The 71,496-nt window shown below is 44.8% G+C and overlaps 2 protein-coding genes and 1 non-coding gene across 9 annotated transcripts in view; all 3 read left to right on the plus strand.

The window, feature by feature from the left end:
• The first annotated feature begins 736 nt into the window (after positions 1 to 736).
• On the plus strand, positions 737 to 39,107 carry TPD52L2 (TPD52 like 2). Of its 7 annotated transcripts, none has more exons than XM_042461846.1 (9): positions 737 to 898; positions 6,440 to 6,606; positions 8,079 to 8,227; positions 9,451 to 9,510; positions 25,140 to 25,241; positions 30,059 to 30,085; positions 32,389 to 32,430; positions 35,374 to 35,422; positions 37,122 to 39,107. In XM_042461846.1, the coding sequence occupies exons 1-9, from the start codon at positions 880 to 882 to the stop codon at positions 37,215 to 37,217; spliced, it is 711 nt and encodes a 236-aa protein (XP_042317780.1). In that variant the 5' UTR covers positions 737 to 879; the 3' UTR covers positions 37,218 to 39,107. The 7 variants fall into 7 exon arrangements, with proteins under 7 accessions (XP_042317780.1, XP_042317781.1, XP_042317782.1 ...); XM_042461847.1 differs by lacking the exon at positions 9,451 to 9,510 and adding an exon at positions 13,023 to 13,082 and having other exon boundaries at positions 738 to 898; positions 6,467 to 6,606; XM_042461845.1 differs by lacking the exon at positions 9,451 to 9,510 and adding an exon at positions 13,023 to 13,082 and having other exon boundaries at positions 740 to 898.
• Positions 39,108 to 61,923: 22,816 nt separating this feature from the next.
• TRNAE-CUC lies at positions 61,924 to 61,996 on the plus strand. The gene has a single exon. It is a non-coding gene; the product is annotated as a tRNA-Glu (tRNA).
• A 379-nt stretch (positions 61,997 to 62,375) lies between these two features.
• The window catches only part of DNAJC5 (DnaJ heat shock protein family (Hsp40) member C5), an 89,670-nt gene continuing 80,549 nt past the window's right edge, over positions 62,376 to 71,496 (plus strand). Inside the window, exon 1 of the mRNA XM_042463001.1 lies at positions 62,376 to 62,425. The gene's annotated coding sequence lies outside the window, so the exon portion shown is untranslated. The remainder of the gene's footprint in view (positions 62,426 to 71,496) is intronic.

Here is a 71,496-nt window from a genome sequence, read left to right on the forward strand (position 1 = left end):
CACCCAATGGCAATCTGAACGCAATCGTGGGGTTTAACATTAGTGTGTGATAGACTGCCAGACGTAATTTCAGGCAATGGGAAGTCAGTCTGAACACAACTGGCATTCCTGTAAATGAGCTGAAGTAGCAAAGGCAGATGAATGTGTTCTTCTCCTTCGAACCTCCGTGTGATGGACTGTCTCCAAGGCAGAGGAGTGGGCAGCCTTTGGGCAGAAGAGAGGGTCTTCCCCTCCTGCCCAGCCCTGTCCCCAGAAAGGCACACAAGAGCCAGGCAGGGGCCCAGATGGGACGGAGGGCTAGCTCCCAAACCCTCCTCACTGGAGCCCCTGCTCCCAGAACTCCTTAGCCTTGAGCCAGGAGGCTTAAAGCGGTGCCAAACCGGGTTATTGCTCCAGTGTGGACGCAGCCCTGTGCTGCTGGGGAAGCAGGAGTGCAGCGCAGGACTGAGTCCAGGGCTCAGACGGAGCACAAAGGCCTAACGCTCTCTCAAGCCCTCTTCCGAACCAGTCTCGCCGCTCCCGCCGCCGGGAGAGGATCGCCTCTGGGCCGTCATTGCTCTGAAAGGGCTCCAAAACACACCACCACAACAACAACAACAACAACAAGAACCCAATGGGAGCCGGAAGTGTGGAAGAGCAGCTCCTCCGCTGGCGCTCGTAACTCTTTGCCAGGAAGCGCAGCGGCGACGATGACGTCTAAATCCCACGCCGGACAGGAAGTGAGTGCGTGCCTTCGGAGAAGGGGAGGAGGGAGGGAGGCGCGTGACGTCACGACGTCGAGAGCGAGGGAGAGGAGTTTCTGCCTCCGTCGGTCCTCCTGGGGTTGTTTTTCTCCCTCGACGAGAGCTTTCCTCTCTCTCTCAGGGCCTGCTGGGCGAGATGGAGAGCGCCAGCCAAGGTAGGAGGAGGAGGGGAAGGCCGGGCTGGGCCCGAGGGGAGGCCGCGGTTGGCGCTGGGGCTCTGGGCCTACAAACAAAACAACTCCCTGCAGGAAGAAAGCCAGCAGCAAGTCAGGGAGGAGGGAGCCTGAGGAGCCAGGCCTCTGCCTGCCGGGAGCGAGCGATACTCAGTTAGTGGCTGCTAGCCATCAGAGAGCCCCGTGGCAGGAGCTCCTCGAAAGACCTCCAAGGAGGGAGACTCCGCTACGCTCCGAGGAAGGAGTCTGTTCCATTGTCGAACAGCCCTTACTCTCAGGAAGTTCCTCCTGATGTTGAGCTGGAATCTCTTTGCATCCATTGCTCCATTGGGTCCCAGTCTCTGGGGCAGCAGGAAACAAGCTTGCTCCCTGCTCAGTATGACACCCCTTCAAGTATTCAAACAGGGCTCTCATATCACCCCTTAACCTTCTCTTCTCCAGGCTAAACGTCCCCAGCTCTCCTTGCCTCTTCTCATGGTTTCCAGACCCTTCACCATTTCAGCTCTCTGTTCTATCACCCCTTAACCTTCTTTGCCCCAAGCTAAACATACCCAACTCTCGAAGTCTCTCTTCATACCTTCCAGACCTTCCGCCATTTTGGTCGCCCTCACAGAATCATAGAAGTGGAAGAGACCCCAAGGGCCCCGATCCAGTCCAACCCCTTTATTCTGCCATGCAGGAACTCTCAATCAAAGCATTCCCATTGACAGACGGCCATCCAGCCTCTGTTTAAAGACCTCCAAAGAAGGAGACTCCACCACACTCTCTGCAGCAGCAGAAAACAAGTTGCTCCATCCTCAATACAATGCCACTCACATATTTAAACAGGGCTGTCATATCACCTCTGAACCATCCTTTTTGTGCTTAGTGTCTAGAGATCAAGGGAAGTAATAGTGCCGCTCTATTCTGCTTTGATCAGGCCTCACCTAGAAGACAGTTCTGGGCATCAAAATTCAAAAAGGATGTTGAGAAGCTGGACTTATGCCTTATGAGGAGAGACTTAGGGAGCTGGGTATGTTTAGCCTGGAGAAGAGAAGGTTAAGAGGTGATAGCCCTGCGTAGGTCTTTGAAGGGATGCCACATTAGGGATGGAGGAAGCTTGTTTCCTACTCCTCCAGAGACTAGGACGCAATGGAGCAATGGATGCAAGCTCCAGGAAAAGAGATTCCACCTCAACATTAGGAGGAACTTCCTGACATTGAGAGCTGTTTGACAGAGGAACACACTCCTTCCTCTTTTGGAGGTCTTTAAACAGAGTGCTTTGACTGTGTATTCCTGCATAGCAGACGGAGGTTGGACTGGATGGCCCTTTGGGTCTCTTCCAGCTCCGTGACTCTTTTCTGTTTGATCGGTATGTGTGTTTTGTTTTTAAAATTTGGTGCTGTTGTTGTTAATGGACCTCGAGTGGACTTCAACTCATGGCAACCCTGTTGATGAGGCATCTCCAAGACCCCCCTGTCCTCCACTGGTCTAATCAGATCCTGCGTCCGACCATCTGGCAGGCATTCATGTGAGGCCTGAGGAGGGTGCAGTCAGGAGTATTGTTGTTGTGTGACTTTAAGGCGTTTTGACTTATGGGGACCCTAAGGCAGGGTGAGCTGATGTCCTAACTGCACAGGAGGACAAGGTACTGCAAAATGGAGGACATTGAAGACAAATGTAGGATGTTGCCAAATAAAAGCTAAAGACATTGTTATAAATGTAAGTTCATGCTTCTTAGCCATGCTCAAAATGGAGGACGTTTTGAATTTCCCCTGTAAGAAGGTTGAAACATCTTCTCCCACCCACCGCTTGGAAAAGTGCCCTGGACATGTGCTGGGAAAGGAGGCTATCTGGTCACCCTGTCTTAAGCTGGACTTATGATGGAGTTTTCTTGGCAAGTATCTTCAGAGTTGGTTTGCTATTGCCATCCTCTGAAGCTGAGAGAGTGTGACTTTCCCAAGGTCACCCAGTGGGTTTCCATTACCTAACTGGGAATCAAACTCTAGTTTCCAGAGTCATGGTCCAACTCTCAGGCCACTAAGCCAGGAGTCGAGTAACAAGTCCTTTAAATGCACCCACCTCAAGCCTGTGTGGGTCACAGACATTTAGGCCTAGGCCTCTGGCGGGGGGCTTCCCTTCAGTGGGTTGGGAGGAGTTTTTATGGCAGGATAGGATGTTTACATGCGGGAGTGTTTCAGTGAGGGAGGCGGCTAGGGTTTGTCCACACTGCAGAAATAAAGCAGTTTGACACAACTTTTAACTGTCATGACAGAGGCTGCACCTGCATGGTATAACAAATGCACTTTGACACTGCTTTAATTGTCAGGCTCAGTTCTGTGGAATCCAGGAATGGTGTCAATCTGCTTTATTTCTGTGGGTTGACAACAGCCTAGGAGCTTGGAGAGTGGTGATGGCAGCCATGCCCTGGGAGTTTGGCGAAAGTAGCAGGAGCTCAAAAGGACTGGCATAAGAAGCTGCATTTGCCCTGGTTGTGGGTAGAAGAGTCCAGGGAAGATCGATGTGTCTCTGTCCATGTTCATAAAATGAAGGTGCAGGAGAGAAACTGAGATTTTGTGTTGAGGGGGGAGGTTGAAGGAGGCAATTTGGGTCTTCCTGGCTGAGACTTGGGGTGGCAGGCAAGGAGTCCATATTGCAGGAAGCTATTGTCATGGGATGCCCAGTGGTGCCGATGCTTCCATGACTGAACATTGTGAGCCCCGGTTTTGGGGTGGGTTTAGTTTTGGAAGAAATTCAGGTGGGCAGGGAGAGCAAACTTCTAAAAAAGATAATGTGGGTTGGGAATCTCAGTGTTAATCTTGAGGGTGGAGTGTACAGGAACTGCTAGAATTGTTTGGAGGGTGGTGGGTTTGGCAACTTGGGACCCAGAGGGTAAAAAGTTGGGTTGAGGAGTGGGGAAATTATATTTGCATTATAATGTTGACTGTGGGTATGGGTGGTAAGCATTAATTGGGATAAAGCTGCATGATGCAGGGAGGCTCTGCCCCAGAAGGGTGGGTTGCATCATGCCTTCAGTCTTCTTCTGCCCCATAACTGGTGAACCTCAAGATGCCTTGCAATGGGACTTGGAGGGGGGAGTTCCTGTGGTGGAGCTGTGGGAGACTGAATCTGTTGTGAGGGAGTGGGTTAGTTATTAGAGCAGCCCAGGATATTAAGAGACTGTGAGATCAAAGAGTGATAGCTTTGGGCTGCTCTAGATTTCCTCCTTTCATTTTTCATAAGAAGGTTGCTTTGATGCTTTCTTGCAAAAACTATGTGATGTTCCTCTGTTTCTTAAGGAGCTGCATTAACTTCTAATATATGCTCTTCCTGTAGCCTCCTGAGTCTTGCCTGCTGCTGAAAGTAGCACACAGCCACCAAGGGTGTGATGGTGTTTTGCTTGTTGACTAACATGGGTGCATGGTTCCATGTGTTGGAATGTGCCACTGTGATCCCATTTGCAAGGCTAGCTATGCAAGATTTTGCAGTGTGTGTGTATATCTATATGAGGGACAGCCTTTTGAGACAAGAAACAGATCAGAAGTCCTGCAAATTCATTCCAATTTAAATATGAAGTAGGCAGTTGGTAATCCCTTGATGCTGTCATTGCAATTTACTGAGTGGCCTAGAGCAACAGGATTGGAAAAATCCTAGAATGGAGTGGGAAGGGGGGGGGCTACATGTCCCTCCAGATGTTTTGGAGTGCAGCTTCCATAATCCCTTACCACTGCCTGTGCTGGCTGGGGCTTGTACAAGATGAAGTTCAAAACCTCTGGAGGGTCAGGTGTTCCCTTACTACAAGCTAGCTGCCCAGTTTCTCTTGGTTTCTGTTGAAGAGTCACCATTTCACTCTTGTACACCAGCACTCTGCTTGGAATACAGCTAGTGCATCCACTGTAAGGTTGGGTAGTTAATTTGTCCATATGTTATGTTTGTATTGTGCTTGCCTTCCAAGAAAGTGGCAAAGCAATTTATAGTGTCTTGACAGAATTGTGGAGTAAGCTAAAGAGCCAGAGTAGTGTAGTTGTTTGAGGTTTAAATTGTGACTCTGCAGGTCAGGAATGGAATCCCTGCTCAGACATGGAAACTATCTGGGTGAATGTGGACAGGGCAGGTCACACATGCTCAACCTCAGAAGGAGGCAGAAGCAAATGCCTTCTGGACAAATCTTGCCAAGAAAACTGTGATAGAGTTGCCATAAGTTAGAAACAACATGGATGCACATAGCAACAAGAAGCTAGGGGAAAAGATAGCAACTTGGTCAACACCTCTCAGTGAACTTTGGAGCCGAATGTCAGTTTGAATTCATCTGCAATTTTCAAGGTCTAGCCACATCATCTGTCTCTGGTGTCCTCTTTTGTCTTCTGGCTTCTTTCCCTGAAACCTACATTCAATAACAAACCAGAAAGCTTCCCTCAGCCTTTTAGGATCAGAGTACCCAGTAGACATTTCCTCCAACTCTCTTAAAACAATAAGCCAGAGATGGCAGCACTCCCATTATATCACTAGCATTTCCAGTAAAGATTAGATTGACCAAAATGAATCACAATGCCTATAACCTCTGGAGGAAACCCTTTTTTCCCCCTGATCTGTGTGGTGAATAAAGAAGCATGGAAGCTGTTCAATATCATCCTTGAAACTGCTTCTCCTGTAGTATTATTATTTTTATTAACTTGCCCAAAAAACCCAGAATTCATGCAGATTTAATTTCCAGAGTATCAGGATTGCAGTGACTTCCTGGCAAAGGTCTCCTCTGGCAAATTTTTCTTTGTTCCTGTTTGAAATGGACCAGAGTTCCAAGGGTGGTCTATTCATTTCTTGTTGTTGTGTGTACTTAAAGTTGTTTCCAATTTATGGTGACCCTATCAGGTGTTTTCTTGGCAAGTTTCTTCAGAGGGGGGTTGCCGTTGCAATCCTCTGAGGCTGAGAGATTGTGACTTGCCCAGAACCACCTAGTAGGTTTCCATGGCTAGGCAGGGATTCAAACCCTGATCTCCATAGTACTAGCCTAATACTCAAACCACTACACCATGCTGGCTGTCACTTGTTTAAATTTAATTGTTTACATATTGTGTAATATAATATCCCATAGCAGTTCATATAAACAGGCAGTTTATAAAGACAAGATAAAATAATGCAAGGGTAGTTCAAAAACGATTAAAAACACACCAAGAGTTAAGATACAGGTGGAGCAAGAGAGATAATTATTATGGCCTGTGTGGGTGTTTTCAAGAGCTTGACAAGCTCACCTTCAAGCCCTTCCCAAATGAATCAGCCAGCTGAGTTTTCTTGTCTCTTGGGACAGTACAATGTGCAAAGCTGTTGTCTTGAGATAGTTTATGAGGGTGGCTGGTGGGCCACTCACTTGTCTGTAGCTTTTGATATGCAAATAGTCTCCTGGGTAGGACTTGTTAGAAAGGCTCTGTTCCTGTTTTCTTTGCCAGCATCAACTATGTAGAGAGAGCTTCTGCAGGCTAGACTAACGGTGCTTTGCCTTTCTAACTGCTTCCCCTCTTCCCCTGCTTTGCTTCTTGTCTATGACAGATATCAACCTTAACTCTCCCAACAAAGGTCTGCTGGCTGATACCATGACAGACGTCCCTGTGGACAACACAAGCACTGCTGCCGCTACTCCTACTCCATCAAGGGCCTCTGCCTACAATGGGCTCACTGAGGTGGAGGAAGAGGAGCTAAAGTCTGAGCTGGCCAAGGTACGGAAGTGTTCCCTTTCTAAAGGTACCTTTTTGAGCTCTACTTGGTTAATTTGATACACAGAGTTCAGATAATTCTGCCTCTTGCAAGTCTAAAGTCAAAACAGTGCTATGATCACTGTCTCAAATGTCTCAAGTCTCTGGTGTAACTTTCTAGTTTCTCTTTTGTAGCTAGAGCTTTTTCTGATTTTGGTGGTGTTAAATTTGAAGGCATTGACAGGGAACAGCAGGGCATACTGGAAAATGAAATCGCTCTTTGGTACATTTTTTTAAATCTTCTCTTTCCACACAAGGTTCAGTGTCAAATATGGCCTCTCCCATCTCCTCCTCCTCCTCAAAGCAACCTGAAGAGGAAAGATGTTGAGAGAAATCATGCAGCTTTCAGGTTGTTGTTGGACTGTAAGTTCCTGTTGCCCTAGCCAGCATAGCCAATGGTGAGGAGCGCTGGGAGTTGCAGTCTGACATCTGGAGGGCTGCGTGATTTCCCTCTGTACATTAATGCTGGTTTGCCCAGTGACCTTGGTGGTTGAGAATAGATGTGAACTGGAGATTTTGCATTGTAGGTTGGTGTTTTTATCACTGTGCTACCATAGTCTTTCACAAATCTGTCACTGTCTAACCCAAGGCTGACTTGTGTTCCTCTAATTTATGTTAAGATAAAGCATGCATAGGACTGCTTTTATCTTGGTATTCCTAAGTAATGAATGCTGCCAATAACAGGTTTTGCTCCTCAGTACAAAACCTCCAGGACAATCCTATACAGTCCACTGTAGCATAGTAGTTCTGCATGCAGAACTATGCTACAACTGGCCATTCACCAATCCTTAGACCTTCTGTAAAGTTTCTGCAACTCCCCCAATTGTGCTCTGCCTGGTGAGACTGGTGTGGGATCAGAGAATCATCTAGCTATGTCCATGAAGTGATTGTGTATTCTGCCGGGGGGCCTCCAGTGGTCTCAGCATATGACATAATCATTTCTTGTCTGGCTACATAGATGTAGCCAGAGAGGGTAAATTTGGGGATAAAATTATGGATTTTATCTGATCCATGGATAAGTCAAGGATCTAAAGAATGAAGCAAAGGAAAACAATGCCAAAGAACTTACAAAATTCCAGCAGGCATCACTAGTTGTGATCACACTAAAGGCTGAATGGATGAGAGAATAGAAGGGAGTCAGTGCATCCAGGACAGATTTTGCTCTTGCCTTTCTTCAGGGAATGGTTCCCTTTTTTATAGGCGTTAAAGTACAGGACTTACATTGACCCATGGATAAGTCAATCCAGGTTTTTGGAGTCAATTTTTTTAACTAAAATTTCTAGACTTATTTTTCCTTTACTACCTTGTGTATGAAGTTATATTACAAAGTTGTTTTTTCTCTTGGAGGCCAGGATGCTACAGGTTTGACCAGTGTTTGACCACTGTTTCCTTGGTCCTGCAGCATAGGGACCTTTAACTCAATTCCTCTTTTGCAGGTGGAAGAGGAAATTGGAACCTTGCGCCAGGTCTTGGCTGCAAAAGAGAGACATTGTGGAGAGCTGAAGAGAAAACTGGGTTTGACCCCCTTGGATGGGCTGAAGCAAAACCTCTCAAAAAGCTGGCATGATGTCCAAGTTTCCAATGCGTATGTTTTTTCCCTCCTTCTGAGTAACCAAACAAGTGTGTTTGTGCTAGGTAGTGGAGAAGTCACAATCTACTTAACAGACAGCTGTCTGAAATGTTATCATTATGTAATTCTGAATGAGTTCACTTCCTTTGTTGTGAAAGTGGCTTGAAGACTTACTGCATGAAGCTTCATAGAAAAAGGAGCCCACTTGGGGTAATAGGACACTTTGCTTTCTTGGATTATGCTGTGTGACATTACAGGTATACCTCAGCTAATGAAGCAGATATGGGCACAACTTCTTTAACAGAAGATTTGGCACCAGAGAGAGAAGTAACTTGGAAAGAATAAGGATAGGGTCCTATACCACCAAAAAGAAGAGCCATGCAACATGCTTCAACAGATTCTTTGTTCAAAATGAACAATATGCACATGTGAAATGTAACAGCCAGGTGAGGTAAGCCTTGCATAAGTATAAACAAAATACCTGAATCAGTTGCAAGACATCATACTGAGCTTCAGTAGTGTATAATCCTGCTCATTGCCATATGAAGCTTTGTTTATCACTGCAGACACGTTGCCACAACCCAACATTGAAAGTCTGTGTTTTTCCAGCCTTCCTTCACCATCTTATAAATGTTGCTGCTGATGATAAAAAAACTTGGGCTACATAGAAAACAAGGGATAAAAGGTGATGGGGGCTGAGCAGGCATAAAATGACTTTATAAATGAAACTTTGCTGTCAAAAGCTTTGTTATGTGAGGTATACCTGTAACTGACTTTGTGGCTCTTCCATTAGACTTATGTGTCTCCAAGGAACAGGTGACTCTTGAAATTGGTTTTGCAGTGCACATTCTTCTCTGTGCTCTCTATTTACAGTAGTTGTTTTGTTTTTGATTTCTAATTATAATCAGTGTTCCATGCTTACTGCAGGCACACTGCCTGGTTCAAAACTGCAGATAACACTTTAAGTCACTATCTCCTGGCCCTGAAGAATGTTTAAATCTTAGCTCCATGGGCAGGCATACAGCCCAGACCACGCTTGGAAAAATTACTCTGGCAGAGAGTGCAGTTTCCCAAACAACCTAGATGCTTCTGGAATTGTAGTTCAAGAAGGAAATCTTCCAAGCTTTACCACTTACCCATTTCTTAGTCTGAGCACTCAGTAATTCATCACTGTCTTATCCTTGAAATCTTCCCCTCTTTTTGAAGTGTGATTGTGACCCCCAGGTTTTTATTTCTAGTTATGTGAAAACCTCTGAAAAACTTGGAGAGTGGAATGAGAAAGTGATGCAGTCGGACCTGTGAGTGCCTCTCCCATCTCTCAAGCACTGCCTCACTCTACTTCTCTCTGTATTCCACCTTGTCTTGCACACCTCCTTTTTTTGGTCACAGAGGAAGCTGGCTGTGTGCTTGGGATGCAAAGGGCCACACTCAGACCTCTTGCTTGTTAATGTTAAATCTTGTTCTTTGCTTGTCGACTCTTCTTGGCTGTCTCCAGGATTAAACACCTTGCTGGCATCTTTGATACACTCTTGTGCAGAGAAAGGAAAATTCCAATCAGTTACCAACCTGTTGGTGGATGATGAGAGTACAGCTAGGAAGTACTCTTTTGTTACATTTGGACCATCAAGCAAAATTGAATGGTTTGTCTTAACTTGCACTACTGCATACCCTCCCAATATTTTACAGATAAAAACTGGCATACATGCCACCTAGAGATATCAGAGTGTGGTCAAGATGAAAAAAAGTTTTTAGTAAGGAGAAACAAAAGTAGCAGTTTGCTTTTGCTTGAGATTCACCCCCTTGCTGAGTTAATTGAGCACAGACCAAAAAGATGAGATGACAGAGGGACTGCATCTGTCCAGTTGGAACAGTTGGATGGTATGCCAGCCATATGCATGACAGATTCTAGGGAGGACCACACTGTTTAAAATCTAATACTTGAGAGGATACTACAGGGAAGGAGAAGTAATTGTATGAATGGCTGGTGGTAAGCATATGTCCTTTCACAGACTTTGGCTTCAGTTGTGGGCTGGAACAATATGTTCCACAGCCAGCTAAATTGTCAAGACCCTGTTACTTCTTTGTTTGAGTGGTATATTGGTTGATTGTGGTGTGTGTGTGTTTATATGTTGCGATCAGGCAACAGAGTTAACAAAGGAGGATACAAATGTTTACAAAGGGTGACATGGATATAATTATATAGTATCAAATTAATAAACCTACAACACAGAATATAAACATAATCCCAGATCACTAGCTAAAATGATTGACATTTATGCAAATCTGTATGAAAGTAAATTATTAGGCCTAAATCTAGCCATTTGTTCCAATTGGAGAAGACCTGTTGAATCACTGCAGCTTTAGTGTTGATTTTAGACATTGTAATTGGCTCAGTAGGTCTGCTTTAGATGAGTCTAACATTGGATTTACACCATGAACTATAAATTCTGAATCTTGATAGCATTGCATAGCATGCTTAGAGTTAAAAAATGCTTTAAAAGCAACACCACCCTACTTCCAACCTCATGGTCAGTATCCAGTTATAAAGACCAGACATCTTCTATCTTCTATGGAAAACAGATTTATTCCATGGACAAACTTTGCCATATGACACTCTGAAATCCAACCTAGATATTGTTCTCTTAGTATGTTATTGTATGCCTTCAAGTCATTTCTGACTTATGGCAACTTTAAGTTGAATCTATCATGGGGATTTTCTAGAACAGAATGTGTGTGACTTGCCCAAGGTCACGGAGTGTGTTTCCATTGCTGAGCAGGAATTCAAACTCTGGTTTCCAGAGTCATAGTCCAGCACTCAGACCACTACACCACAATGGTTGTGCATATTATACACAGTCCTAAATACCCTACAGGCATCAGATCTCACAGGATGTTGGAAGTAAATCAGCGTCAGCTTTAGTTACTACTTGGATGGGAGGCCACCACCCAATATCAGGTATTGTAGGCTACATTTCAGAAGAAGGAACTGGCAAAACCACCTCTGAGTATTCCTTGCCTAAGAAGACTGTATGAAATTCATGGAGTCACCATAAATTGACAGGCAACTTGAGGGCACATGCACACACCATATTATACATTGTTCAGTATTTAATAATAGGTGCAAAGCCTTCCACCTGTTAGTGACATGCAATATGGTACACACAATATGGTATTGGGAGGAGATGTTTTGCTGCAGAGAACTATTGAGGAAGGATGTTTTATCCTTGTCTTGTCCTCTACTTTTCTGTTGCAAATGCTTACCAGAAACCTGGCCTGATGAGAAGGTTTTATGTACCCCCACCCATCGCCACTGCAAACCTCTCCAGTATTGCTTTACAAAGGAAGAGTGGCAACTGGAGTTCTATTTTGTGAGCTGGCTGCTGAGAATGTAGCTCCTGTCTTGTGCTGGTCGGGAAATGATGCCTGGAACCTGTTCTAATATATGGTAGTGACATTTCAAAGTAGGCCTTCAAGCCAATAGAGAAGTAGGGAGTCTATGCACCTTTCCTCAAAGCACCATTCAGTTTGGTGACGTGTGTTGCTCAGCATGTATGCCTAGATTTGTTAGTCTTATAAGCATATTCTACCTTTTTTCCAGGTAAAAGTGGAAAACTGTAGCTCCTGCTGTGTCATAGTTACCACTCTGAGTTTTCACCTGTGCAGAACAAACCTGCTGCAGTTCTGCTGGGTTATGTGAGTGGGAGGATGTATGGAGAAACAAATGTGTGTGTGTGTGGGCATGGTTGACTGTACATATACGTGTGTGTGTGTGAGAGAGAGAGAGAGAGAGAATGACACACACAATGACTGGGTGTCCAACTATCTAAAATGTGCTTTAGACTTGTATTTAACCACTTGCCAGTTCATCATGGGAGTTGCATAAGGAGAGGGAAGAATCTAGCAGAGGAGGGATGCAATGTGCTCTGCCTCATTTGTTAACCTTTGTTGGATTGTTGTGATAACTGTGAGAGCAGAGGAATCCCCCTCTCCAAATTCAGCATACAGACTAAGATATATGTCTCTGTCCCCAACATCAGCCCATTATTTTTTCTTCACAAGCCTACTCCCTCCAGCACCAGGAAGGTTTATTAGAGGAAGGGTGTCTTCATCTCCCTTTGATCGCTTAGCCCTTCTTATGAATAAAAATCAGGCTAGTAGCTTCCATTGGTTAGTTTATAGGGCTGATATACTCAGTTTAAGACCATCTGTGTGTTCTTTTCAAGCTATTCTTGCCCAAATAGTTTGATCTTTTTCTTTATGGATGGTTGTGTGTGATGTTTGTGAGAGTTTGCTAGAGCCTTATGTTAGCCATAGCATGACTTTATCCGTTGCTCAGATAAAAATGTTCACTCTGTTTCCTGAGATGCTGCAGAAAAAGCATTGCAACTGGTGTTCTTAGGAGCTTTTGGATACCCCTAGAGACTGGTTTTGGTTGTATTGTCTAATTACAATAAGAATGACTATGTCTTGAGTGTTGTTTTTTTAATCTTGTTTCTCACACTTGAAAAAGAGGTGACTATACTTGGAAATTAAAGAGAAATGAGGAATGTCCCATTTATAACAATGTACTAGGCTTTTCCATGTGCCTTTGCCAGTTCAACTTGTGAACAGGTTGGGTGTCACCTTGACATAACTCTGACTGGAGACAGAAAATATAAAAATGCAAAGTTGCTGATTGGAGCAGGGTTTGTTTCAGCCTTACTTTTATCTGGAATGGTGTGGGAGAACTATGCCCTGAAAGGGAGCCTGTAGCTAGATATATACATAACTAAGATATTTCTCCCATTTCTAACCTCCATTGTATTTGTAGATATGTTTCGGCCAGCAGCACACTGGAGGACTGGAATGAGAAATTAACCCAATCAGAAGCGTGAGTGTCTTAACCTTTAGCAATAATTCCCATTCCCTTTATACAGTAGCATACCACCTAACAGTTCCTTTCCCTGCACTGCCTATCTGCTTCGTTCCACTTCTGCAAATGCTGCTTGTTTTGCTAACAAATCAGGAATGGTGGGGGGAGGATGATTCTAGATGCAAGTAACGGGGATGATGAACCTTTTCTCTGGAACGTTTAGGAACCAAAGAGTGATACCTTCCCAGTGTTGTTTGGAAATTATCAGCATCATTTGTTCTTGAACTATCTTGCCTGTAGGCCTGGAATAAAGCTAGTTAGTCAGCATATCTATTATGTGTGGGCTGCAGTTCTGTGGAACACGATGCAGCAGTGAGTGCAGAATTTGGCTTCTTGAAAATCTGTTTCCCATTTATAACAAATGCAAGTTTCTAGTTCATATTACTGTGAGCTTTTAGAAGTCAGAGCTTTGAAAACATCCGCTTTGGGGAGAGACAGTTGCCAGAACCCCCTGGTCAATGTGGCCAATACTCTAAAAGAGGAACATTGCAACTTGTAGTCTGAAAAAGAACTTTCAGAGCTGAGCTCTGCTGAAATTGCAGAAGACAGGTGGTAGATGATGAAGGCTTTAGTCTCCATATCCTAACAAATAGTAAGAGTTTCCATCTATGTTGCTGGTGTGTTTTAGCTGGAATTTATTGTATTCTATTTTGGCCTAAATCCAGCTGTGATTTCCATTTAATCAATAGAATGTAATGGTTAACTTATAAACTGTCATTGATTCAGTGGATCTACTCTAACTGGGACTAACAATCTTTCTATTTCTGTGCTTTGCTGTGAAAGTTTTGGCTAAAACGACTAAACAGAATTTTAATAAATAAATGATTTTTTCTTTTAAAAATGATAAATAAGAATCAAGGAGAACCACATGAAGAATAATAATTCTTGTGAATTGCTTTATATTGAAAAATCAAGGATTTCATAGAAAGTTGATTTCTCTTTGTGCAGAACATATTATTGTGTGGAGCTGTAAAGTGTTCTTTTTTACACAGTAACCTCTCCCTTCCTGTTAACTGAATTCAAGTGGACTTTGAGTTATGGTGACTCTATGAATGAGAGACCTCCAAGTCACCCTGTCATCTACAACCCTGCTCAGGAATTGCAGAGTCAGGGCCCTATCTTCCCTGAATCTATCCATCTTGAATACAGACTTCCTCTTTTCCTACTTTCCTCCACCTTACCAGGCATTACCATCTTTTCTAGCAAGTTGTGTCTTCTCATGATGAGGCCAAAGTACATCAACCTCTGTTTAGTCATCTTGGCTTCTAGGGAGATTTCAGGACTGATTTGCTCTAGGACCATTTATTTGTCTTTCTAGCAGGCACAGTATCTATAGAACTCTTCTCCCACCCTACATTTCAGATGAGTATATTTTCTTCCTGTCAACTTTTATCAATGTCCAGCTTTCACAACCAGAGTAGCTTCTCTCTCTGTAGATTGAAGGAGCTCTATTGGTATGCCATATGTTCCTGGCAGTTTCTTTCTTTCCAGTGCTCCGAGTGCAACTTCCACCTTACTTTCTAAAATTGTAGGTTGCTTTTTAAATACGATCTTCACAAGAAGAAAAGAGAAAAATGGTTAATTTAAAATTGGCAGCGGCTCTTGTACCAACTCACAGCTTCACACGTGCAGCAGTGATTTTACTCTAACCACCTCTGCTTCGTCCACTTCTCCTTCTCAATGTTCTTTTCACTCCACCAAATCAAATTGTCTGGGTTTTTGCTTCATGTGGTCAGCGCCTTTTGGGAGCTTCTGAATGGATATTCAGTTGAGCCACTGTAGACAGTTGGAAGGAGAAATTCCTGAATAGAAAAATGGTTTAACTGTGGTTGTGCTAATCATGTACAACTATGCAGGCACCCTTACTATCAGATATGCTTAGAATATCTGTATCTCTTATCTCTTATAAATAAATGAGAAGCACTTCTCATTTATTTATAAGAGATAACAGATATAGGTATTATCTGTTCATATTTCTTGAGGATCTAAGTGTGGTGTGAGGATGGTACAACCCTCCAGGTGTTCTTGGGTTGCAATTCCTGACTGCTGACTAGGGCTGTTGCAAGTTGTAGTCCAGTAAAATTTGGACAGGCACATGATTCCCACCACTGATCTGTGCTTCTGCTTGGTTACCTTCAGCACAAATTCCTTAATTGTGTGTTCTTACCAGTGTGGAGTAAGTCAGGCAGGTGTAATTTAGAGATGTTAAGCTGAATGATAGAGGACCTCTCAAGTGTTGACTTGCCATTCAACAGTTGTATAGTGAGCCTGCTGTATTGACAGGTTAGCCATCCATGGGGTGGAGCTCCCATGGATCACCCAGCCCCCTATTAGCCAATGGAGGCACACACCTTGCTGATGCAGGCATGTGCATGTTGCCACTCATTGACTAATATGGGCTTCAGTTTTCTTTGTTTTTACCATCAATGTGAGCCTCCAGAACCAAGACCATGGATGGGAAAGGCCCACTATATGGAACTGCTCTAATTGGAACTGCCACTAGAATTCACTCATGGTATTTTATTATTCTTATTCCTCCTAGTATTTTGCTGTTCTGACTCCACAGTGCAGTCTCCAGATCTCGCTGTTGTGGTTAGGAAAGATTTTGCAGATATAGCTACAGTTTTATTCAGTAAACACAGTCTCACTTACTTCTTTTTTTTTTTTTTTTTTTTTTTTGGATCTTTATTGAAAATTTTCTTAAGACAGATACAAATAACATATACATATAACATACATATAACATACAAACAAACACCAATAGAATACAAAGCAGGCCATAAACTACAAATATATACAACATTTAAAAACGGTTGATTTCCTGAAGGAGAAAGGACATGCTTTTAAATCAAGTTAAATTCCCTAATACATTTATCAATCAAGAAAATAAGTGATTCTTACAAGCCTATATTATAGGATATAGATAAACTTAACTTTTAATAGCTACCTCTGAGCTTAATTAGTAAAAAAAAACAAGAAAAGAAAAGAAAAAAATCTTTTAAGAAAAGGGTCTTTCCTTCACCACATATAATTAAACAGTAAGTTCTCCTTTTCCATAAATATCATAAGGGGATTCCAAACATTTTTAGTTTTATTCCAGTCTAGGTTTTTCAGAAGACAAGTAAGTTTGTCCATTTCCATATACTCCAGTAATTTCATACACCAATCTTCCCGTGTTATAGGTTGTGTATCCTTCCAATGAGAAGCAAAAAGAATCCTGGCAGCTGAAACCATATAAAATAACAATTTCCCATATTTTTTTTCCAAGTTCACATTCAAAATCATATTTAGCAAATACATTTTGGGGTCTAACAAAAATTTCTCGTTCAAAATCTCTTGAATTGTTTGGTGAATCATAGCCCAGTATTTTTTAGCAAAGCTGCAAAACCACCACATGTGAATGTAGGAGCCTGGGGAGTTTTTACATTTCCAACATAATGGGCTTTTATCCTTATATAACTTAGCCAATATCAGGGGTGTCAAATGCCATCTATTTTGCATTTTATAGTAATTCTCCCTGATAGCAATAGATGATGTAAACCTTAATCTAATATTCCAGTTTTTCTCCCACTGCTCAAGTGGGATATTCTCTCCCAAGTCCTGCGCCCATTTTATCATTGTCGGCTTGATTATTTCTGCATGCATATCCAACTTTAGAAGAAACTTATATAGTCTTGAAATCCTCCCCCTCGTTTTTCCAAAAATAATCTTATCAAAATCTGACACATCAAGTGAGATTCCCACCTCTTGTTTATCTAATATAAATCTCTCATTTAGCTGTCTAAATAAGAACCAATTAATACAAAAGCCTTCTTGCAACAAGTTCTCTAAGGTTTTTATATCCAGTTGATTATTACTAATATTCTTAACTAAAATATCCTTATATGTAACCCATTTATTAGCAACAATTACTTCGTTTCTATGGAAGGCTTCATTGGTTGAGACCCATGAGGGAATATTTGAATAAATTATATTTTTAAATTTATTCCAGACTCTATATAAAGATTTTCTTACATAATGATCAATGAAAGCACGATTTACCAAAGTTTTATCATAAAATAAATATGCATGTATCCCGTATCTGTTACCTGCCATTTCCAAATTTATTAAGTTTGTATCCTCTAACTTAAACCAAGATATCATCCAATCAAAACAGGACGCATATAAATAAAGTTTTAGGTTTGGGAGACCTAACCCTCCATGTCCTATTTCATCTTGCATGATACGAAATTGAACTCTTGGTTTTTTGCCTCCCCAAAGAAATTTGCTTATACTACGGTTCCATTCCTTGAGAGGAGTTTCATTAGTTAATATTGGGAGTGTCTGAAATAGAAAGAACAACCTCGGCAGAACCATCATTTTTATGGCTGCGATCTTACCCAGCCAAGATAACCCAATATTATTCCAGCGCTTCAAGTCTGTCTTAATTTTTTGCCAGGTGGGGCCATAGTTATTTCTAAAAAGCTCTGTGTTTTTTTGTGGTGAGCCATATTCCCAGATATTTCACCTTTTCCACAATTTTAAATCTAGTTTGCTCCTGTAGTTCATCATTGTCTAACTTGGAGAGATTCATCGTCATCAGTGCGGTTTTATCCTTATTAATACTCAAACCTGAGACATTGCCAAATGAAACCAAACATCCAGTTAACTCTTCAATATCATCAGTCGGGTTGGAAAGGATAACGGCTAGATCATCCGCATAAGCTTTAATCTTCATATCAGCACCTTTGATTTTAACACCCCTAATACGTTCATTATGTCTTACATCATCATTCAATATTTCCAAACATAAAATAAATAGGAGCGGAGAAAGCGGACAGCCTTGTCTGGTACCTTTGTATATACTAATAGCTCTAGTGCAATGACCATTTATAATTAACGAAGCAGTCTGTTTACAATAAATTTGATCCAGCCAAGAAGTAAATCTATTTCCTAACCCGACTCTTCGACATACTTCCTTCAAAAATCTCCAATTTAAGCGATCAAACGCTTTTTCAAAATCAACAAACAATAGAGCTAACTGCTTATCACATCTCTTTTCGTGGTATTCCACCAAATCTAACATAAATCTCACATTATTTTTCAAGTGTCTCCCTGGCAAAAACCCTGATTGATCAGGATTGATATAGTTCTTGAGCACGGATTTAAGTCTTGATGCAATAATCGCCGTAAATAGCTTGTAATCTGTGTTAAGCAAAGCTATAGGACGAAAGTTTTTGGGTTCTGGGGTCTCAGATTCTATTTTTGGAATAAGTGCTGTACTAGAACACCTCCAAGAGTCTGGCATCTGACCTTTTTCAATATGATTCATGAGCATAACTAAAGGACCCGTTAATTCATCTATAAAGACCTTATAATATTCCGCTGGAAATCCATCTGGACCCGCAGCTTTCCCAGATTTAGAAGCCTGTATTGCATTAATCACCTCCTGCGTAGAAATATTTTGATTTATAATATCCGTATGCAATTTATCAATCAGGCGAATATTTCTTTGGTCTAAATAGCTATTAATTGCATCAGATGAAATTGCGTCTGCTTTAAATAAGTTGACATAGAATTTAATAAAAGCATTCTCGATTTCCTTTTGTTTATGGCAAATTGTATCATTATATTTCAATTTCACAATAGATCTTTTCTTTAGATCTTGTCTTAATTTATAAGCCAAAAACTTTCCCGGTTTATTTGCTGAATAAAAAAACTTTTGCTTAGCGAATTTAAGTTTTTTATTTACCTGATCAGTTAATAACAAGGAGATTTGCATTTGAATCATTTTTAACTCGTGCAAAATTCTGGAGTTACCACAATCTCTCATTAATTCCCTATCTTTAACTTTCAGTTGATTTTGTAATTCTGCTAAACTTCTGTTCTTATTCCTCTTTAGTTGTGCGCCTTTTTTAATATAAAAGCCTCGAATGACTGCCTTTGAGGCGTCCCAGATATTTTTTAAAGAGGCTTCACAGTTTAAATTTTCCTTAAAGTAGTTAGTTAAGATTTCTTTTGCTTCCAATTTTATTTTTTCATCATTCAATAATATAGTATTAAGCCTCCAATTATAATTACCAACCCCAATCCTCATTGTCATCACCACAGGCTTATGGTCCGATGTAAAATTAGGTATCATGTCAATGTCAATTATATTTGTACAAAGATTAAATGAAGTTAAAATCATATCAAGTCTAGCCCATGACTTTTGTGCACAAGAGTAGAAGGAAAAGTCTTTAGCACTAGGGTTCTTTAGCCTCCAAGCATCACACAAAGCACAGTGTTCAATTAAATCAAAAAAACTCTTTGGTAACCTACCCTGTTTGGGTTTGATTGTTTTTTCAGATAATCTATCTATCAAGGGTGACCAAACCCCGTTCCAGTCTCCCATAAACATTGCTGTATCAAAAGAGATATCCTTAAGCTTACTCATAAGTTTTTGGAAGAAATTATCCTTATTATCTGTGGGGGCGTATACTCCTAAGACTAGTATCTTTTGGTCCATAATGTTGGCTATAATGCCAATATAGTGTCCATTGCTATCATTCAAAACCTCCACAGCATCATACTTGTTAGTAAGATACAGAACCACCCCTTTTTTCCTTTTTTCATTTGCTGAGACATAATGCTGACCAAATTTAAAAATTTTTAAATAGTGAACATCCTTCTTCCAAATGTGGGTTTCCTGTAAGCATAATATATCACATTTTAATTTATCTAAATAATGAAAAATTCTATTTCTCTTAACAATTCGGTTGATACCTTTAACGTTCCATGTTACCACAGTCTCACTTACTTCTGACTGATCACATAAGCCAATGGTTCACTCATCAGAGCCACAGCTGCCTTACAGGCTTCTGGATACTCCTAGTTAATAAACAATATACTTTGGTCGGGTTTCATTTGAATTTGTCCTGGAGAAGCAGGAAGTTCTATAATCCTTAGTCAGTTTCTTCAACAGGGGGACAGGAAGTCTGATTCCCAGCCTGATTTTTAAAAACACCCCTAGTCAGGCTGCCCTGTTTTTCCATGTCAGATTTACACTAAGTACATTCAGTGAAACATCGCCTCAAGGGCTGAAGGTGTGTGCGATTATCAAGGCAATTACCTCATGTGTGTGTTTGTGTGTGTGTGTATGTATGTATATGTGAGATATATATATATATCCATCCATCCATTAAACAGCTGCAGCCTCTGCGGGGAGAGAGGAAGACAGGATGAGATTGAAGGTTGTGCACTTCCTTTTTTGCTTTCTCTGGGAAGCTTCTGCTGAATAAGCACCACTTTCTTGTGACAGCACAAGCAATTTTATGAGCCTTCTGGCAGAGTAGGAATCAAGAACTAACTCCTGGTGTGTGACAGAAACAGATTTTGTGCAGTTCTTAGAAGCTTCCATCATTTCCAGGTTATGAAGAAATGTGTGCATGTGCTGTTGAGACAGAGGAAGGTATTAACAATTGTTTTCTATGCCTGCAAGTTAACTCTGACTGATGGAAACTGAAGGCGCTCAGTAGGTTTTCTCAGCTGAATGGTAATTCAAATCCAGGTTTACAGCAGTCCTAGTCCAACACTTAAACCACTTCACTGCCCCAGTTCTGTGGGATGTATGTTTACCTTTCAATAACACATCTTGGTGGAAGCATCCACAGACAGAATATTACTGGATGACCGCTTCAAGATCAAGGGCAACTTCTGAGGGACAAATGGAGGCAGCATTGCTAAGCTGTTTGTTATAGGATGTTCATTGTGATATGTGGAGTACAGTTTGAATTTCATAGGGCTTTCTTAGACAAGGAATACTGAGAGCACAGTTTAGGTAAGGATAAATTAGTTGGCTATGCCTGTATGAAATCTAGCCACAAACAGTTCCTAGCTATTCCTTGTAATATTCTACCAATTACGATAGGACAGGGAAGTCTTGAGCACACTAATAGGAATTACATACTCAGCTGCTGAGAATGTATAATGTGTTTACCTGCATACACACTTAATATTGTGGTCAAAACTGTTTTTATTTAGAAAATGAGAAAAAAGGTGCTACATTACAGCACTGAGCAATATATGAAGTTTCCCCAGTGTTCAGTAGAATTTTTTCATGTTCATAACCAGCTTCCTCACTGCTCCTGATCTAAAAGCTTAGAACTTTATGAACAGATACAGATGGTGCTGAGAAATCTATGAGACTAGCTAGGAGAGTTTATTCTTTAGAGGTCACCTTTTGAACTGTTAAAGGAAGTGTCATTGCAGTTGTCTTTCAAGGTAGTCTCAGTCTCTCTCTCTCTCTCTCTCATATGTGTGTATACTGGTTGAATCTCCCTTTTCCTGAATTCTGAAATCCAAAATATTCCAAAATTGTCTACATGAGATAGTGACACCTTTGCTTTCTGATGATTCATTGTACAAATTTATGTAAAATACTGTGTCTAAAATTACCTTTAGGCTATGTGTGTAAGGTATATACGAATCATAAATAAATGTCCTGTTTTGACATAGGTCTCATCCATCTCATTATGTATATGCAAATATTCCAAAAACTGAAAAAATCCAAAACACTTCTGGTCCCAAGCATTTTGAATAAAGGAGACTCACCCTATATATCAGTGGTTCCCAACCTGTGGGTCGGGACCCCTTTGAGGGTCGAATGACCCTTTCATGGGGGTCGCCTAAGACCATTCGAAAACTCCTATTTAATTACAGTTATGAAGTAGCAACAAAAATAATTTCATGGGTTTGGGTCACCACAACATGAGGAGCTGTATTAAAGGGTCGCGGCATTAGGAAGATTGGGAACCACTGATATATATGCATATATGTATACATATATGCACACTAAAAGAAGGTTTCTTAATATGAGCATTCAGCTTCAGCTTGAAATGTTCGAGCTGAGTGTCAACAAAGGTTACTGCCTTGGTCAGAAAAGGAGACATACATTTTAGAGCCCAGTGTGGTAGGTTGGGGATGGTGTCCCTAACTAGTACAGCCAATGCTGAGGAATGCTGGAGGTTGCAGGTTTAAAACTGTCTCCACCATGCTTACTTGCAAAATAAGGAGTAAACATGTATGTGAAGCATCCATAGTTTTTTGTGAGTTTTTCAGGCTATGTGGCCATGTTCTAGAAGAGTTTATTCCTGATGTTTTGCCAGCATCTGTGCCTGGCATCTTCAGAGAATGCTGTCCTGGAAGGGAGTGGATATATACACACACACACACACACACACACACACACACACACACACTGTGTGACCCTGGGTAGGGAGGAGTGATTCCCATGTTAATCTGTGTATTGTTCTTCTGTTGATGGAAGGGCCTCAGAGTGAGAGGATATGCAAAAGAAGATTAGTGTCTGCTAATTGGTGATCATTGACTGCTGGAAAAGCCTCTTATCCTGAGTGGTTTCTCATTTGTATTTGCTGAGTGCTGATTTTTCTGTTTTGCAGGACTGGTAGCCAAACATTGTTTACTTTCAGAGTTTCTTCTTTCCTCTTGAAGTTGTCCAAGTGTTTGTGCATTCTGACCTGACAGTTGTTGGCATGGTCCAGAATTTCCATGTTTTCAAATAGCATTTTGTGCCCAGGATGGTTTATAATGTGTTCTGCTACTGCTGATTTTTCTGGCTGACACTGTCTGCAGTGCCTCTCATGTTCCTTCATAGAATCATAGAATCATAGAATCATAGAGTTGGAAGAGACCACAAGGGCCATCCAGTCCAACCCCCTGCCATGCAGGAAATCCAGATCAAAGCATCGCCGACAGATGGCCATCCAGCCTCTGTTTGAAGACCTCCAAGGAGGGAGACTCCACTACACTCCGAGGAAGTGTGTTCCACTGTCGAACGGCCCTTACTGTCAGGAAATTCCTCCTAATGTTGAGGTGGAATCTCTTTTCCTGCAGCTTGCATCCATTGCTCTGGGTCCTAGTCTCTGGAGCAGCAGAAAACAAGCTCGCTCCCTCCTCAATATGACATCCCTTCAAGTATTTAAATAGAGCTATCATATCACCTCTTAACCTTCTCTTCTCCAGGCTAAACATCCCCAGCTCCCTGAGTCGTTCCTCATAGGGCAAGGTTTCCAGACCTTTCACCATTTTAGTTGCCCTCCTTTGGACACGCTCCAGTTTCTCAATGTCCTTTTTGAATTGTGGCGCCCAGAACTGGACACAATATTCCAGGTGGGGCCTGACCAGAGCAGAATATAGTGGCACTATTACTTCGCTGGATCTAGATACGATACTTCTATTGATGCAGCCTAAAATCGCATTGGCCTTGTTAGCTGCCGCATCGCACTGTTGACTCATGTTCAGCTTGTGGTCTACTTGGACTCCTAGATCCCTTTCACATGTTGTCTCCTTAAGCCAGGTGTCTCCCATCCTATATCTGTGCATTTCATTTTTTCGCCCTAAGTGCAGTACCTTACATTTCTCCCTGTTGAAGTTCATTCTGTTAGCTCTGGCCCAGCTTTCTAGTCTATTCAGGTCATTTTGAATTTTGATCCTGTCCTCTGGAGTATTAGCTATTCCTCCTAATTTAGTGTCATCTGCAAATTTGATAAGTATTCCCCCAATTCTTTCCTCCAAGTCATTGATAAAGATGTTGAACAGTACTGGGCCAAGGACAGAGCCCTGTGGGACCCCACTGGTTACTTCTCTCCTTGATTCGTGTTTGGACATGTATCTGTGAGAGAGTGTCTGTCTCGTGTGTGTGTGTGTGAGAGAGAGAGAGAGAGGGAGAGGGAGAGGGCCAGACAGAAATTTTCAATAGCAAGTATGGTATAGAGGTGAAGAGAAATGAATCTCCTGATACTGTGCTTGAGTTGTGAGCTTGACTGGGAGGAAAAAATATCCAGAGCAGCTGACTAAAGGGAGATGAGCTGGCAAGCATGGAAGTAGATTTATTATCTTGCAACTTATTTTTTCAGGACTCCGGATGTGTTTTCCACCAACTTTATGCACAAACAACTCTATCCTACATCTCTGTATATCTGTTCAGATATATGCTCTGTTGAGTTGAGTAGTGTTTATTGCTAGATAAGTGTATGAGATTGTGGCCTTAGTATCAAGAGATGTTGATGGGCACATGAATATGAGACTCTAAGTCACTTCACTGTACCAGTATTTTGAATGGGTTCCTTACTTGCAGTCATGTTTTGGGAACTGAAATATCTCCTGCATCATCTTAAATACAGGATTTCAGAACAAAAGAATAGCGTACACCAACTATTCTGCCAGAATGGTGATTTTAAAAAAATCCCATAAATAGGTAATTTATCTGTTATAAGAATCGCTACTGTTCTTGTTTTAAAGCAACATCAATTAATGGTAACTGATGGGAAACAGTTTCCTTATATAGCAAAAGCCATGCTGATTCTTTTTGGTTTAATGTATCAATATTAACCATTCTTTCTAAACTCCTGGTGGTGTCCTTGCACTCTTTTAGCCCTGAAAGCTCCTTGTCTTTTTCTTCTTCCTCCTGTCTTTTTCCGATAGACAGGACCAGCTTTTTATATGGTGTAAAGGAAAAGTGTAGAGATGTAAGAAGAGGAAAGTCCCAAAGGAAATGTAAAAGACTTGAAGTGATAAGCTCTCCTGGTCCCCTGACTACAATGAGTAAAAGCATATAAACAAAAGTGATGAGCAAGGCTTTGCACCATGATTGCATTAGGAACCAGCTTGAGCTTATTTGAACTAACTTATTCACTCTGAGGTGCCTTGGTTTACTTCAAGGGTGTTGATAAGTGCATCTCATGAAGTTTGCCAGCATCCTCTAAAGAGCTCCCTGTGTCTCTTTTGCTGCAGAGACCTCTGCAAGTTGGGCAACTGTCCTGATGTCTGCACAATGAATTATTTGTGGAGAAATAGAGAAGCAGACATAACAATCAAGGGATGCTTGCTTACAGAGATGCCTTGGTCAAAAACACTCCTCCCTTCTTTCTCTCGACACTGTTTTCCAAGCACCAGCTGTGTTCTCCCTTGTTGCTTGAGTCCTTTTCTTCCTAATTACTGCCTTCAGCTATTACAGCCCTTGTTTTCCTTGTCTAGTTACAAGAAGACACAAGAAACACTGTCTCAGGCAGGCCAGAAGACTTCAGCTGCCCTTTCCAATGTCGGTTCTGTGATCAGCCGGAAACTTGGAGATATGAGGTAAGATGCCTAGCAATCTTCTTCTCTTTCCCTTCTCTCTAAACAGAAATGATTCCCTTAACAATAAGGGCAAACAACCCTGGCTGTAACATCCTAATTATAGGACTAACAAGCAGTTCAGCAGACCATTTTTTTTCCTGGGGTGCAGAGCATCAGGCCCCAGAGCTAAATCCAGCCATACTAGGGGCCCAATTCAGCCATGAGTGGTGGCTCTGTCACCTTCCTCTTGACATCATACTTTAGTGGTTTTGCAGTTTTTGTACATGTTTACTCTCATTCTAAAAAATTGAAATGGCTCTCCTAAGGCTCAATTACCAGCAGTAAGAGCTTCAAGCTCAAAATTCTGGTATCTTTGGTTCCACGTTTTTGCTCAAATTACAACTGGAATGTAGCCGCTGAGAATTTATCTTAATGGAATGTGGCTGTTGAGTTGAAAACTGCCCTGTCATAGCAGCACAAATCTTTATTGACTTTTTCATGACTCCCAGACTGGCTTTTTACACAGAGGTGCCCTCCTTAAACAGACACCCTCTGTGCTACTTTTAGGCAACTAAGGCCTGTTACAGACAGCCAAAATAAAGCTGCTTCGAGTCACAGTGGAGGTATGGTGTTTCAATGATGCATGCGTCCTAAGAGTCCAGAAATCGCACCAACTCGAAGCAGCTTTATTTTGGCTGTCTGTAACAGGCCTATGGCACTTTTCTGCCAGGGTCTATGACGTCTCTGAACATTTTTTATTCAGAATGGGGACGGCAGCTTGCTACCTTGTCCTGAAATGACTGAAAAACTGCTTTTTGTCACTGTTACTTTGTGTGTGTTTGTGCAGGTAAAGAGGGTGGAGTGGCCATTCAGCCTCATTGTCAACAAATACAATTGATTGCTTTGTCTCTGCTCTTTTAACAAAAGCCAAGAAAAATAGTTTGGTTTTTTAAATCCTGTTTGCATGCATCTAAATGTATCCAGCATGACTGGAAACAAAAATGGATTACAGTGGCTCAGAATATAATTCTGTAGCTTCACAATGGTTATCTTTTGGCATATAAATTTCCCAGCTTTTGGTACATAGCCATTTTTTAAAAATGGATTCCATCATTTCTTCACTGTCCAGCGGCATAAAAAAAGAGTCAGATGTTCTAAGAGTCTTAATGAGTTCAGTGAGAATCAGGCTACAAACATAAGAACTTCCTGCTACAGTAATGTGTCCAGGAGTTCACATAGTTCACGTTCTTGTACTCTGACTTCTTTAATACCTTGTATAATCAACTGCAATTGGATTATGGATGCAACTGCTAGTGTGGAAACACAAGCAGCCATCATCTTGACCCTGCAAAGATCTACAGTGCTGGGCCAAAAGCAGGCTAGAATCTTAGTGCGAATGATTGCTTTGGAGAAAAAAAAGAATTCTTGTTATTTAGGATGAAAGCTTAATTATAATACTGCTGTTGGCTTGCAAAGATATAAAGCTGCTGCTTGATCTGGGTCAAATGGAGGACGAAAGGAAGGTGACCAGATCAAGGTAACTGATGGAAGGTATTTCACATTTATCCATAAAGCTGAGTAAATTATTACTTTCCCTGCTGTTGGGAATAGTCGCTAGGCTATATGGTGGTCTGCATTGCATAACTTTGTGCATATTTAGCTACATAGTAGAGGTGCCACAGAACTTTCCAAGCGAATTTCAAAAATGTATATCGGCACTGGCAAGAGTGTTGTGCATTGGCACTACCTAGCTAATGTCCCAATGTGCTTTGGGCTTTGCTCATGCACATTGGTACTCTCTAGTTGGTGTCTCAATGCTCGTTGGTATCAGTGGGCAATGGCCACTTTGCTGACCGGCCTCTCCTGCTGGAAGTAACATCACAGCAGCCCCTGGCTGAATGCAAACATTGTGAAATTGCTGAATTGTTGCCTGCAGATGTAAGTCTGTTTAGGCAGATGTAAGTCCCATACTGAATTATGGCCAGTGTTTCTAACCATGACCAGTTTTTTCAATAAAGCTTAGTCATGCATTAAACAATTTAATGTGTACAAACATACTTATTTGAAGTAGATTTTGACCCTTAATTGATCACATTCCTAATTCTTCTAGGACCTCTCCTTTCCCACTCTGGCTGGGAATATCTGTGTGGTAAGCGTGTGACAAACTCTGATCACATAATAGCAGGCTGAGGCTTACTTACTCCTCTCACAAACTGTTATTTTCATTTTCTTTGAGTGAGCAAATGGTGTCCTTATTCCAGGGGTGGGCAACCTACGGCCCGTGGGCTGGATCCGGCCCGGCAAGGTCTTGGGACTGGCTCCAGCCCGGTCCTGCTGCCGATTGCCGCCAGGGCCTTTGGCCAATTAGGAGGAGGCAGGCAAGTGGCGGGCAAGGGGGGCAAGGGGGGCAATTGTCTATAGAAGCCTCAGAAACATGCATTTATATTTAAAAAAAATAAAAAATCAGCAAATTTTTCAGCATGTCCTCCATTTTTAGAAAAGTGTCCTCCATTTGAAAATGTTGTCCTACATTTGCCCTGGGTGTGTGTGTGTGTGTGTGTGTGTGTGTGTGTGTGTGTGTGTATGTATTTAATTTTTTAATTATTTATTTTTTGGCTTCAGCCCCCGAATTGTCTGAGGGACAGCAACCCGGCCCCCGGGTCAGAAAGGTTGCCTACCCCTGCCTTATTCTTTCCAAAAGGAACATGTTTAAATCTATCAGAAAGTCAGTCCTTCTTCTTTATTACATTATCTTTTCCTTGAAACTGATGTAGCTTGTATACAAAAAAAGGATCTTGTTTCCATTTTATAGACAGTAGTTTAAATTCAGTTTGGTATGGTTGATACCCTGACATGGATACTAACAAGTTGCAGGGTATAATGCACGTAGCAGAGGCAAAAACAGCTAATTTGACAGTTTATTCTCAGAGGGAACTCACTTTTAATTAGCATTCCAATAAAGGAATGCCTTTTAAGATAACAGCTAACAGTATGAGAGAACCAGAAAGGAACAGAGGATATCTAGCTCTCCTGCCACCAAATGCAGATCTGACTGCTTTTCCTCTCCCCAGGTTCAGCAACTAGTATGTTGGTGTTTAAGTTCCCTTGTCCCTCTAAGCCACAGCCAATGAATTACGGATTTTTATAGCAGCTAGATACTTTCCATATTGTCTTAGTCTGCTCTTCATAACAACTTTTCATCTAATCTGTTTCCAGGACAAATTCCATTGCTATGCTTGACTTATGTGATCAGAGATGAATTTTTGTGGTGAAGCTCTTTCCTTTGAGTGGACAGGCAATAATGACTTCTCTTTTCAGCCTCATTCTTGTTACCCTTGTTGAGATTCTGTTATCTCCACACTGTGTTCTCCTAGGAAGCAAAATCTATTCTAATGTTGCTAATGTTGTGTGTTTGAAGTGTGATCCCAAAAGGGGCTTTTCAACTGTTTGGAAAAGGGGGGAATGTATTAAAGATTATGTGAATTTGGAGGGACAAGTAGGACATCTGATCTTGGTTAACTAAAACAGCAGTCATCTCCTTCAGTTATCTACTGATAAGCTAATAACCTCACTGCACTGTATAGATCTTTTGTGTAGAACATCACTTATTTAAATTTGTTGTGGTCACTTCTAGAAGAGGTTAGGCCAGAGCCATTGATTTCAGTTGGTCCAAAGTGAGACTAACTTCCTCAAGATGTGAGACATAATAACTAACTGATTGTGATAAAGGCCCAATAAAAACAGGCCTGACCTGTTTTGGTTTTTTTATGTGAGTTTTTTTTATCCCTGAAGATTGGGTCAGTTGTTCAGTCAGATGCACACAATCACTGAGGAAAAGAAGAAAATGCCTGCCATAATCTTTCTAGGGTTAACTTCTGTGCATTGTGTTTATTGGATCCAAGTCCTTATATGATACAGGTTTTTATTGGATATGAAGTTTCATACAGGTTTCCATACAGGATTCCTTTGGGAGCTACGTGCAGGTATCTCCCATCTCTAACACATTGGCTTTTCAATCTTGTCTTTCTGGTTGGAATAGCAAGAAGCAAATGCAAGCGTACAGGCCTTGTAAGGAATCAAGGACTGAAAGAAGGAAAGCTCTGAGGATATTGCCTTCCTGTCTTGTTAGTCAAAGGGCTTGAATGATGAAGAACAGATACCAGCTCTGTGTTTTATTAGGACACCCTAAAATTGCTTGATGATCTACCTTTTCGAAGATTTCCAAACTTATTTGTTAACCCATCTCACTAAAAATTCCAGTTCTACCCTCAGGGGATGTGGACTCTGCACTCTACAGATTTTTTTTTACAGCTTCTGGCAGTGTTTCCCTATAGAGTATAGAGATCTAGCTGAAAACATCAACCTTCTTCCAAATCCTTCATTGTGCATTGAGTCCTCACTGTTACCCCTGTTTTCTGCCCAAAGGCCTTTCAGTACTTAATTTCATACCTTGAGCTTTGTAGGTCAGGTAAAATAGTCCTGCAGGCTACATAGTAAATACCATAGGATTAAGATAACCTGTTCAACCTGTCAGTAGTGTTTCTGGCTGGCTGGAAAATAGGAAATCGCAATGCATGCTATTCTAGTGGTTGGTTCCTACAAGGGTTTTCCATGTACCTGCAGAGAAAGAAAGGTTACCTTTGTTTGATTTTTGCAGTATGAATGTTTGCATGGTAAATGCCCGGGGCCAGGAGCATAACCTCTCCTGACATTGTTGAACAAACATTGCCCCCTAATTTTCCTCTAGGCAGGCTGCGTAGCTTGCCAGTCTGAAATGTGCATCTAACTCACTCTCTCTTTCACTGCTTTTGCTTTTTGCTGCCATTGGATTCTTCCAGGGCCCATCCCTTCTCACATTCCTTTAGGTAAGACTGCAAAGAAGTGACATTATCTGTTGGGAATCTTAATTATACAAGATGGTCCAGAATCCTGTTAATGTAGTATGTTGGCATAAGTACAGGTTGAGTCTCTCTTATCCAGAATTCCAAAATCCAGATATTCTAAAAAAACCAAAACTTTTTTCATGGGTGCCTGAGATAGCAACACCTTTGCTTTCTGATGGTTCAGTGTACATAAACTGTATTTCATGCACAAAATTACTAAAGCTATTGTATAAAACTACCTTTGGGCTATGTGTGTTGGGTATATATGAAACATATATTAATTTTGCATTTAGACTTGAGTTCCATCTCCAAGATATCTCTGAAATAAAATAAAACACTTTTAGTCTCTAACGTTTTGGATAAGAGAAACTCAACCTGTAGAGGTGGTAGGACAAAAAGGCCATGGGCACAGCCTTAATTCTGGGAAGCCTTCATGGTTGTGGAGGAAGTAAGGCCTTGTAGAAACAGGCTGCTTGGAGCCTGCCATTGTTGCATAACCTTGGAAAGTTGACCCGCATAATGCACCAACTGCATTCTGATCATTATGTGGAGAGATGCATGAACTCTCCAGCAGTGTGATCCTGACTCTTGACTGAGTCAGGAGATGAAATCAAATAATCATAGAGTTTCAGGAGACCACAAGGACCATCCAATGCAACCCCCTGCCATTCAGGAAGACACAAAGTACTCTCAACAAATGGTCGTCCAGCCTCTGTTTAAGAATCTCCAAACAAGGAGACTGATCTCCAGCCCTTGAATGCTGGCTCAGCTTACATGTGGACCCTGCTTGCACCTTTCCAAGGGACTCTAATCCTCAGAGGCTTCTTGCTCTGCTAAAACAGAGGAGCTTTATTTGACTGTCTCAGGCTGCATAGTCTCCTGTGCATCTCTTGCTCCCAAATACCAAGCAGTTCAGGGGTGGAAGATTGGCCTCTGGGGTGTGCTATGTTAAATGTAAGAACTTATCTGAAGCATTTGGCAGCTGTAAGTACAAGAGTTTAATCTCATTCCTGTGGATGTTTTCCCTGTGTATGGTTCAAACCAATCAAGAGAGAATAGTTAGGCCCAAAAGAACCACTAACCAGTGGTGGGGGTAAGGTGATGTTGGGCTGCATCTCCCAGTGGCACCTGGGAGTCCAGCATCAGAGGGCCACATGATTCCTGCCCCTGTACTAGATAGTACTGGTTTAAATGAACTGCTAGCCTGACCCAAAAGACAGAGACTTGTTCACTTTTAAAACTACACCTGAAGCAGTAACAGCTGCAAAGTGTTCCCTGCATGCATCATTAGAGACTCCACTTGGCTCCTGCTCTGCTTTTCTCTAACAGGGTGGTGATTTTAGTTGGGGATTTCAACACATGCTGCAGTAAGGCTGTTCAGATGCCACACTGATTCTGTTCTGCTTTGCAGCATTGACATGATTGTGTTGCCCTGTCTTTTTCTTTTTATAACTGTAACTCCAGGCCTTGATTGTGGGCCAGGCACATCTATTCCAAGTCTCTTGGGACAAACACAGTATTAAAAGGCTTTTCTCTAAATTAAATGATGCACTGTGGGAGGATTGGCTCCCAATAAAGACAGAAGGAGGCTCCTTGCAGTAGAATTGCAGTCTCTTCTGTATTGTATATTGTCTCATTGCAGCTTCCTTGATTGTAATGGGATGCTGGACTCAGAGAGTTTAGTTAAAATACAGTCTGTTACATCAAAGTCCTACACACCAGAGCAGTCATATCCTTATTAAAGGTGCTATTCATATTGTAAACTCCTTAAAACAGTGACTGGTGTAGCTTATGTTTCCTGGTGAACTACTGTATATATCTTTGCAGATATACTGGGTGCTGTATGTGGAAGCTCATGGCCTTGGCTAATCATTTTCTCATCCTAGTTTTTAACAGCCCAAAGCAAAGAACGACATTTTGTGTCTACTTTTCTTATCAGTAGGCAAGAGGCTATTTGTGTAGCATAGTAACATTCTTTTGCTTTTAATACATTTTCTGTAGTTATCTATGAGGAAGAATCATCAAGGATGGATTGTTCATAGCACGACTATGGACATCTTGTTTACATGGTATATGTAGCTTGTTTTAGTGTGGGAGTGCAAAGGATTAAATAGGTGGAAGCTTCATGCTGTGAGGTCACTCTTGCAGTGAAGATGCCTTTCAAATCTTTTTGCAATTGCTGTATAAACTGTGAATGGGGATACTAGAGATGATCAGGTCTTAAGGTTTTCAGGGTTTTAATTGCTTCTAATGTTTCCTGCTTTCCCCTTAATGCTTCCGAGTAGCAGCTACTCCATTCGCCACTCGATAAGTATGCCAGCTATGAGGTAATGTAGTTCTCTTTTACAAGACCTCTGTTTGCTATGGGTGCTTTGGTATTTTCTAAAAGAGGAGTGGGTAGGATGGGGTGGGAAGGTGCAGCATTATCCTTCAGGGTTTTGGATGAAGTAACAATTACTATTAAGACTTAGAACTTATATTTATATCTCTACAAGGTTCTTTGAGCAAACTGTAGCAATGAAATACAGTTAGAATTCAAGCAAAGCAATATATTTATGTATTAAAAGATTTGTATCCCAGCTTTCTGATTCAAAATTGGTACTCACACTGTTTTTGTAAGCAAAGCAATTTACAACAGTTAAACATCTCATACAAACTTTTTAAAAGAAGTAATAATATCTACCAAAACTAGGAAAAGCTTGCCAGACTAAAAGAAGTTTTCAGTAATGAGTGAGAAACAGTGGGGGAGGGATATCACCACACTTTACTGTGCTGTAAAATAGGCACACTTATGGAGATGGCCCCTTCAAATCAGACACAGATATGGGTCTTTCCTTCTACCACAGGCAAGGTAAACTGAAATGGCCTCTGACTGGATAGCCAGCACACACCTATTTCTTCAGCTCCTTGATGGCTAGACCAGGACCCCTTTTATTCTAAACAGTTACAGTGTCATGGTTTTACTCTAATTGCCATGGCTGCATCCTGTGGAATCTGGGGGTTTGTAGTTTATTCCACCCCGCACACTCAGGTCCTCTGGGACAAATTTACTACAGGCTAAGAACACCAGACTTGCTGTGGTTACCCAGAGGACCTTCTCATCGGCCGCTCCTAAACTTTGGAATGACCTGCCAGAGGAGATCCATCACATAACATCCCTTGAGGCCTTTAAAAAAGCCATCAAGACGGATCTCTTCCGGCAGCCATTCCCAGACTAATACATGGGCCTTCTCAACTGTCCCACAACTATGCCTTCTTTGACTCTCCCTTAAACCACCTCATTGCAATGGGGATTAAATTTTACTGTAATTTTTATTGCGATTTTAATAACTGATTTTTATGGTGTTGTATTTTAAAATGTGGCTTAGGGATTGTGTTATCATTTTACTATGTTTTATTTTGATTGTTACCCGGCCCAATCCTCTGGGGAGAGGCGGGCTATAAATAAATCTTCTTCTTCTTCTTCTTCTTCTTCTTCTTCTTCTTATTCTTATTCTTATTTTGAAATTATTGTCCAGAGAGCTGGAGTGTCTTACTAAACTACAAGCCACATGGTTTGATGGGATGCAGTCATAGCAGACCATATGCTATTTGTGTAGCATGAAAGGGCTCCATTACTATTACAGCATTGGTCTCTGGAGTGATGCCAGTCCACAGGCTACAGCAAGTTTCCACAAAAAAGAAAAACAGTTGTTATTAGAGGGCACAAATATACTATTTTTTGGCACATTGGGAGGGAAACCCTGCTGGTTTACTCTATCATCAGATAGAGTAAGAATCACTGAATTACTTTATTTATTTTTATTTTAGTCTTACCTTTCTTCCAATATGGAACTCAATAAAGTTAACAGTTTGAATCAAAACAATAGAAAGTTAGCCTGAGGGCAGGGAACCGTCCAATAAAAAAGATTGTATGTACAGCGCTGTGTAAATTTACAGAGCTTAATAAATAAAGGTTAATAATAATAATACAAAAGTTTTTTTTTAAAAAAAGTAAAAACCCATTTTTTTTTAAAAGAACATTTTTAAAGCTAGTTAAAGTGGCTTGGGTCTCGCATCAAAATGGCAGCGCCCGTGTATACAGGGTGCCGCCATTTTGACCCCCCCCCCATCACGTGCTATGGGTGAGGCCGGTATAGATGGTGCCTCCTCGGCCAACTCCTAGCACGTGACGGGGGCGGCAGAAAGGCCCATCTAGATCGGGCCCATATCTGCCTTTATGAACCCAGTAGAGGTCTAGGATCATCCGGAGAGGCCCTTCTCTCTGTCCCACTACCTTCTCACACTCATTGATGGCCTTTTTGGTGGCTGCTCCCAGGCTCTGGATCTCCTTCCCCAGAGAGGTCAGGATAGCCCCATCCCTGCTATTCTTTCAGCAGCTGGTAAAAACATTATTGTACCATCAGGGTTTTTCAATGCTTGGCTTTTAAATGCTGTGTAATTCAAGTTTTAAGGTTTCCATAGAGTTTTGAATACATTTTAATTTTAATGTGTAATGTTTTTAACATGTTAAAATTGTTTTAATTGTTTCTTAAATTTTGTATTAACATTTTAATGCTTTTGTATTGTCTTTAACTTGTACGATCAGGAGAAAGGCACGGGACAACAACAACAGCAATAATAAAAATAATGGCAGTTAAAATATAATAGTGGTGTCCAGGAAAATGTTCCAGTTAAGACAAATTACAGACATCCATTTCTTAAACTGTCTAACAAGCATTGCCATTCTGATATTGCAACTAGATTACTTGCTTTCATTAGAGGGAAAGATTCCTTTTATTGTGCTATCTTTTGTAATACTGTACAAGAGAACAGTATTTGGCTGGTCACTGGGTATTAAAAGAGTTATCTTAAGCGAAGGATGGGTGTGCTTTTCATGTTTCACAGGATCATTTTAATATTTTCTCATTCTTGTTGAGGTTGCATTTTGGAGAAATTGTGTGCTACTTTGGGACTTACCCCTTAAACTTGAAGCTCTTGACTAGTTACAGTTCTAATATTTCTCTCCATCACAGTTTTTTTTTTAACTAGTTACAGTTCTGATATTTCTCTCCATTACAATTGGGCATTTCGTTATTTCTGTGAGGTTTGGAGCTGCCAAGCATTTGCTGTAGCCTTGACTAATCTGAGTTTTTCAGAAGCCATGAATGTTCTTGAGTGATTTCCAGATCCCCTCAATACAAGCAAATGACTAGCATAAACACTAAATACAAGTATCTGATACACTGCCAAAATTGACTCTTACATTTATATATTTTCTTCCCCTTAAGAAACTCTGCAACCTTCAAGTCTTTTGAAGACCGAGTTGGAACCATAAAGGTAACTGTCCTTCCTGTAATTTGATCCAAAGCTACCATGCATGGAAGGAATATGTTTCTCAGCTGTTCCCAATCAAGTCTTCATTTACCGGGCCTCATCTGGCTCTTAGTCCTTGGTCACACTCCAGCACGATGGCACCCTGGGAGCTCACTTCTCTACAGATTGTGCTGTGCCCTGGGATTTGCACTCAGGCAAGTGAAAAGGTTGGAGCCAAGGTTTCAGAGGCTGATACGGAACAACCAAGCAGAGAGCTGTCCATATTTCCAGTAAGGCTGTTTGTCCAGTTGCAGTTAAGACTGGTCTTCCTAGATTTGTTGACAAGGTTACATGTAAAGAACTGGGTTCATCACCTGGCCAATGTCTGATAAGGGGAGGTATTTGCTTCACTGCAGATGGGTGTGAAGCAACTTTGTACTTTTCCTTAGCTGTTCCTCTTACCTGTCAAACCACTACACATGCAGATGACCAGCCACAATTTCTGCATTAATTTGTTTGCTCCCTTTAAACGTATTAGTTATTTGGAACTGCGTCCCTAAGCATGCCATATTTCAGAGGGGTTTTGCTTGATTCTTGAAGGCTCTGAGTTCAATGTCTCAAACTGCACCTCCCAGCATTCCTCAAAATAGCAGTATTCAGTTGAACCATGTATTACGTGAATTTGTATTATGTGATTTCATGACTGAAAAAATGTGTTCTCTAGACATTTTTGAGGTCCTCTAGTACTATTCTATACTATGTTTCCATGGATAACTTGACCATAGAGTCATTCTGGAGTAATGAGAAATGCCTAGAGAAGTGCTCTCTAGGAATCTGTTGGTCCTCCAATATGACTCTGTGGCCAACTTCTGGCAGAAGCATATCATGGTGGAGGACTGAGAAAATGCCTAGAGATAACATTTTGCTGTTCATTTCAGTTTAAGAAACAACAGCACTCCAGATTATATGCTAATTTCATATTACGTGAAGGGTCCTGGAACAGATCACTCATATATTATGGGGTCCAACTATTTTTGTTGCTGGTCTGCTGCCTCCCATCAGCCCGTTCCAACATTATTAGTGGTAAGAGATTGTGGCTGTTACAGTGAAAACATCTGGAGGTCTACAGCTGTCCTCCCTTGCCGTAGACTGGGAGTGGGAATCATATAGCTCTCCAGATGATGTTGGGCTGCAAGTCCTAACAGCCACAGCTGGCACAACCAAAGGTGTGGGAGCTGCACTTCAAGAGCACCTAGAGGGCCACATGGTTCCCATTCATTCTGTAGGTCCTGCATGTTTTCAGGATAAGCGTGCACAAGGTGAAGTCCAGAAGTTGGCTAACTGCAACTCCTGGCATTCCTCACTACTGGCTGTACTAGGGCTGCTGGACATTGCAGTCCAAATATATTTGGAGGGCTGCACTGATTCCCACCTGTGGCCTAGAGGTCTTTGCCTCCCTTCTTGCATATCTTACTGTAACTTACTTGTGATGTCAGTTGGTGCCAGACCACTTGAGCTCTGAAGCTAGTATGGATAGGGAACATCTCTTTCACCAATAGTTACAGAATACAGTGTGCTTTAAAAAAGGGTTTGGGGGCTAGAAGGGGTAAGGGAAAAGAAATGTGCCTGACTTCAATACTGCTTGATGTTCTTATGTGGGCTGAGCAGAAAGATTTCCCCTCTAACCTGTTTGCCTCCCTTTGCTTTCTTCTCCTTTATACAGTCTAAAGTGGTGGGCGGAAGAGACAACGGTGCTGATGAACTCCACTCCCCATCGGCATCTGGCGACAAGCCCTCCCAGGACAACGCACCTTTCTAAGTCTACAGCGCAGTGTGCTTGACTGCCTGAGCCCCTTCGTTTGCTCTTCCCAACATGCAAGAAAAAAAAGAAAAAAGTGGGGGACCTAGGTCCCACTCTGAAGAGAGAGATCCATACATCATACGTAGACATTATTTTGCTGCTGGATTCTTCAGGTCCAATAAAGTGAACACACCGGTTTTTGTACACATATATATTTTACACTAAAGGTTTCTAGATGGAACACCTTGCTGTCCTTCCTGTCTGGAAGAACATCAGCAATAGGGATTCTGTAAAGGTGACCCAAATTTGCCCTTTTGGCACCAAAGGCTTGCACTTGCCTCCTCTTACCCAACCCACCCATACCCCTCTATGTGCAGGCAAAATTTTTATTTCTTTATGCAATATGGAAATAGTAATTCCAAGATATGCTAGCTATACAGGGAAGCTTGAGCTCTGATTGGTGCTCCATCTCCTTTTCTGAATAACTAGTTAGCTTTCATCTGTTTTATGACTCCTGCTGCTTCCTTTGCAATTGTGAGCAGCCCTGGAAAGCTTTGGAAATATCTGGTGTCCTTTAAGATATAGAAGCGGGGGGACTTAAAAATACACATTTTCTTCTTCCTTTGTTGGAACCCAGAAAGGGACCTCTATTTAGCAACTGCTTAGCTTGATACACAGATTCTCTAGCTTTAATAAATCTCAGAATCTTTATTTTTTTGGAATGCAGTGGAGTTCACAACATACCGGCTTTTAGCATCGCTATTTAGGGGCGGTCTGCCTTCAGGATGCGGAAGCTGAAAACACGAGCCTTACATCACCACCTGCTTTACTTGTTTATAACCTTTTTATATTTCAGGAAAAAAATAGTGTGAAGAATTTTTTGGGCAGCGGTGAAGAGAGGGAGGGAGGGAAAGGGTTGAAGCACTGGAGTCTTGCATCCTATCATAGTTAACCGCATGCGGATGTGCCGAGTCTTGTGTTCATTTCAGTGGTGCGTGACTGTACACACACCCGCTTGTGCTCCTGCATACACACACACTTTCTCTCTCTCCTCTGAGTGTGTAGAACTTGCTTCTCTCCCTCTTAGATTGAGGCCTCCATTCTTTACACAATTGTGGAAGTAGATGCCCATTTAATATTCTTCAGGAAGGACAACAACTATCAGGGTACAAGATCTCCATCCTTAAGGATCCCTTCCCATTCTTCCACTTGGATAGGGTTTCTTTTTCTTGCAGGTTGCTCCTTGAAACATTTTGTACACTTTTAAGACAGAGATGAGATCCTTGTCTTAAGCTTTATGCTCATAGCCTTTGCAATCCAGTTTTGGTCACTGGTATCTGGCCATGTTTGGGCTCCTTTTTTTTCTCCACTAGATGCCGGCTGTGCTTAGAAGCAGGGGATGTTTTCAAACAGCTGGGAACCAACCATGGCCCCTAAACTTCTTAATCCTAAGGCAAAGGTGCCTCTCAAGTTATCCAAACCTTTCGGTGCCTTAGAGGCTCAGCGGGAGTTTAGCACTGCCCCCAAGTACATATCAGTAAAGCTGTTTGTTTCAGAGCATTGACACCTGTAGAAAGCAGCAAGCTCTAATTTGTCCCTCTCTCCTGCTTGGCCCTTCGAGAAGCAAGTTTTAACACCAAAACGCTGATTGTAGAGTTCTCCCCATTGTCCTGTGTCTTTAGTGGATGGCTCCCATGCTGTGCAAACCTGACACTGGAGATGTGGAAAATCTGCAGTGTGTGACATCTCTGTGTTGAGTTGTGCGGGCAAAGTAGCTGCCAATGTTGAAAGTGGGGCAGAATTAGCCCCAAGGGACAAGGAGCTCTGGGAGCAGACTGAACTGTTTCTCCTGTACAGGTGACTATTTGGGGAAAACTTTGTCAATAAAATAATCCTTTTGGAAAAGCAGAGTGCTTGTCCTCATGTCTGGCCTACTACTGTTTGCAAATCTGCCAGGAGTGCGTGCTGTGTTTGCCCTTGTCGTTCATTGACCTTTTCACATGTTACAAAAGGAGTTCAACCACTACTAACTGGGTGACATGGTAGGCTGCTTCTGAGGGGATTACACTTTATTTTGGGTGGCTGCATAGGGTAAATTTATATGTACCGACAGTGCAAAGCGGATGGGATGGTGGGAGGCTTTTGTCTACTGTTGATGGAAAGAACAAGGGTGGATGGTGAGGTCAGAGGGTTGGCAGATTAATGGAAATGAGGTAGAGAAGAAGGTCAGTTGGCAGTGATCGTGGAAATGAGGACACATTGGGTGGCTCTGGAGGAGAGGAGAGTATGGAAAGACTATCCTGTGCAGCAGTGACAAGTGGAGGGGATGTGGGACCAAAAGCAGGCTTTTCAGGTACATCTTTTTAAAGATGGGATGAGAATCCTGTGGCTCTCTAGCAGATGTTTGGCTACCTTTTCTTCGCTTATGCTAGGAGTGAGCAACTGAAAAGCTAAGGGACTACATTATCTTTGGAGTGCTGTACCCCTACCAAATGTGCATGCATGTGTGCTGTACAATCAAGTCATTTCCGACTTAGGTGACCCTAAGCTGAATCTATCATAGGTTTTTCTTGGCAAGTGTCTTCAGAGGTGGCTTGCTGTTCCCATCCTCTGAAGCTGAGACTGTGTGACTTTGCCCAAAGGCACCAAGTGGTTTTCCACAGCCTGTCATGCACGTATCCTGAAAAAATAGCAGTAAGGTAATAATGAGAGACCTACATATCTCCCAAAAGCATACACAGGATATCCACAGCATGCATAGCCAGTACATGGAACTCACTGCCACACAACGTTTTCAGTGCAAGTAGCAGAAATGACCATTTAAAAAAGGGATTGCATATCCATGCCTACCTCTAATACAGCAGTAGCCATGGATAGCAGCCCTACCAAGTCCCCTGCATGAAAACCTTGCATGTGGAGGCATGCATGGACATTCTTGTGCCATTTTAGGCCTAGGAGAGGTTTTTTTTTTTTATAGCGACTGTTAAGAAAAAGGATTCTCTTGGTTTTACATGGCCTGGAGAGGCCCAAAAATATCCTAAAATGTAAAGACATACAACTGAGCACCAAAGTTAGAATCATACAAGCCATTGCAATTCCCTATTAGAATCATAGAATAATAGAGTTGGAAGAGACCTCAAGGGCCACATCCGATCCAACCCCTGCCATGCAGGAGTCCCAATCAATCAATCTTTGACAGATGGCCATCTAGCCTCTGTTTAAAGACCTCCAAGGAAGGAGCTCCACTACACTCGTAGGGAGTTTGTTCCACTGTTGAACAGCCCTTACCCTCCAGAAGTTCTTCCTAATGTTGAGGTGAATCTCTTTTCTGGTAGCTTGCATCCATTGCCTGGGTCCTAGTCTCTGGAGCAAGTGAAAACAAGTCAGCTCCCTCCTCAGTATGGCATCCCTTCAAGTATTTAAACAGGGCTATCATATCACCTCTTAATCTCTCCAGGCTAAACATCCCAGCTCCTTAATTCGTCCCATAGGACATGGTTTCAAGACCTTTCACACATTTTGCTTGCCCTCCTTGGACCGTTCCAGTTTCAACATCCCTTTTGAAGTGTGCGTCCAGAACTGGACACGATATTCCAGGTGGGGCCTGACCGAAGCATAATAGAGTGGACATTACTTCCCTTGATCTAGATACGATACTCTTACTGAGCGCAGCCTGAAATTTCATTGGCTTTTTTAGCTGCCTCATCACACTGTTGACTCACATTCAGCTTGTACTTGGACTCCTAGATCCCTTTCACACGTAGTTTCATTGAGCCATGTGTCTCCCATCCTATCTCATTTTATTTTCCGCCCTAAGTGCAGTACCTGCATTTCTCCCTTTTTGAAGTTCATTTTGTTAGCTGTGGCCCAACTTTCTAGTTTATTCAGGTCATCTTGATGTTGATCCTATCCTCTGGAGTTTTACTACCTCCTATTTAGTGCATCGGCAAATATGATAAGAATGCTTCCAATTTCGGTCATTCAAGTCGTTGATAAAGATGTTGAATAGCACTGGGCCCAGGACAGAGCCCGTGTGGGACCCCAACTGGTCACTTCTCCCAGGATGAAAAGGAGCCATTGTTGAGCACCCTTTGCGTTCGGTCAGTCAACCAATTACAAATCCATGTAACAAGTTGCCTTGTCTAGCCCCACATTTATAAGCTTGTTAACAAGAATGTCATGGGAACCTTTGTCAAAAGCCTTACTGAAATCAAGATATATGATACCACAGCATTCCCTCCATCTACCAAGCTATGTAATTTTATTAAAGAAGAGAGTAAATTTGTTTGGCATGACTTCTTCTCTGAAACCCGTGTTGACTTTTTGTGATATGGCATTGCCTTCTAGATGTTCACAGACTCCTTTTTAATGATCTGCTCTTTCCTGGTATCGATGTCAGACTAACGGGACGAGATTGTGTGAGCCCTTTTTTTCCCCTTTTTGAAGATGGGACAACGTTTGTCTCCTCCAGTCTGTGTGGGACCTCCGGTTCTTCAGGAGTTCTCAAAGATCATTGCCAATGCTGTCCGATTTTTACTCCTGCCTGTTCTTTAATTACCCTTGGATGTAGTTCATCTGGTCCTGGAATGGCGGTGGATGTGAGACCTGGACGGTTAAGAAATGTGGATAGGAAGAAAATCAATTCATTTGAGATGTGGGTGCCAAGAAGAGCGCTGAGGATCTAGAACAGGGGTAGGCAACCTTTTTGAGCCAGGGGCACGTGTGCTGTCCCTCAGACAACTGGGGGGCCGAAGCCAAAAATAAATAATAAAATATATAGGACATTTTCAAATGAGTGGATAATTTTTAAAAATGGAGCATGCAAAAAATTGATGGTTTTTAAAAAGTTAATAAAAATGCATGTTGTTAGGCATGCAAAATGGAGGACATTTGGGCCTCAGAAGCTGGCTGATATCAATATCACTGACTGTCCACCACATCATCATCATCACTATCATGTGTTAAAGCAGACCTTTTAGGATTAAAGCACCGAAAATACACAGAAATGCACTTTGGAAAGTCACACTGTCTCATTTCAGAAAGATGGAGTGCATGTCCGCAGAAACTGAATGACATCATCCTAATCATCCCCACTATCATGTGTAAAACAAAGCAGACCTGTAGAAATGGAATGGAAACCTCCCCTCCTCTTCTTCTTCATTCTCCTCCTGCCCCTCTTCTTCCTCCTCCTCCTTCTCCTCCCCTCTTCCTCCTTCATCCTCCTCCCCTCCTCCTCTCCTCTCCTTCCTTCCTTCCTTCTCCTCCCCTTCCTTTCCTTCCTCCCTCCTCCTCCTTGCTCCTCTTCCTCCCCTCTTCCCCCCCACCCCCTTTCTTCCCTGCCTGCAGCTGTCTGGCAGCCGTGGGAAGGGAGGGAAGGAGAAGAGGACCCCCACCCCCTTCCGTGCCCTGCCGGAGGGGAACAGCAGGGCAAAGGAGCTTGCTGAGCGGGGCTCCTTGGCCCTGCCTGTCTGCTGGCGGAGGGAGCCAGGCAGGGCCAAGGAGCCTTGCTCCAGTGGGGCTCCTTGGCCCTGCCCACCCCGCCGCCGGTGGAAGGACCAGCAGGGCCAAGGAGCCTCATGAAGCAAGGCTCCTTGGCCTGACTGTCCACCGGCTGAGGGCCATCACTTGCACGAGAGGCCAAGGCCCCGCCCTTGCGCAGGCCTTTGACCTCTCGTGAGGGCCGGGGTCTTTGACCTCTCGCGTGAAGGCCAAAGGCTCCACGTGAGAGACCCGCTCCTGCCGCCGATTGCCACCGGCACAGGGCCTTTGGCATCGGTGACAGGACCAGGCTCGGGCGTCCCAAGCCTCACCGGGCCGATGTGGCCCGTGGGCCGGGTGTTGCCGACCCCTGATCTAGAACAACACTAAGGAAGATCAAGGAAGAAAGTGCAAGGCAGTCTTACTGGTGAACATAAAGGAACAAAAATAAGGACCACAGAGAAACTACACAAATTCAAACTAGACAATGAAGAAATAGAAACTTAAAAAGTTCTTGAACCTGGGAACAACTTTGATCGGAATGAGGCCTGCAACCAGAATAAGAAGATTAAGAATTGGGAGACCAGCTAGAGAAAGAACTAGAAAAGATCCTAATCTGCAAATTACACTAAGCACAAATGTTAGAATCATAAAAGCCATTGTGTTCCCTATTACCATGGATGGATGTGAGAGCGGGACATTTAAGAAGAGAAGATAGCAAGAAAATCAATTCATTTGAAATATTTGCTGGAGAAGAGCGCTGAGATGCCATGGACAGCCAAAAGACAAACATTTGATGCTGGAGCAGGTCAAGCCAGAACACCTCCTTGGAAGCAACAGATGACAAAACTGAGGCTGGTGCACTTTGGACACATCATGAGAAGGAAGGACTCATGGGGGGGGGGACAAACAATAATGGGGTGAAAGGTGGAGAGAAGAAGAAAGAGGGGAAGGCCACATGCTAGATGAATGAATTCTCTTAAAGAGATCATATAAGCAGAGCAGTGGAGAGAGGGACCGTGGAGTTTATCACATGGAGGAATTTCTCTATTCGAATGAAAAGAAAGTGGGCCAGAACGCATCTCACGTGAATTCGCTACTTCAGCAAATTTATGTGAATTCCATTGTGTTCGAACTGAATCCCCCACTGCTCGAAAATAGCTGCCATGCCCAAAATTGCATGTGACACCTCCATGCAAGAACGTGAAACAGCATGATTGCATTCGGACTGACTTCCCATTGCCCGAAATTGCGTTTGGTAGTCTATCATGCAATAACGTGAAACCCCATGATTGCATTCAGATTGCCATTGGATTATACTTCCAACTTCCCTTGTCTGATAATGTCGTGGAGATGTCTCATCCTGGGGTTGCAATGGGTCAAAATAGACATAAGGCAGTTTCAATAACAGCACAAATATATAAAAGCCAACCCCAAAATCCAAATAGTTCTGGTCCCAAGCATTTTGGATAAGAGACTCGTAGGCAGCTGCTGAGAAATAACAAGAGATGCCAACTGCAAGACATCCTCTGATTGTCCAGGATCCAGTTGGAGAGATGCAGTCTATGTCAGGAAAAAGCCACATGGGATATATAGTCACAAGAAATAAATAGTGTATGAGATGTATTTGAAAGTAACAGGACACAGCAAAAGTTTTGAATTGTCACACAGGTGTTTGTAAGTAATGTAATTAGAAAGTCCTGAAAGCCAAGGACTATTAGGCAATGACAAAGTGAAAGGTGCAAATTGATATCACCTGAGAGTCATTGAGTGGACAGTAATGTATGATGCAATGTGAGGGCTAGATTGAGCCAAGTATGGTATGTCAATCATAATGTATGTACACGCCCAGGAGGTGGCAACTGTATAATGAATAGAGAGACAAATGTCTATATAAGCAATAATGTATGGCAATACTTTTTGTGGGTATTGAGAGTATAGTATGTGGGTATTGAGAAGTATGTAGTGTGGATTTTGTGAGAGTGAATTGTTTTGTGCATAGTGTAATATTCAGAATAAAAGTAGATCTTTTATAAGAAGACTACTGTGTTGACTGGTGTCTTGAGAGCTGAACAAGAACCAGCAGACTCCAGAGAAGATTGGAAGACATCTTCAGCCAATACTCAGAGCTACTGGTCAAACTGGTGGTTCTTCCGCTGACCAGGGTGGTGAGAGTGAAAGCCAGAGAAGAGCTGCAACTCCCATCATCCCTAACAAGGGTTATGAGCCCAGAGCCAGTTATGGAACACCCAGCATCCACAAAGCTGAACTTTCCGGGAAGAGAAGAAAGTTTTGTGGACGACCGATCAGAGCAAGCGTGTACGCTGCACGGGTAAGTCGTGAGTGAAGTGTTTTGTGTTTGGAAAAGCCCGAGACGAGGCAGCTGTGCAAACTCAGGAGGACTTTGCCAAATTGAGTCACTGCCACAGATAAGAGGAAGTGTGAAGTTTAGCAAGTTAAAAACTCCCACAATTACTCCACCTGGAAAGTTTATGCACATCACTACTGATAAGAAGGTTTATGGGCTACAGTCGAGACGGGGCTAGCAGCCGATGCAAATGCAGCCGACAAAGAAGAGAGATAGCAAGGCAAAAGCATGCTTGTATTTGATGCTCGAGGAGGACAGGATAAACGATGTGAGAGATAAGGGCTCCGCAAAAGAGGTTTGGAGACTCTGAAAGGCTACATACTCCAACTACAGCTTTTGCCAAAATGCTTTGGTCTAAAAGAATCTATAGACAAAAGATGACTAGGGGACAGTGTGTAATTGAACATTTAAAGAAATGCAAAACCTGTTTGTGGAAGCAGAATTAAGAGGTGTCCAAATAGACAAAGAACAGCAATGTTAACATCCTAATAGAGTCTTTAGACAGTTCATGGACTCAATCACTAACAGTCTTCAAGATCTGCCTGAGGCTGAACTAAGCAGAGACTTATAATGTACAAAATTTTGGAAGAATCAGAAAGATGTCTAAAAGAAGACCACAGAAATCAGCACCAGACTGCACCGGCTCCTGAGTTGAGAGCACCAGGCAGCAGCTCCCGCGAGAGAAACGAGTGGTACCACTGTGGAAAGGCCAGGACATTTGCAAGAACTGTAACAATGGGCTGCTGACCAGTACAGACAGAGAGATAAACAGACCGCCACGCGGAACTTTCATGCAAACAGAGACAGAACAAGCCGACATTTTTCAGGGGCAGTTACACACAGAAGGAACGTGCACAATGATAAAAGAGAAACTAGAAAGTATTCTAAATGGTTAATAGATGCTGGGTCAACTAGTAATAGTTGTAATGACATTGATTTAATGAAAATAGGAAATTTGCCAATACTATCGCAGTAGTCTAGCTAATGGCAATGAAGTAAGTTCAGTAAAAGAAATGGGATCTGTTTACATTCCGGGGTTAACAACAGGTTTAATAATGTACACGCTGTGAGAGAGTTGGAAAACAATTTATTATCAGTCAGTGATTAACAGACCAGGACTACACTGTAGATTTGAAAGAATTTCGCTGCAAGATAAAGTTAAAGGGTGAGCTTTGCGGAATGGGCGAAAATATAAGGCTATTTCCTAGAGGAAGTGTTGATATACAATTAGAGAATGTAAACAATGTTGATAATGTTCCGTTACACAAGGATGTGATCAGGAGTACATAGAAAATTGGTCATGCAAGCTTTAAATGCTTAAAGAACCTATCGGATGGCTGCCTGATCTAGAGTGGCAGACTGTAAAATTCTTGGATGTGACCATTTGTAGTCAAGTCAAAATTAAGTCATATCCTGGGCAAAAAAGACAAAAAGAATTGCACGAAGACCTTTTGAAATTGTACATGCGATGTGTGCCCAAAGCAGCTGTTTATCATAGGGGATGCAAGATTATTTGGTAATTGTGGACAGATACACAGATTTTTTACATTTGTCAGAATACTGAAAATAGTCGACGCTGGGCAAAGCTTTAAAATCTTGGATAAGAATGGTTGAAAGAAATTTGATTTCAGAGTAGACACAATTATAACTGATAGAGGCGGGGAATTTTTATCTAAGTGAATTGTTTTATTGTGTCCAAGGGTTGGCATAACACACCCACAACAAATCTGCATGTCCTAGTGAGGATGGGCTTGCAAGAGAAAGATTCAAGAAATCAAAGTTTTATAACTGCTTGTATGTGGCTGGAGCGCGGGTGTGAAGTGATAATTTTGGGGTGAAGCTGTTTTGACAGCTGTACACATAACCATAGACTCTATCATTCAGTAATAGATGATATTCTTTAAGAGTTCTATATGGTAGATTCCTAATTTAAAATACCTATGAACTTTGGTCAATTGCATATGGGTACACCCTGCATCTTAGAAACAGTGAACCCAAGAGTAGAAGAATGATGTTTTTGGGATTCTGAAAACGGTTACAAGTTCTATTTGGGAGGAACAAGAAGTAAGACATTCAAGATCGGGCCAATTTTTGAAGATATGCTGTTGGGGAAAAACTCCTGCAAATAAGGAAGTGTTTGTAAAGTTAGGCAACTCAAGTGAGGCAGAGACTCAGACCACAAAGCAAGCACTCCAGAGGAATGGAGGGGTTTAAGCAAAACCAAAAGAACCTCCACGAGTAGCAGTGAAGCTCTCAGACAGTGAAATGTCCAGACCAAAAAAACACGCATGACAGAGAACAAAATTCAGTAAGAAAGCACAACTTCCAGTGTAGACAGAGATGAGGAAAGAGAGGCAGAACAAACAGAGTTAGTACCTAGACGTAGTCAAGAAGAATAAAAATCCTCCGTGACATTTTGGTGAGCCAATGCAAAACTCTGTTGGTTTTTGAAGAACCAGAAAGTTTTGCTGAGGTAGAAAATTTTCCAGAAGAGGAACAGGAGAAATGGTCTGAAGCAATGGAGTGTGAATTTGATTGCTTGAAAGGAAAGATGGTTTTTGAAAGTAGAAAGACCCAGGGATAGAAAGTAATGGGTTGCAGTAGGGTTTATAAAAGAAAGACATGCCTGATGGTAGTGTGAAGTATAAGCAAGGTGGTGAGCAAAAGGCTTTCACAGGAACATGGTTGAAATTATGACAAAACTTTTCTCCAACCGCAAAAGCAGAGAGTTTAACATGGTTGAGCGATTGCAGGAAAGAGAAACCTATAGTAAGCATTTTGATTTTGAGACGGCTTATTTTTAAATGCCAATTTAAGAAGAAGAGATTTTCATGGAGCAACCTCAAGGTTTTGAAGTAGGTGGGTAGTCAGAATGTATACAATTGAAGAAAGCATGTGACGGTCTCAAGCAAAGTGCAAGAGCTGGAAGGTATGTATCAATATAAGGGAGAAGTTAGGTTTACAAGAGAGTGTTGCAGATGCTTGTGTATACACAAAAGGAGATGTAATTTTGTTGATCTATGTGGACGATTTGTGCTGTTGCAGCCAAACAAAGAAAGAAAAATTGAGTGGGTGAAAAGGAATTGTCAAAGAAATTTGTGTTGAAGATTTAGGTATGTGAAGTCTTATTTTAGGGATAAATGTAGAATGGACTGAAGAAGGGCATTGTTTGCTGAATCAAGCAAGAAATTGAAAGGTTAATGGAGAATGTGGGGTTTACAGAGTGCAAAGGTTGTGAACTCCGATGACTACAAGTTTTGTGTCAGAGGAAGTTACAAGACGCTTTGAGGATAAAAGATTGTTTAGAAGTGTTGTTGGATCTTTACAGTTATGTCTATCCTACAGACCAGCTCTCAACCGGTTTCATGTTTTTGCAAGAATGAGTGAACTACCGAGAATTGAGGATTGGACAGCATGTGAAACATTTGAATTGGTATCTGAAAGGAACCATGACGAGGTATAATTAGAAAAAGCATGCTGATTTGGAATGTGTATGTAGATAGTTCATTGGCTTCGAATCAGGAGACAAAAAGTCAGTGTCTGAATGATTATAGATACAGCGAAAGTCCCATTGTGTGGAGAAGTGAGAAACAGAACAACGTAGCATTGAGCTCTAGTGAGGCCGAGTTCGCAGCTTTGAGGAATCACAAATGAGGTACAGTGGATTGAACATTATTGTGATTTGAATGAAAGCCTTAAATTCCTGTAGTAATTCATGAGATTCGCAGTCCTGTATCAAGGGCAGAAACAGAAAGTCTGAAAAACAGAAAAAAAGTAACGTAGGTGTAAGATACCAGAACGAAGAGAAATGGTCGCAGAAAGGAGAAATATTAAAGTACAAGAGACAACACACAACATAGCAGACATTTTAACAAGGCTTTAACAGTTGAAAACACGAGAGATTGTCTAGGTTGAGTGGAAGGACAATATAATCACATACATATTCTTTTCGGAGGGAGGTCAGGAAAAACCACATGGGATATAAGTCACAAGAAATATGAATTGTTATGATGAATGTATTTGAAGAGTAACATGACACAGCAAAAGTTAGTGAATTGTCCACAGGTGTTGTAGTAATGTAATTATAGAAGTCCTGAAAGCCATAGACATAGTGAGGCAATTGACAAAGTGAAAAGGTGCAAATTGATATCACCTGAGATGTCATTGGTGGACAGTAATTGTTAATGCAATTGGAGGGCTAGATTGAGCCAGTATGGTATGTCAATCATACATGTATGTACACGCACCAGGATGTGGCAACTGTAAATGAATAGAGAGACAAATGTCTATATAAGCATAATATGTAATGGCAATACTTTTTGTGGGTATTGAGGAGTTATAGTAGTGTGGGTATTGATAAGTATGTAGTGTGGATTTTGGTAGTAGTGAATTGTTTTGTGCATAGTGTATATATTAGAATAAAGGTAGATCTTTTATATAGAAGACTACTGTGTTGACGGGTGCGTGAGAGCGAACAAGAACCAGCAGACTGCAGAGAAAGATTGGAAGACATCTTCAGCCAATACTCAGAGCTACTGGGTCAAACTGGTTGTTCTTCTGCTGACCCAGGGTGTGAGAGTGAAAGCCAGGAGAGAGGCTGCAACTCCCATCATCCCTAACAGTCTAGCGGGTCTTTGATCAGATCCAGCAGGGCGGCCCTTCTGTGTCCGCAGCAGCTCAGCAAGAGACTACCAATTGCACAGCGTGAGACGGCACACTGGGAGAGCTGTGATCTTTTATTTATTTATTATTGCCCCTATCTTTGGTCGGTAAAGACTAAAAAGAATCTGAATTCCGGTGACGGGGAAGGAGGTCTTAGGAAGAAAAGCAAAAACCCGTGTAAACTGTCTGACTGCAGAACTTGAAAGGTGGAAGAAGTGGCAAGGTTGTCGTTAAAGCTGGATTTCAAGAACCGCGCTTTCCCCCTGTTCAGTGAACAAGTCTTCTGCTGTCTTTGCAAACAGTAAAACTTCATGCAGAAAAATAAAAACATACTGTATATACTTGACTATAAGTCGACCTCATGTATAAGTCGAGGAAGTCAAACAACGTGGAGGCACACAACAACATTGTTTAATTTCTTTCCAGTATTGTTTTTTTTTTATATTTTAATAAAATGGTATATACACATTTTATAAACTATTATAAAGTGACAGTACGTAGCACATGCAGTCGGTGCTTAGGATCCCTGACTGACCCAGAGAGGACCCCCCGCCATTAACTAAAAGCGGAGAGACCATGCAATGCCGAGCCCTAGGAAAAGGCTAAAATTGGGAATTTCCATATGAAGTTTGGGAGTCCCAACCAGATTCGCCTAAGTAAGAACAATAGCCGGGCTTTCTCGCTTATGAGTCAGTGATCACCTCACGCTCAGCAGTCAATTAGGCTGCCCCTCCGAATTGTGTCCGGCTGCTCAGCTTAACAAAGCCCAGGCAATGCACGTCTTTGTCTAGCAAGTCCCATAGCCTCGGGATATGTTTGGCACTATATAAACCCTGAGTTTTCAGACCCTCCTTGGGTTTCTGAGCCTGAGTTCTTTGAGCATGTGCTCCCTGAATCACTGAGCAAGCTAAGCTCTCCCGTTACCGGTCGCAAGTTAGCCTTCGCCCGTTGAACTCAGCTCTTAAGCCTCCGCGGCCTCTTCTCTTCTGCGCGTGATTCACTCTACTCGGACTTCCAGGAGAAGCTTCTAAGAATATTCCCTGCGGTGCCTCCCCCTTCTCACCTATTCCTGAATTTACCCCTCCTGCTATAGCATTGACTGTGTTGTGTGTGTGTGTGTTGGTGGTGTTTGTCCCTCTTGCTGTGTGATATGAATAAACATTAGTAGTTAATTGCACCTAGTTGGTATCAGCGTCTCTTTCTCTGGGTGGTGTACTGGCGACCTCTGGTAACATATAGGGGCGCGATCCTGGCACGTGGTGTTGTTAGGGCCACCTCTCGGCTTATTTGCAGCTAATAAATTCCCCTAATTCGATCCTTCCACTAACAGGATAATGGAGCAGAGACAGATATGGGAATTCAGCACGAATAAGTAAAGAGATAGTAGAGGACACCTTGTTAATCTAATGAATTAAGTCTCCGGGACCAGATGAACTCCATCCAAGGTATTAAAAGAACTGGCAAATGTAAATCGGAGCCATTGGCAATAATCTTTGAAAACTCCTGGAGAACAGGAAGAAGTCCGCAGCGTGAAAAAGAGGATCCCAACAATTATCACCAGTCACTCGGACATCATACCAGGAAAGATTCTGGCAGATCTTAAACAGAGAGACTGTGAACATCTAGAAGGCAATGCCATAATCACAAAAAGTCAACTGGGTTTCAGAGAAAACAAGTCATGCCAGACAACACTGATCTCTTTCTTTGAATAAAATTACCAGCTTGGTAGATGAAGGAATGCTGTGGATATAGTATATCTTTGTTTCAGTAAGGCCCTTTACAAGGTTTCCCATGACATACTTGCAAACAACGGGTAAATGTGGGCTAGACAAGGAACTGTTACATGGATCTGTAATTGGTTGAACCGCCGAACCAAAGGGTGCTCAACAATGGCTCTTTCATCCTGGAAGAAGTGACCAGTGGGGTCCCACAGGGCTCTGTCCTGGGTCCGTGTTATCAACACTTTATCAATGACTGAGACAGAATCGGGGGCATACTATCAAATTTGGCAGATATAATCCTCTTGAAAACAAATTTAATAACCCAACATGGCAAAAGAAGTTCTAAAGATCCTGTTGAAATGGAAAAATTTGATTTATCAAAACAGAAGAATAGCTACCATAAAAAGATGGTTTGCCCAAATTTGTGTATTGTTTTAAACCGTCTATAATTGTGAATGAGAAGATTTTTAAGGATGGGCAAAAAACTCTTCCTAATTTCGTATGGAGAGGAAAAAGATCTAGAATCACAAGAAGGTTTTAGTGGAAATCTAAATCCTTAGGAGGCTGCGCGCATGGCCAGACTTAATCATCTATAGGGCTTGTTTGGATGTGGGTCCACGATTGGATCAATTTAGAACAAAAGAATTTATTACATTTTGAAGCATGTAATCTGAGATTTGCTGGCATGCAGATATTGGGATAACAAAGATAAAATAAATAAAGATGTTTCACAATCACTCCATGTAGGAAAGCTCTAATCAAACAGGGACAAAGAGAAAAGAGAAATGCTATTTAAGATCCCGAAGTGGTTTCTCACGCAGGAGGCATTCTTGGGAAGATTGAAGGAAAACAAACTGGAATAAGATACAAGGACTTAATTAAACAGAATATGATACAGTACAAAGCTTATCTCAAGAGAGGATTTAAAAGAATCAGGAAAATTTATTGCTGGTTTGGGATCTTTCCAGATTAGACAGAGATTTAGGGAGATCTACAAAAAGAAGGTTTTGGAAAAGAATATATGACTGGATAAAAATTTTAGAAAACAAAGAATAAAGGCAAAATTACAAATTATAAATCTTTTCTTAAATAGGGAAAGCAGAAAAGGAAGTTAATCTACTCATATTAGCATGGGCCACAGAAATAGTCATGATCCCTCTGGAACACTGGGAAACGGTTGGGAGGAGCTAACAAATTTACAGAGGCACAGGAACTTAAAAAAATGTTCTGAAGGTACAAAGATGATGTATTATGCCCATAAGACTGGCTAAAATATCATAGGTTTGAAAAATGATAATGCTGGAAATGCCGAAACGAGAAGGGGACATTTTCCATATGTGTGGGCCGCCAATTGTAAAAAAGATATTGGTTTAAAATCCATAAAAATATCAAAAATATGTGTAAAATGGACTTTCTCCTTCGCTCCGGAACTGTATCTGTTAATATGTATCTCAATGTAAACCCGGCGAACCAGAGAAAATATTGGAGGATATTCGAGAACTTGGTTACTTGTGCTAATTAATAATTAGCCAAGAATTGGAAACATCGCTGTGCCTACGGTTGAGAATGGCTTCTAAAGACCTTGAAATAAGGAATTGGACTGTGCTGGGGTTTCAAAAAACTACAGACAAAACGTCGATAGGAGCATGAATGGGACCCCTTTCAGAGATATAATACAAAAAAAATGGACATGGTCTATGAGGAACAGACTATAAAATAATCAATTGTAAAAAAGGGAGGGAGATAGGTAGATTTAGGTTAGCTCAAACGGTTTATTATAAGCAAAAGATCCATTATGACAAACTTCCCTAAGCATGAAGGAAAGATGGATCTTTAACAAAAAGAAGGTGATAAGGAATATGCTAGATAAAACGATAGGAAATTTCCACAGAAGCCCCGATGAACGATAGGATGTAAAAATTGGACAATAACGGGAAGTTGATTTTCTGTTTGGTTTCTTGTATGGTTTATGAAATATCAATAAAAATAAAATGAAAAAAAAAATACAAATTTGCAGATGATACAAAATTAGGGGGAATAGCTAATACCCCAGAGAACAGGATCAAGATTCAAATTGACTGAATAGGACTAGAAGCTGGGCCAAATCTAACAAAATGAATTCAACACGGAGAAAGTAAGGTGTGCACTTAGGGCGGAAAAATAAAATGGCCAGATAGGATGGGTGTGACACCGGGCTGAATGAAACTACATGTGAAAGGGATCTAGGAGTTCCAATTAGACCACATGTTGAACTGATGAGTGAACAGTGTGATGCGGGCAGCTAAAGAGCCAATGATCGATTTAGGCTACATCAATAGAAGTATAGTGTCGTAGATCAAGAGAAGTATAGTGCCGTGTATTCCTGCTCTGGTCAGGCCCCACTGGAATATTGTGTCCAGTTCTGGGCACCACAATTCAAAAAGGACATTGAGAAACTGGGCGTGTCCAAAGGAGGACAACTAAAATGGTGAAAGGTCTGGAAACCTTGCCCTATGAGGAACGACTCAGAGGACCTGGGGATGTTTAGCCTGGAGAAGAGAAGGTTAAGAGGTGAATGATAGCCCGTTTTAAATATTGAAGGGGATGTCATATTCAGAGGGAACAAGCTTGTTTTCTTTCTTGCTCCAAAGAACAGAACCCGAACAATGGTGTCAAGCTCCAGGAAAAGAGATTCCCAGTCTCAACATTAGGAGGAACTTCAGGACAGTAAGGGCTGTTCGACAGTGGAACAACATACCTTCCTTGGAGTGTCGTGAGGTAGTCTCCTTCCTTGGATGGTCTTCAACAGAGGCTGGGATGGCCATCTGTCGGGGATGCTTGATTGGATTCCTGCATGGCGAGGTGGGGTTGGACTGTATGGCGCCTAGTGGTCTCTTCCAACTCTATGATTCTAAGTATAATAAAAATTACACACTTTTATAGAGTTATATCAGACCTGGGACCCTTTGTCCGCAACTTTGAGACTAACTGAAAGAGATAATTGATAGCATGAGCTTTCAAAGACTTTAGGTCCAAACACACTGCAAGAATAATCCAGTTTTAGCGGCTTAATTGGCCTCTGCCCCTCAGTGCTAGGGAGTCATGGGAATTGTAGTTTATTGTGGCCAGAGCTCTCTGATAAAGAAGGCTAGATTCTCACAGACACACTTCCCAGAATTCCCTAGCACTGATGCAGGGCAGTTAAAACAGTCTCAAACTGGATTATTTCTGCAGCGTGGATTAGCTTTTTCCTGCAAGACACTTTTTGCAATTTTCCAGACTGGCAGGCTATGTCTTGAATTCATAGTAAACCTATGGATACTGTTCGTGGGTTGCACATTACAGACACACACATACTATGTGCATATGAATATTATATATACCACACACACACACACACACCACACAGTATTCTATATAAAATCCATGTTCAGCACACATACTACACAGGTGTCATATACACACAAATATGTGTGTTGTGTGGATATATTTCTTCTTCGTGGTCTCTGCGAATACATACAAATGGGTTTCACTGTGCCTGCGCCAGTGCTGCTCGGAACCTACTGGAATCATCACTGGGCAAGTTACTTTGCCGAACACTATAGAAACTTTTTGTCGAACTCCGCCCCACCCGTTATAAGGCCCCTCCTTCCCTCGTCTTTTCCCCGTTCCTTTTTTCCGCCGCCTAGCTGCTTCATGGAACTTCGCTTTCGGCTTGTCCTAATTGGATCACTGGCTATTTGACCTCGGACCGTCTTGACCACTCTCATTGACCGCCTCCCCCACTGTACCTCGACCACGGACTGCTTTGACTTCGGCTTCGGTTGTCCCCTTTTGTGCGTTCCGTCACGATTGGTCGCCTCCGTTTCAAGAAGTGTGATGTCTGCGGAGGCAAACTCCCGGTTTGCAAGACCCCATTCTCGTGGCTTCTCTGCCCGGCGGGACCACGACATGAAATCCTGCCCCTCTGCAAGTCATGATGTGCAGGCGCGAAAAAACCGGGAGGTCCCTGTTGACTTCGACATTGCCAGAGTAAGGTCCAGGGAGACTTCTCCGCCTGGCTCGGCGTCCTTCCTCCCGGCTCCGCTTCTCTCCCAAGGCCGCGAAAGCCCACAGAGTGCTGCCTCTGCCCCTCCGCTCTGGCGACCCATGCTAAGGTGGGACCGCGGCTCCCACAAGCCCGGTACCACCGCCAAGTTGGCCTCATGGGGTCAGCGGCCCAGATAGTCCAGTACCACCACCAAGCCCTCAAAGAGCCCCTGCAAACCGTCGGGACCGAGGGTTTGACGGCTTTGGCGTCGACTGCTGGCTCCACCTCTAAGGTCGGGACGACCTGGGGACCGCGTTACATCCAAAGCCTAAGCACTCTAAAAAGGCTAAGGAGGAGACCACAGCCAGACTCCTACCTCTGCTCCGGACCATGCCACCCCATTGTCCGGGCCCTCTCGGGTGAGGGAACTCCAGGAGAACCCTTTCTTCCCCCCGGAGGCACCCAGACCCGCAAGAAGGCAAGCCTACGAGCCCCCTCCTCTGACCGCCCAAAAAAAGTCGTGCAAAGAGTCCTCTAAATCTTCCGATGGCAGCAAGGAACCGAAGGTGCTGAACCCCGTACACCACAGCGTTCGGTACCAGCACCAGCCCTCCAGACTCCGACACCATTGCCGCAGCTCCGTCTCAAGACTCTTCTCTCCACGGTGGCCACCACAATTCCGCCCCGAACACTCTCCGGGCTCACCACCGTCCAGTTGCGGGTTCGGACGATGAGGAATCCATTCCCACTTTGGGTTCCCTGAGCCCGCCCCACCCCGGCACTCCCCGAGTCCGGCCCCAGGCCCGGTGCTGTTCCATCTGGAGACGTCGGCCGAGATGACCTTGACGTCTTCTAGGACTCTGAGGTGGACCGTTATTACATCATGGCGGTCCCACAAGAGACGCAACTGGTGCAAGTTTGATGAAAGGCGCCGTCACCAGGCCCCGAGAGACAAGGCTGGCGACTGGTGCCCTCCAAGTCCTCCACCTCATCTGGAGCCAAATCGTCATCATCAAGATGGAGCCCAGACTACGCTCCCAGGTGCCCTCCCGGACCGTCCCGAACTGGGGGATTTGGTGATCCACTCCGATACCGAGTCGAATCTTGTCCGGTTACCGTCACCACCTCACCGCCTCAGCTTCTGATGACGACCTGTCACCACCAGGACTCCCCACAGACTTGCACCACAAGCCCCGCGTTGGCCTACCAACACCACCGATCCTCAGCGAGCACGTCATTAGATGTCCAGGGCTCTGACATCGAGCTGGCATATCCTGAAGAGCGGCCGGGATCCGTGGAACAGAGGGGGTTCATGGCCGGGTTCCAACCCCACCTCCATCCTCTTCTCCGTCCTGGAGGACCATCATTAAGAGTGTCATGGGACACCCCTGCAGCTTGGTCAGCACCTCACGGAAGGTTGTAATCCCTCTACCGTGTTTCTCCGGCTTCCTGTCCATGGCTGTCAACCCACCCAAGACAGAACTCGGCCATTGTAGAGGGCTCACAGCTCGCCTCCACCCCAAGGCGCACCTCTCCAGTAGACCGGGAGGCTCGCAAGATTGATGGGCTGGCGCAAAGAAGCCTTTTACTCACGCTTGCCTAGCTGTCAAAGCCGCACAACTACCACTACACCTCCGCCTGCATGGGGGGCCTATGTGCAGGCCCTGATGGAGACCATCTCCCCTCTGAATTCCTGACGTCCCGATTGACATCCAGAGGAAACTGGTCGATGGTCAGAGATGAGGCCCCTCCATAGGGATGGCTCATTTTACCACCCACCCCCGCGTCCCGAAACATCACGGACTGGTGTGGGTAGGGTGGATGTTCGGGTCGTGGGCGCTCCGTCGACACGCGTGGCTACGGGGTACAGATCTCACCCGGGATCAAGTCGGCCATCGAAGAGATGCCCCTAGACGAGTCAGGGCCTTCAATACACCGACGACCGCTCACCAAAAATTTAAATGAGGCGGCCGCTGAGAAAACATGGGCATGTCTTTTTCGGTGTCAGCCCCGTTTCCGCAAGAACAGCGCCCCTGGAAATCCCAGGGCCAGTCCTACAGCCATTCGGCGGGCAAGATCGCCATTTTCCAACAGCAGGCCCGCATCGAGCCAGGCACCCTTCCCAGTCATCCTCCTCCTCTGGCCGTCGGAATTTTTTCCTCCCGGCCCCGAAGCCCCGCCGGCAAAGATGGGACCAGGTAGAAGACGAGACTGATGGGGTCCAGGCGCGCTTCGTCCTCTTCCCATTTTTTCTGGACAACTCATGCGGCCGTTTGCTGCCACACCTGGGCCTCTATCACAAAGACTTGGTGGGTGCTGAACACGTCCATAGGGTGTTATGCCCCGATGTTCCAGAGCCCCAAGACCGGAGCCTTCATGTCCACCCCCCCTCGGACACCCGTTCTCGAGGAAGTGGGTGCGTCTTTGCTAGCAAGGGGGCAATCTCCCCCTTTACCACCCGAACTAGCTCGAGGGCTTTTGCTCCAGGTACTTTACGGTACCGAAGCGGATGGAGCATCAGGCCCATCCTGGACTTGAGAGATTTGAACTTGTATCTTGAATACCGACGGTTCCCGAAGTGGGAACCCGGGGCTTCCATTCTTCCCTTGCTTCACCGGGCCTCTGGTTCGCAACGGTCAACCTGAAGGACGCCTATTTTCACCTCGGGATTCAGGAGTCCCACCGGAGATTCCTCTCGCGTTCGCCTTCGGCTCCCCCCGCGACCACTACAAGTGGCTCCCCTTCGGCCTGGCCACAGCCACGAGAGTTTCTTCATGAAGTGCATGGCGCCGGTAGTGGCTTACCTCCATTAGAAGGGGTGCATTGTCTTCCCTTACCTGGATGATTGGTGTTTTTTGCCGCCGAATCCCGACAAGAATTTGCAGGAAGCACTCTTCGCTGGACTACCCTCGGTGCTAGTTGTCAACCAGGACAATCCCATTTCACACCGACCACACAGGCCAAATCATCGGGGCCAGCACAACTCCGAAAAAAGGCTCCGCCCTTCCCCTCCGGACCGGTTTTCCAGGCGCTGCGACATCAGCATTAAGACCTTGCATCACTCACAAGAAGGGGTGAGGGCCAGGGACATTCAATGTCGCCCTAGGCCACATGGCATAGACGACTTCGTCACGCCGTGGGCGCAACTCCGCCTCACCTCTCTAGTCTGGTTCCCTCAGTCTTCCTGCCGACGGAAGATCCCCCGTCCAGTGCTCTCAAGGTACCGAGACCGGTTGCGGCTTCCCTGAGATGGTGACGGACGACAACAACGTCTGCATCGGGAGGCCCTTCCATCAACCCCAGCCTCAATTGACTCTAACAACCAATGCCTCCCTGAGAGCTGGGCCGCCCACCTGCTCGACTGGTTGTCAAGGACAAATGGTCCCCCCCAGGGCAGCTTCTCCACATAAATGCCTGGAGAGGCTGGCAGTCGAGAAGGCACGGAGGTCGTTCGAATTCGCTGTGTGCAGGCAAGTAGTCCTCTTGAGAACGGACAACACCACATGAGTATTACATCACAAGCAGGGGGCACCAAATCCAGGACCCTGCTCGACCCACTCTGCGCATCTGGACTGGTGCATCCAGAGACATGCGCCTCCTCCAGGCAATTCATCTCCCGGAGGAGGACAACAAGCGGCAGAGTCGCCTCAGCAGATCGTCCATCGTGTGTGCCACGAATGGAGGCTCCATCCCGAGACGGTCCGACGACCTCTTTCGATCGTGGGGAACTCCAGATCGATCTCTTTGCAACCGATGGAAACAGCCCTGTTCCCAGTTCGCTCCCAGGAAGCGAATGGACGGATCCCTAGGAGACGGGTTCGCCTCCTTTGGACGGGAGAGCCTGCTATATCGCCTTCCTCCTTTCCCTCTCATCATCGGGTGGTGTCCAAGATGACAGCGGACCGGTCTCACGCGATCCTTGATCACCCCGTGGTGGCCCGACAGCCGTGGTTCGCACCCCTCCTTCACCTCTCCAAGAGATGCTTCCTCCGCTCGACGTCCGTCCGACCTGCTGTTTGATCCAGGATGGCCGATTCTACACCCGACATCGACCTGCCGCTGGTGGGCCTGGAGAATCCACCCTAGCCTCACTGCCGGACGTGGTGAGGACGTGATCCTGCGCTGTGCAGAAGCCATCCCCCCAGCGTCCTATGGCCCTGAAATGGAGGGTTGTACGCCTCTTCCTCTGATCGAAAGGGCTTGTCTCCTGTTCCAAGTTTTCACGTCCAGTGGTGCTGGCGTTTGTTGATGGCACTTTTGGATGAGGGGGTTGTGCCTCACTTCCTCAAGTGCTACCTCTCGCTCTGCCATTTGTTTTCCAGGTACCAGTTTGAGGGTAGGGCGTCCTTCTTTAGGGACCCCTTGGTGAAGGGGTTCCTGAAGGGATGTGCCACCTGCACCCCCTGTGTCGGTACCAGCCCGGCTTGGAGCTTGGAGACGGTGCTGGCTGCACTCCAATCCAAGCCCTTTGAACCAATGGGCCACTTAAGACTACTGACTTGGAAACCGCTTTCCTTGTGGCCATCACCTCTGCCCCGCCAGGCCGGCGAACTCGTGCCACCCTCCTGAGGGTTCACAGGACAAGGTGGTCCTCCAGACGACATTACTTTCTCTTTCTTGCCCAGGTTGTGTCCTTGCTTTCCACAGGTGCGCGGACAGTGTGTGCCGACCTCGGCTTCCAATCCGATTTGGATGCGGAGCGAAGCCTGCACTCTCGTGATGTCAGTAGACGCTGGCGTTTTAACCTGACAGAACTGCTGCCGCCATCCGTCGGTCCGAGAGACTTTTCCCAATGCACTCGGAACCGAAGAAGGGGTTGCCCGTGTCTGCGCAGAGGTTTCCAAATGGGTGGGCTGGTACCATCCACCTCTGCTACGAACTGTTGGTTAAACCTCTCCCTGGCAGGTCCGATCCCCACTCCACGAGAGCATTGTCGGCATCCTCTGGCATTCCTGTCAGGCTTCCCTGGGAGGATGTCGCTCAGGCTGCTGTCTGTCCCAGCCATTGACTTTCTAAAGCACTACAGGCTGGACCACCAGGCCATCGCGAGACGCAGCTTCGGGAGGCTGTGGTTGGTTTCAGGGTTTGCATTGATTGCTCAACGATGGGGTGTGTGTTTTCTGCATGTATGGTACATAGATTTCCGTTTTACCTTCTGTTTGAATGTTGAGTTGCACAATTCAATGGGGACGGGTCTTGCATGTTCATTTGCTCCCTCTTCCAGGGTTTGCAATGTTATTGGCTATGTGTGGTTCATGCATGAACAAAAAGACGGATGCCTGCTTTATGGTTCAAGGTGTTTTAGTTGGCAAAAAATACCGCTGGTTACAACAACTGGGTTTCAGGACACGCCCTCCCTCCGCTTACCTAAGCTTGTCAGTCTAGACCCTTTTGTATATGTCCGCAGAGACCACGAAGAAGAGTGACAGGTTGCTTACCTGTAACTTATTTTCTTCGAGTGTGTCATCTGCGAATAAATACAAATCCCCACCCTTCCATCCTCTCAGTGTCCTCCTTATTGGCCTCTTTCATTGCCTGCTTGGCGGAAAAATTGCAGAACTGGGGAAGAGCGTGGAAGGCAGGGGCCTTATACGGGTGGCGGAGTTTACCGCCAAAAGTTTTCTATATTGCAAAGTAAACTTTGCCCAGTGAGCCAGTAGGTTCCGAGCAGCACGTGCGCAGGCGCAGTGAAACCCATTTGTATGTAATTCGCAGATGACCACTCGAAGAAATACCGTTACAGGTTAAGCAACCTGTCCTATATGTATAGCACACATACTATGCACACACAGATTACACTATAGCATATACACACATATATATATACTATATGGAGGTGCATGTATGGATATGTTCACTGCATAAAATTCAGGCAACTGTTCATGCATCACACACACACACCACACATATAGATATTATTAACTCACACAGACTGACAGTATGCATGATTTATTATTATTATTAACCTTTATTTATAAAGCGCTGTAAATTTACACAGCGCTGTACATACATCTTTTACAATCTTTTTAATTGGATGTTCCCGCCCTCAGCTTGCAATCTAAAAAGACCGACCAAAGGGAGGTGTTGGTGGGGAGGGGGCATCTCTAGTATGGATAATACATATAAAATACATAGCAATACAGGAAATGATCAATAAAACAGACAACAAAAGAACTCAAATAGTAAGTGACTTAAGCAATGCCTGGGAACGCTTCTCCTGACAGGATGGTCTTCAGCTCTGTTTTGAAGCGGTTACAGAATACATGTTTCATGCATGCACACATAGTGCATCGATCTTTGCCGATATAATCTTTGCAATGCATCACTTCCACAGCTATTTGTAATGTTGGCCTTTCTCCTGTTTTTGTTGCAACAACGTCTCTTGAATAAAGTAGAACTTCATGGCATAAAAATCCTGTAATCATTTTTTCCCTCCTTTTTGGGGACTGAATTCACAGAGTCAGAAGCCACTTTGGGAAGCAGCTGTCCCTGGTGGTCTAGTGGTTAGGATTCGGCGCTCTCACCGCCGCGGGCCCGGGTTCGATTCCCGGTCAGGGAACAGGCCTTTTGAGTCAACTTCATTTCATTTATTACTATTATGATTATTATTACTTTTAGTACCCAAATTCCCAATGCTTCATGGTGCAATTGCCAGGACGTTGCAAAGGAGCCAGATGCCGTTTGCATTTCCTGCTGTAGGGATTTCTACCTCTTTGCAAAAGCTGCAGCTGCGCCTCCTTGATCGGGATTTTGCTCTGCTGCAAGTAATCGGCTTCCAGGGAACGATCGAGCGAGCGAGGCGCCCTGGCAAGAGAGAGAGCTCGCCTCTGCAACGTCAGACTCGGAGCAAATCCTTTTTCCTCCCCTCTTGGCTTCCCAGCAAGCCCAGTCGGGCGGGGGAGGGGCTTACTCCCGATGTAGACCCAGGCTGGCAGGACCCAGAGCCTCCCTTGGCCCTCTAAGGCCCCCCCAGCCTCCACCGCATGCGGTAAGCGAGAGCATCTCAGCCCCCAAACCCTCCCTTCCAACCAGGAGGAAGGATGCTGTTGTGCAATTGCAGGGCAGTGCAAGGCAAGGAAGCAAGGAGGGAAAGGGAGGGCAGCACTGCGCCTTCTGGGGCAACAAGGGGCCTGTAGTTCCTTGCAAGGCATTCCTTGCAATTTATTTCCCGGTTTTCTTGCAGTTTGTTCCCTTTCGGTTCATTCCCTTGCAATGTATCTCCTGCCTTGTATTTCCTTGCCTTCATTTGTTCCTTCTTGCATGTTTTCCTTCATTTCCTTAAATTACTCCCTGCAGTCTTGTCCTGGCAGGAGGCATTGGGCCTTGCATTTTTTTCCTTGCAGTTTGCCCCCATTGCAATGTACAGTAGTTCCTTCAGTTCCTTGCAGTTTATTTTTGCACGTCATTCCCCCCTCCTTTCCTTGGCTTTTTATTATCCTTTTCTTTACGTAATTTCGCCATGTATTTTCCTTCCAGTTGTATTTCCTTGCAATCCTTCCTTTATGCCTTTGGCAATTTATTCCCCTTACTTTTTTACTGTGCAATCTCATTCCCTTGCGTTGCAACATCTTGCCATTCAGTCCCTTCCTTTATGTCCTTTGCAATTTTATTCTCTTCCCAGGTATTTTTCATCGCAATGTGTTTATTCCCTTGCTTTTTACTTGCATGTATTTCCTTTGCAGTTCATTCCCTTCTTTTAATTTGCTTGCACTTTCTTCTTTCCCTTGCAAGGCATTGCTTGCCATTCTTTCTTTCCTTGCAGTTTACTGTCCCTTCATTTCCATGCAACTCATTCCATGCTCGTTTTATTCTCTTGCAAATTCATTCCCTTCTTTTATTGCTAGCAATTCATTCCCTTGCAGTGCATTTCTTGCCCTACTTCCCCTCCTTGGCAATGCATTTCCTTCCAGTATATTCCCTTGCAATGCATAAACACTCAGCATCCCTTTGCAGACATCTGCAAAGAGGACTTTTTGGATGGCTACACACCCCCTCACCCACCCCCATGAAATGGCCAGAAAAGAAAAAGGTCTCCCCAATTTGAATTCCCTGTATGTCTGGAACAGGGATCCCTCCTCCCAGGAACATGCATCTCTGCTGGTCCTCTGAATGCATGCATTTAATGCATGGATGGAGACTAAGCTGTGCGTTGCGAGGAAACAGATGGTGGCCAGCTGTGGTCTTCCGAGATCCGCTTCTTTCCTCCCGGACATAAGACCCCTCGGCACTGCAGAAGTAATCTGTTTTGACAGCACTTTGGTCCAAAACCACACACGCAAAATAATCCAGTTGTTTGAGACTGGCCCTGGCCAGTGCTAGGGATCCTGGGAACTGTAGCGTATTGTGGCGACCACCAAGCGGCTTTCTTAAGGCTAACTGTCACACAAAACACAGTTTCCCAGGATTCCCTAGCATTGAGCCAGGGCAGTTAAAGTGTCTCAAAGTGGATCTTTCTGCAGTGTGGATTGGGCTTTTCCTTGCAAGATCCCATTGCATACTGATTTTCCAGACTGGCAAGGCTGTGTCTTTGAATTCAATAATACACCAATGCGTGCACATACGAGTACCTTTCTATAAAAACCAGTGCATACTGTTCATGCAGCCCTACAACATATGTGTGCGCATATATATATATATATAGATGCACATATATAGATGCATATATTGGCGGCATAGGCGTGCCATAACCGCGGCTGCACCCTGGAGTTCCCCGTTTTGGGGGGCCCCGGGCGGGCCCCTCCTGGCACAGGGTGCAGTCCCAAAACCCGGGACCCCCCCCCGGTTGCAACCAGTTTGCTGCGCGCTGCAGGGCCTGCACTGCCCTCCGCCTCCGCCGCAGGGAGGCCGGGGGGAAGAGGAGGAGCAGCGAGGCCTGCCGGGGCGGGAGGGCGCCTCCCCGCACGCCCGCCCGCACCACCTCCCCCCCCCCTCCTCCGCCTCCGCCCCCAGGCTGGCGCGCCCGCGGCCGCAGCTAGGAGGAGGCAAAGGCGGACGGTAGCCAGTGCTCCTCGTGCCGCCGCGGTGAGGGAGAAGAGTGGGGCGTGAGGAAGGTGGTGCGGCCGCGCGGGGAGGGTGGCGCGCCCGCGCGCAGGGGGCGCTGGCTCCGTCCGCCCTTTGCCCTCCCCGCGGCAGCCGCGCCACTTATCCCCTCCTCCTCCGCCCGCCGCTTCGCCGCCGCGCGGCCGCGTGGAGGAGGCGAAGCTGGATGGCCACCCCATGCCTCGGACCCGTCCGCCCCGAGCCACCAGGCTGATGGAGGAGGGGATGATGGAGGAGGGGGGGGGAGAGGAGGGGGGGGGAGTGAGTGGCCAGATGAGGCCTCCAGGGGGGGTTGTTTTTGGGGGGGGGTGCTTTTAATGCTACAATGTCCTCCCTTACTGTGTGACAGTGATAGTGGGGTGGTGGGGGTGATGATGGGATGATGAAGAGGATGATTGAGTGGGTCAGCTTGAGAGGCCAGGCATGCACTGTTGTCAGAAGCCGAGATGAGTGTGACTGTTCCAAGTGCTCCTTTTCTGTGTGGTTTTGGTTCTGAGGCCTGGTCATGTAAATTGCTTGTGTTTTTACAACTGCGGCCAGTGAAGAAAAACCAAGTCCCTTGACGTCAGTACACACTTCTGAGAAGGACACTTGGCGCAGTAACGGTGAAACCACCTTGACAGGTTCATATGCAGCCTTTGAAACACCATGCTAGTGTTAACCCAAGGGATTGGTTATGGACTAAGCCCGCTGATGCAGAGGCCCATGTTCAGTAAAGCCCTGTGAAATGCCCAAATGTGCTGTCATGTGTGTGTTTTGGAATGGAGGTCGGGGGTGTTTTTGCCCAGAAGGGAGTGCCATTTCTGACAGTCTGTCCTAGAATAATGGCCAAATGTCACCATTTTGGATCATGGCCTAAGAAACAGGCATTTATGATTAACATTTTTTTAAAAAAAATAATGCAAGTGTTGTTTCATGTGTCCTCCATTTTTTTTAAAAGGGTCGACATTAGAAAATTTGTCCTATATTGTGTCCTACTTGTGTCCCGGTTTGGAGGTGGTCCTGACTTATGCAACCCTAAAGTGCGCATACATGGACAGTATGGAGAATGGTAGTACAAGTACTGTTCTTGCATGGCCATACAATAAGACATATATTGTGGCACACACTATATGTACAGTATTGCATCTACTGTGATATCACTATACTACTTCGTCTAATGGCATGTGGTAGCGTCTGCAATGCCTCACTTGCCACGCCATTCCTTAATTGGCCTTCTCCGCCCTCCCTTTCGGCAGCGACGCCTGTGAATAGTGGGACACTGTGCATACAATACTATAAGCATTTATTGAGTTTGGGCATTGCATTCAGAGCCGAGTCACAGCCATTTTGGAAACACCGTGTGGCCCTACGCCGCTTCTTCCCTCTGAGTTAGGATCCTGTCCGCCTGCAGAAATAAGCCGGCGTTGGACAGCACGTTGGGTCCAAAACACATTGCAGTTTTATGTGTTCAGATTATTATTTTAGTAGTAGTAGTTGTAGTTTATTTTAACTACCTTCTCGCAGCGGTTCAGTATTGTCCTCCTGCACCGTATACAGGTTAGAGCCTCAAATTACCATCTTAAAAACTTTAAACGAGTTTTTTAACTGGCCAGGCTCAGTGGCTGTGGAATCCTGGGGATCTGGTAGTTTATTGGGGCACCAGGCTCGCTAACGAGAGGGTAATTGTCGCACAAAAACGCAGCAATTCACCAACCACAAACCGCCCGATGGGCCTCTACTACAAAACTACAAGGTTGTTGGCAAGCCATGGTTGAATCTCGCACGGCAGAAATGAATGCCAGTTTGGACACCCTGTTAACGGCGCCATGGCTGCAAGGCATGGAATTCTGGGATGTGGTAGGTTTGGTGAGGAGTTAACTGTTCTCTGTCAAGAGAGCCTGAGGCCGCAGAGCAAACTGACAAATCGCCAGTATTTTTTCTCCTGGAGGAGTGTGACTCTTTGGCCCAAGGGCTTCAATGGCTGAGAGTGGATTCGAACCCCGGGCGCCAGAGCCATAGTCCCAGAGCTCCAACCGCGATCACTTAGGGTTTGCCATAACCCGGTTGGCAACCGGGTTTTCCCGGTTTGGGCTGCAAATGCCCCGGTCACGGCACGGGTGCAGCCAAACGCGGAGAAGCCCGGTTGCAGCGGGGTTGCGGGGCAACCCTGGGGCCCTCGCTGCCCTCCGTCCTCCGCCCCCTGCGCATTGGCCGCGCCCCGGAGGAAAGGAAGGCAGGCGAGGCCGTGGTGCGGAGGAGGCTGCCAGGGTGGGCGGCGCCTCTTTGGGCGCAGCCCGCGCCAACCTCTCCGCTCACCCGGCAGCCTCCTCCCTCCTTCCGGGCCTCCACTGGGGCCATGAACGAGGAGAGGCTTGCCGGCGATCGTCTGCAGGCCTCCTCCCCCTCCTTCCCTGGTGCCCCAGGCCGGGGCCAAGAAGTGAGGACAGGCGGTGGCCATCGCGCCGGCCGTCCTCCGCCCTCCCCGTCCTGTCCGGGTCCCCAGCCGGAGCCCAGGAACAAGGGGAGGCTGCGGCCATCGCCGCCGGCGCCGCTCCCCTCCTTCCTGGTCCCACGCCGGGGCCAGGAACGAGGGGAGCCCCCGCGATCCGCCGCTGGCGCCTCCCCTCCTTCCCTGGTGCCCAGCCCGGGGCCAGGAACGAGGGGAGGCCCCCGCGCGATCGCCGCCGGCGTCCGCACCCTCCCTTGCCTGGTCCCAGTCCGGGGGCCAAGAGGAGGACATGGCCGGCGGCCATCGCCGCCGGCGTCCTCCCCTCCTGTCCTGGTCCCAGCCGGGGGCCAAGAAGGCGGACAGGCCGCGGCCATCGCCCGCCGGCGTCCTCCCCCTCCCTGCCTGGTCCCGCCGGGCGCAGGAGAGCGGGAGGCTGCGGCCTCGCCGCCGGCGTCCTCCCCTCCTTCCGGGCTCCCAGCCGGTGCCAGGAACGAGGGGAGGCTGCGGGGCCTACGCGCCGCCGGCGTCCCGTCCCCTTCCGGCCTCTCGGTCCCAGCCGGGGCCAGGAATGAGGGGAGGCCCCGATCCTGGCCCTCCCGATCCGCAGGTGAGGCCTGTGGCCCCGGCGGGGAGGGAAAGCCTCCTTAAGTGGAGGCTTCCCTCGGCCGCTTGTGGGCCTTCGCTCCCGCCGCGATCGCGCAGGGAAAATGTGGGACAGAATGTGTTCAAATGTAGGACACATTTTTGTGTGTCCTACATTTGAAAATTTTGTCCTACATTTTTGCCCGTTTGGAGGTCCGTGCGCTATGGCAACCCAGCTACCCTGGCACAGATTATTCTGACAATATCATCATTATTAATAGAGTTGTTATTGATATTGTATTTTGTTGTGGTCATTACTAGTATTAGTTTTATAGTTGTTCTAGCTATATTTTTGTTGTTTTGTTACGTTGTCATCATCATCAGAATTATGACAGTTTATTATGGATACTGATATTTGTTGCGCTATGTATTAGCTCTTAGGCAGTCTGACAGAGTACTGTACTAGGTTCCCTGTGTTGTTACGATCATCATTTTTATTAGTAGTTATATGTACTATACTTTGGTGTTGTTATGACTGTCCGTCTCATGCATCATTAGAATGGGGATAGATGATAGATGCATAGCGTCGCATCATCATCATCATGCTCATGCTCAGCATCCATCATCATCATTCCGAAGGACCGCCTCTCCCCGTACAATCCCGCCTCGCACCCTCAGAACATCGGGGCAGCAACTGCTGAGGTGCCTGGGGCTAGGTTCGTTCTACTTCTAAAGGGCCTTTTCCACAGCTGCCCCAGCCCTTTGGAACAGCTGCCCACGGAGCTCCGCGCTCATCCACCACCCTGGCCCAATTTAGAAGAATCTCAAAACCTTCCTATTCAAGCAGGCATTCCCCGATAAATACCTGTGGGTCCTCCCTCTCTCCGTGGCCATGATGGGGGCTACGGGGCCTTTGTTATTGTTTTTAGATTGTTGTATTGATGTTTTTAGTTTTTTAACCTGTATTTGTTGGCATTCGTTGCATATTGTAAGCCGCCCTGATCTTTTGGAAGGGCGGGATATAAATAAGATTTATTTTATTATTATTTATCATCATCATCAGGATAGTTATTATAACTATATGTTTGTTTGTTGCATTATATAGGTTTGTTATTACAGTTAGTATCATCAATTACAATAGTTATAGGTACCATTTTTATTATTATAGTTATTATACAGACTGCATTACATGGTTATTATAATTAGTTATATAGTATATATTTTTGTGTTGTGTTACTATTATTACTATATTATTATAGAGATCAGTATAATTATGATAGTTAGAAGATTACTATATTTTTTTTGTTTCATTGTCATCACTGTCTTCTATAAATATTACAGTTATTATAAGCTACTAATTGTTGTTGTTGTATTATTATTATTATTCCCTCAGAATGGAAGGGGCCAGATAGCAAAGTGGCATGCGCAGCAATAGCTGGGCGGAGCTAGTGCCTGTCGCGCGCGCTCCCGTGCCTCTACTCAGAACGTCGCTGGTGGGTTGCGGGAGCCGCGCGCGCCGCCGTCTCTCCCTCGTGCGCGCGCACGACCCTACGTCCGTCGCCCCGGCCCTCGCGCCTCCTCCTTCCCTCCGGCTTCTCTCTGTCTCTTCGCCTCTTCCTCCTCCGGGCCTCTGCCGCCTGGCTCCTTCGCTCCCCTCCCTCGGTTCCGGTCTCGGCGGAGAGGCCCCTCGGGCGCCCAGCCTGCCTCCCTCCAGGCAGGTGAGGAGAGGAGAGGAGGAAGGCCTGGCGCCTCCGCATCGCCTGGCTTCAGCTGCCTTCCGGGAGGCATTGGGGGGCGCCCTTCCGGCCTTTGGGGGAGAAATGGGGGGCTGTGGCTGGGAAGCTGAGGGCGACGAAGACCGTGGGCCGAATTGGGGGAACTGTGGAGGAAGAGGGGGCTGTGGGAGAATTGGGGGGACAGGCTCCCCGAATTCGAGGGGCTGTGACTCCCTGAAAGCGTGGGAGGGGTTTATGGCCGAATTGGGGGTAATAATGGGAGAGGCAAGGTGGGGGGATGGCAAATGAATGGGAGGGGGGTTGGGGGGTGGGCCAAGGCACTGGGCCTTGGAGGGAGGGGCTGCGGCAAAAGAGGGGGGTCCTGATTGCTGTGGCTCCTTTGAGGGGATGATGGGGGCTGAGCAGGGATGGAGGGGAATCACACTGCGGAATTTGGGGGGGCTTGGCAAAGCTGTGGTCTGATTGGTAGGCATAGAGGGGGTGTTGGAGGGGGGGTCAGGGCCTGGGCAACATTGGGAGGAAGATGGTTCAGCAATGGGGGGGAAGATGGCCAAAGGAGGGAGCAGCCTGTCTGAGGGGGTGGGGAGGGGAAGGGGCCAAGGGAAGGGGCTTGCGGGTGGGGGGGATGGGGTTGGGAGAGGAGGAGGAACTGTGAAGGAGGCGAGGGGGCTTGGGGCAAATTAGTTGGGGGGCGGAGGGTGCATTGTTGCTGTGGCGGAATTTGGGGGGGGGGTCTGGAGAATCACAGGACCTTGGCAAATTGGGGGGCTGGGTTGGTGTCGCGATGAGGGGGTTATAGCAGAAAGGGGGGGTATTGTTGAAAGGCAGGGGGGGCTCTGGGGAGGGGCTCTGGCCGGTCTGAGGCAGGGGCGAAGTGAAGGTGATGGAAGAGGATGAACTAGGAAGAGGCGTGGGGCAATTGTGTTGAGGGAGAAAGAGGTGTGGAAACAAGCCTTGGGGGGGATTGTGGGGGAGAGGCTGTGGCAAAACTAAAGGAAGCATGAGTGTTTGGGGCATAATTGCTATGGCAAAAACTGGGGAGGGCTGGGTGTCATGTGGGAGGAGGGGGTATGTAGGACTTGGGGGATAAGTAAAAGCAAGGGTTGGGGGCCTAGGGAAGGAGCTGTGGTCAGTCTGAAGGAGGTATGGAAGGAAATGTGGGTGCATTGGGGTGGAAACGGATGAAAGTGTTGGAGGGGAGCCAAGGGAAGGGCTGTAGTTCAGTTGAGTTTGGGGGGGAGAGGGTGTGAGGCTGATGCCTGCGGTGTGCGCTCCTGTGGGGAATTGTGTGGAAGTGGAGAGGCTGTGGGAACTAGGGGTGGGCAGGGCATGGGGGAAGCAAAACGGTGTCGTGGTAATACCTGTCACAAAAATTGAGGGGGGAAGTGTAGGTTGTCAGGGCCGTGGGCAAATTATGGGGGGGGTGATGGTGGGAGGAGGAGATTATGGCACTCCTGTGGGAGGATAGGGCAAAAGGCAAGGATGGGGGCTCCTAGGGGGGAGCTGTGGCCAGGCTGAGGGGAAGTGAAGGTCAGCGGGATGAAGGGGCGTTGGGGTGGAATGGGGTTGGGTGGGAGAGGAGGAGGGGGCTGTGTGCAATAGGGTGTGTGGTGTGTGCTGTTGAGTTGGGGTTGATAGGAGGAGAGGTGTGGAAGCCAAGCGTTGGATTCCCTCTTTGTGTAGGGGGTTGTTGTGGAGTACAGAGGTGAAATTGATGTGTGGAGGGGAGCAGACTGGTTGGTGAGGGGGAATAAAAGGTTAAGAAATTAAGAAAGCTGGGTGGTTGCGGTGGAGGGGAAGGGGCAGGAAAAGGAAAACTGGGATAGGAAAGGGAAGGCGTTGTGGTTGTGGGGGAGAAGGTGAGATGGATGGGATGGTCATCTGTGGCAGAGGAAGATGGTGGAGCCAGTCGCATATGAGTGCGTGGGGGGGGGATGTGCACATGAAATGACAAGAGTGGACATAAGGAACATATAGTGTATATGGCTCTAGGAAATATCGATGTTAGGCAGCTGGTGTTTTCCTGTGCGTGTGAAAAAGAAAGTGTTTGGGCAGGGAGTTTTCTGTTCCTTCCTCTATGACATAACACCTCTCCTTTCAGTTTCTGCCAGCTGAAACAACTGAGTTCATGCCAGTAAAGAAGAGAAGGTGTGCCAAGAGAAAGAGCTTTAAGTAATTGGGAAGAAGTGGATTTGGGGGGGGGGGGGGGGGGGGGGGGTAAATGGGCAGGGAGGGAATAAGGAGATAGATGATGAAAAGGCGAAGCCCCTG

The sequence above is a fragment of the Sceloporus undulatus genome, chromosome 4 (assembly GCF_019175285.1).
Source record: "Sceloporus undulatus isolate JIND9_A2432 ecotype Alabama chromosome 4, SceUnd_v1.1, whole genome shotgun sequence".
Lineage (NCBI taxonomy): Eukaryota > Metazoa > Chordata > Lepidosauria > Squamata > Phrynosomatidae > Sceloporus > Sceloporus undulatus.

Excerpts from the sequence above, each read along its gene's own strand:
- TPD52L2 (XM_042461846.1), top strand. Across the intron at positions 30,086-32,388 it reads CCCTTCTCACATTCCTTTAG|CAGCTACTCCATTCGCCACT; the intron begins GTAAGACTGCAA and ends GCTTCCGAGTAG. Across the intron at positions 35,423-37,121 it reads ACCGAGTTGGAACCATAAAG|TCTAAAGTGGTGGGCGGAAG; the intron begins GTAACTGTCCTT and ends TCCTTTATACAG.